This window comes from Oncorhynchus gorbuscha, linkage group LG11 (genome assembly GCF_021184085.1).
Source record: "Oncorhynchus gorbuscha isolate QuinsamMale2020 ecotype Even-year linkage group LG11, OgorEven_v1.0, whole genome shotgun sequence".
Taxonomy (NCBI): domain Eukaryota; kingdom Metazoa; phylum Chordata; class Actinopteri; order Salmoniformes; family Salmonidae; genus Oncorhynchus; species Oncorhynchus gorbuscha.
Window position 1 is genome coordinate 54821156 of NC_060183.1, and position 72089 is coordinate 54893244.

At 42.1% G+C, this 72089-nt stretch overlaps 1 protein-coding gene across 7 annotated transcripts; it reads right to left on the minus strand.

Annotated features, from left to right (window-relative positions):
* Positions 1-20488: 20488 nt before the first annotated feature.
* Positions 20489-56866, minus strand: LOC124048945 (zinc finger protein 618-like). 7 transcript variants are annotated; one of them, XM_046370134.1, is made up of 15 exons: positions 56512-56866; positions 51767-51857; positions 45485-45750; positions 44732-44809; positions 43818-43862; positions 37783-37872; positions 36182-36265; positions 29978-30067; positions 29716-29811; positions 28186-28263; positions 27740-27784; positions 27237-27320; positions 26957-27034; positions 26146-26316; positions 20489-25960 (listed from the first exon to the last, which is right to left on the minus strand). In XM_046370134.1, exons 3-15 carry the CDS (start codon positions 45717-45719, stop codon positions 24330-24332), a joined length of 2805 nt encoding a protein of 934 aa, XP_046226090.1. In that variant the 5' UTR covers positions 45720-45750; positions 51767-51857; positions 56512-56866; the 3' UTR covers positions 20489-24329. The 7 variants fall into 7 exon arrangements, with proteins under 7 accessions (XP_046226090.1, XP_046226091.1, XP_046226092.1 ...); XM_046370135.1 differs by lacking the exon at positions 51767-51857; XM_046370136.1 differs by lacking the exon at positions 43818-43862.
* Positions 56867-72089: the final 15223 nt, after the last annotated feature.

Below are 72089 nucleotides of genomic sequence, written 5' to 3' on the forward strand. Positions count from 1 at the left end.
CAATGAGCTTGATGCCTTGATAAGCTCCTTTCCTGAGGACGGCTCACCTCTCACAGTTCTGGGTGACTAACCTCCCCACGTCTACCTTTGACTCATTCCTCTCTGCCTCCTTCTTTCCACTCCTCTCCTCTTTTGACCTCACCCTCTCCCCTTCCCCCTCTACTCACAAGGCAGGCAATACGCTCGACCTCATCTTTACTAGATGCTGTTCTTCCACTAACCTCATTGCAACTCCCCTCCAAGTCTCCGACCACTACCTTGTATCCTTTTCCCTCTCGCTCTCATCCAACACCTCCCACACTGCCCCTACTCGGATGGTATCGCGCCGTCCCAACCTTCGCTCTCTCTCCCCCGCTACTCTCTCCTCTTCCATCCTATCATCTCTTCCCTCCGCTCAAACCTTCTCCAACCTATCTCCTGATTCTGCCTCCTCAACCCTCCTCTCCTTCCTTTCTGCATCCTTTGACTCTCTATGTCCCCTATCCTCCAGGCCGGCTCGGTCCTCCCCTCCCGCTCCGTGGCTCGATGACTCATTGCGAGCTCACAGAACAGGGCTCCGGGCAGCCGAGCGGAAATGGAGGAAAACTCGCCTCCCTGCGGACCTGGCATCCTTTCACTCCCTCCTCTCTACATTTTCCTCCTCTGTCTCTGCTGCTAAAGCCACTTTCTACCACGCTAAATTCCAAGCATCTGCCTCTAACCCTAGGAAGCTCTTTGCCACCTTCTCCTCCCTCCTGAATCCTCCTCCCCCTCCCCCCTCCTCCCTCTCTGCAGACGACTTCGTCAACCATTTTGAAAAGAAGGTCGACGACATCCGATCCTCGTTTGCTAAGTCAAACGACACCGCTGGCTCTGCTCACACTGCCCTACCCTGTGCTCTGACCTCTTTCTCCCCTCTCTCTCCAGATGAAATCTCGCGTCTTGTGATGGCCGGCCGCCCAACAACCTGCCCGCTTGACCCTATCCCCTCCCCTCTTCTCCAGACCATTTCCGGAGACCTTCTCCCTTACCTCACCTCGCTCATCAACTCATCCCTGACCGCTGGCTACGTCCCTTCCGTCTTCAAGAGAGCGAGAGTTGCACCCCTTCTGAAAAAAGTATCCCTTCTTTCTTTTCTCTCCAAAACTCTTGAACGTGCCGTCCTTGGCCAGCTCTCCCGCTATCTCTCTCTGAATGACCTTCTTGATCCAAATCAGTCAGGTTTCAAGACTAGTCATTCAACTGAGACTGCTCTCTCTGTATCACGGAGGCGCTCCGCACTGCTAAAGCTAACTCTCTCTCCTCTGCTCTCATCCTTCTAGATCTATCGGCTGCCTTCGATACCGTGAACCATCAGATCCTCCTCTCCACCCTCTCCGAGTTGGGCATCTCCGGCACGGCCCACGCTTGGATTGCATCCTACCTGACAGGTCGCTCCTACCAGGTGGCGTGGCGAGAATCTGTCTCCTCACCACGCGCTCTCACCACTGGTGTCCCCCAGGGCTCTGTTCTAGGCCCTCTCCTATTCTCGCTATACACCAAGTCACTTGGCTCTGTCATAACCTCACATGGTCTCTCCTATCATTGCTATGCAGACGACACACAACTAATCTTCTCCTTTCCCCCTTCTGATGACCAGGTGGCGAATCGCATCTCTGCATGTCTGGCAGACATATCAGTGTGGATGACGGATCACCACCTCAAGCTGAACCTCGGCAAGACGGAGCTGCTCTTCCTCCCGGGGAAGGACTGCCCGTTCCATGATCTCGCCATCACGGTTGACAACTCCATTGTGTCCTCCTCCCAGAGCACTAAGAACCTTGGCGTGAGCCTGGACAACACCCTGTCGTTCTCAACCAACATCAAGGCGGTGGCCCGTTCCTGTAGGGTCATGCTCTACAACATCCGCAGAGTACGACCCTGCCTCACACAGGAAGCGGCGCAGGTCCTAATCTAGGCACTTGTCATCTCCCGTCTGGATTACTGCAACTCGCTGTTGGCTGGGCTCCCTGCCTGTGCCATTAAACCCCTTCAACTCATCCAGAACGCCGCAGCCCGTCTGGTGTTCAACCTTCCCAAGTTCTCTCACGTCATCCCGCTCCTCCGTTCTTTCCAGTTGAAGCTCGCATCCGCTACAAGACCATGGTGCTTGCCTACGGAGCTGTGAGGGGTACGGCACCTCAGTACCTCCAGGCTCTGATCAGGCCCTACACCCAAACAAGGGCACTGCGTTCATCCACCTCTGGCCTGCTCGCCTCCCTACCACTGAGGAAGTACAGCTCCCGCTCAGCCCAGTCAAAACTGTTCGCTGCTCTGGCCCCCCAATGGTGGAACAAACTCCCTCACGACGCCAGGACAGCGGAGTCAATCACCACCTTCCGGAGACACCTGAAACCCCACCTCTTTAAGGAATACCTAGGATAGGATAAGTATTCCCTCTCACCCCCCTTTAAGATTTAGATGCACTATTGTAAAGTGACTGTCCCACTGGATGTCATAAGGTGAATGCACCAATTTGTAAGTCGCTCTGGATAAGAGCGTCTGCTAAATGACTTAAATGTAAATGTAAATGTAGTTATTGTTTAACACTTTTTTGGTTACTACATGTTTCCATATGTGTTATTTCATAGTTCGATTTCTTCACTATTATTCTACAATGTAGAAAATAGTCAAAATAAAAGAAAAACCCTTGAATGAGTATGTCTTCTAAAACTTTTGACCGGTAGAGTATGTGTGTGCATAGAACAAGTGCAAGAGACAAACTGCTGGTAGTCCAGGTAGCCATTTGATTATCTATTTAGCAGTCTTGTTTAGCAGTCTTATGGTTTAGGGGAAGAAGCAGTCGGTAGCCTTTGCAGTTACCTTACCAAGTGGTCATGCAGCCAGTCAACATCATCTCAATGGTGCAGTTGAACTTTTTGAGGATCTGAGAGCCTCGCCAGACCTTTTCAGCCTCCTAAAGGGGGAAGAGGCACTGTCGTGCCCTCTTCACAACTGTGTGGGTGTGTGTGGACCATGTTAATTCCTCACCATCTTAAATAAGCATGCCCTATTCAAAAAAGAACTAAGAACAGATATAGCCCTTGGTTCACAACATACTTTTCTACCCTTGACCAGCACAAAAACATCCTGTGGCGTTCTGCATTAGCATCAAATAGCCCCTGTGATATGCAACTTTTCAGTGAAGTCAAGAACCTATATACTCAGTCAGTTTGAAAAAGCTAGCCTTAGCTTTCCTAACAGAAACTTGCATCCTATAGCACTAATTCCAATAAGTTTTGGGACACTAAAGTCCATGGAGAATAAGAGTGCCTCCCCCCAGCTGCCCACTGCACTGAGGATATGAAACACTGTCACCACCGATAAATCTACAATAATTTCAATTAGCATGTTCTATGACTGGCCATGCTTTCAACATCAGCCAACAACTCAGCACCCCCTGCAGCAACTTTCCCAAGCCCCCACCCCCCACATCTCCTTCACCCAAATCCAGACAGCTGATGTTCTGAAAGAGCTGTAAAATCTGGATCCCTACAAATCAGCTGAGCAAGACAATCTAGACCTTCTCTTTCTAAAAGTATCTGCTGAAATTGTTGCAACCCGTTACTAGTCTATTAAACCTCTTTCGTATCATCTGAGATCCCCAAAGATTGGAAAGCTGCCGTGGTCATCCCCCTCTTCAAAAGGGGGAGACACACTAGACCCAAACTGTTATTGACCTACAGTTGAAGTCAGAAGTTGACATACACTTAGGTCATTAAAACTAGTTTTTCAACCACTCCACAGAATTCTTGTTAACAAACTATAGTTTTGGCAAGTCAGTTATGATATCTACTTTGTGCATGATACAAGTAATTTTTCCAACAATTGTTTAAAGACAGATTATTTCACTTATAATTCACTGTATCACAAATCCAGTGGATCAGAAGTGTACATACACTAAGTTGACTGTGCCTTTAAACAGTTTGGAAAATTCCCTAAAATGATGACATGGCTTTAGAAGCTTCTGATAGGCTAATTGACATCATTTGAGTCAATTGGAGGTGTACCTGTGGAGGTATTTCGAGGCCTACCTCCAAACTCAGTGCCTCTTTGCTTGACATCATGGGAAAATCAAAAGAAAGCAGCAAAGACCTCCACAAGTCTGGTTCATCCTTGGGAGCAAAGGTATCTATACCCACAGTAAAACGAGTCCTATAATCGGCATAACCTGAAAGGCCGTTCAGCAAGGAAGAAGCCACTGCTCCAAAAGCGCCATAAAAAGCCAGACTACGGTTTGCAACTGCACATGGTAACAATGATGGTACTTTTTGGAGAAATGTCCTCTGGTCTGATGAAACAAAAATAGAACCGTTTGGCCGTAATGGCCATTTTTATGTTTGGAGGAAAAAGGGGGAGGCCTGCAAGCCGGAGAACACCATCCCAACTGCGAAACACAGGGGTGGCAGCATGTTGTGGGGGTGCTTTGCTGCAGGAGGGACTGGTGCACTTCACAAGACATCAGTCAAAAGCTTGGTCACAAAATGAGTCTTCCAAATGGACAATGACCCCAAGCATACTTCCAACGTTGTGGCAAAATGGCTTAAGGACAACAAAGTCAAGGTATTGGAGTGGCCATCACAAAGCCCTGACCTCAATCCCTTAAAAAATGTGTTGGCAGAACTGAAAAAGCGTGTGCGAGCAAGGAGGCCTACAAACCTGACTCAGTTACACCAGCTCTGTCAGGAGGAATGGGCCAAAATTCACCCAACTTATTGTGGGAAGCTTGTGGAAGGCTACCCAAAATGTTTGACCCAATTTAAATAATTTAAAGGCAATCCTACCCAATACTAATTAAGTCTATGTAAACTTCTGACCCACTGGAAATGTGATGAAATAAATAAAAGCTGAAATAAATAATTATCTATTATTCTGACATTTCACATTCTTAAAATAAAGGGGTGATCCTAACTGACCTAAAAAGGGGATTTTTAAATGTCAGGAATTATGAAAAACTGAGTTTAAATGTATTTGGCTAAGGTGTGTGTAAACTTCAGACTTCAACAGTATATCTGAATGTAGGCATACTTTTAAGATATACAGTGCCCTCTATTATTGGGAAAGTAAAGCAACTTTTTTGAAATGTATGGCTCTATACTTCAAAATGTTTGATATTTAACCTCAAAGTCATTGTTTAATTTGAGACTTGTCATTTTAATTGAGGGTATTTTCATCTATTTCAGCTGAACCGTATTTGTACATAGTCCTCCCCCCTCCCATTCTAGGGGAGCAAAAGTATTTGCCAAATTCACTTGTGTTTTAAAGCAGTGAAAAGTTAAGTATTTGGTCCCATATTCATAGCACACATTGACTACATCAGGGGGGGGTATGTAATCTGACTTCACCTGTATATCCATCCTGCCTTGCTTTCTAAAATCTTCAAAAGCCATGTTAAACAGATCACTGACCATTTCGAATCCCACCGTACCGTCTTCACACTAAAGGTCCTAAACGATATCATAACCGCCATCGATAAAAGACAGTGCTGTGCAGCTGTCTTAATCGATCTGGCCAAGGCTTTCGACTCTGTCAATCACTGCATTCTTATCGGCAGACTCAATAGCCTTGGCTTCTCAAATGACTGCCTCGCCTGGTTCTCCAACTACTTCTCAGACAGAGTTCAGTGTGTCAAATTGGAGGGCCTGTTGTCTGGACCTCTGGCAGTCTTTGGGGGTGCCACAGGGTTCAATTCTCAGGACGACTTTTTTCTGTATATATAAATGATGTTGCTCGTGCTGCTGGTGATTCTCTGATCCACCTCTACACAGATGACACCATTCTGTATACATCTGGCCCTTCTTTGGACACTGTGCTAACAAACCTCCAAACAAGCTTCACCGCCACACAACTCTACTTCCGTGGCCTCTAACTGTTTTTAAATGCTAGTAAAACTAAGTGCATGCACTTCAATCGATTGCTGCCCGCACCCTCCCACCCGACTAGCATCACGACTCTGGACGGTTTGAACTTAGAATATGTGGAGATCTACAATTCCCTACGTGTCTGGTTAGACTGTAAACTCTCCTTCCAGACTCACATCTTCAATCCAAAATTAACTCTAGAATCGGCTTCCTATTTCGCAAAGCCTCCTTCACTCATGCTGCCAAACATACCCTCGTAAAACGGACTCTCCTACCGATCCTTGACATCGGCTATGTCATTTACAAAATAGCATCCAACACTCTACTCAGCAAACTGGATGTAGTCCATCACAGTGCCATTTGTTTCATCACCAAAGCCCCATATACTACCAACCACTGCGAACTGTATGCTCTCGTTGGTTGGCCCTCACTACATATTCGTTGCCAAACCCACTGGCTCCAGGTCATCTATAAGTTTATGCTAGGTAAAGCCCCACCTTGTCGTAGCTCAATGGTCACCATAGAAACACCCACCTGTAGCACACACTCCAGCAGGTATATTTCACTGGTCATTCCCAAAGCCAACACATCCTTTGGCCACCTTTTCTTCCAGTTCTCTGCTGCCAATGACTGGAACAAATTGCAAAAATCACTGAAACTGGAGTGTTGTATCTCACTCTCTAACTTTAAGCATCAGCTGTCAGAGCAGCTTGCGGATCACTGTACCTGTACACAGACAATCTGTAAATAGCACACCCAACTACCTCATCCCCATATTGTTACTTATCCTCTTGCACCCCAGTATCTCTACATGCACATCTATCACTCCAGTGTTAATGCTAAATTGTAATTATTTTGCCTCTATGGCATATTTGGACACACTGTACATAGACTTGTATTTTGTGTTATTAACTGTACATTTGTTTATCTGTAACTGTTTTTGTCGCACTGCTTTGCTTTATCTTAGCCAGGTCGCAGTTGTGAATGAGAACTTGTTCTCAACTGGCCTACCTGGTTAAATGAAGGTGAAATAAATAAAATAAAAGTTAGAAGTAGAAGTTCTTGTCCCACTCCATTACAGCCCCATCAATGTGGACATACTCGCCTCTCCATTTCCTGTATTCCATGATCAGGGCCTTTGTCTTGCTGACGTTGAGGGAGAGGTTGTTGTCCTGTCACCACACTGCCAGGTCTCAGACCTCCTCACTATAGGCTGTTTCAGTCATTGGTGATCAGGCTTACCACCATCGTGTCGTTTGCAAACTTGATGTTGACGTTGGAATTGTGCGCCACTACCACACAGTTGTGGTTGAACAGGGAGTACAGGATGAAACTAAGCAAACACCAAGGGTCCCCCATGTTGATGGTCAGTGTGGAAGATGTGTTGCCGGCCCATTAGGAGTCCAGGATCCAGTTGCAGAGGGAGGTGTTCAGTCCCAGAGTCCTGAGCTCAGAGGGGAATATGGTGTTAAATGCTGAGATGTAGTCAATGGACAGCATTCTTAAATAGGCATTCCTTTTGTTCAGGTGGGTGAGGGAAGTGTGGAGTGCAACAGTGATTGAGTCATTTGTGGATCTGTTGAGGCATTATGCAAATTGAGTGGGTCCAGGGTGTCTGGGATGATGGCGTTGATGTTAGCCATGACCAACCATTTCATAGCTATAGATGCGAGTGCTACGGGGTGATAGTCATTTAGGCAGGTAACCTGGGAATTCCTGGGCACAGGGACTGTAGTGGTCTGCTTGAAACACATTTTGCATCTCAGACCAGGTCAGAGATAGGTTGAAAATGTCAGTGAAGACACTTGCCAGCTGGTCTGAGCATTTTCAGAGTATGTGTCCTGGTATTCGGTCTGGCCCTGCAACCTTGTTAACCTATTAACAAAAGGTCTTACTCACATCGGCTATGGAACGCGAGATCACACAGCCTTTTGGAACAGCTGGTAATCTCATGCATGGTTCAGTGTTGCTGGTCTTTGAAGCAAGCATAGAAAGGCATTTAGCTCATATGGCTGGCTCAAGTAACTGGGCAGCTTGCGGCTGGGTTTCCCTTTGTAATCCGTGATAGTTTGCAAACCCTGCCACGTCGGTCGAGCGTCAGAGTCGGTGTAGTAGGATTCGATCTTAGTCCTGTAGACGCTTTGCTGTTTGATGGCTCGGAGGTCGTAGCATGAGTTCTTATAAGCATCCGGATTAGCGTCCTGCTCCTTGAAAGCAGCAGCTCTAGCCTTTAGCTCAGTGCGGACGTTGCCTGTAATCCATTCTGGATGGGGTATGCACATGCTCTGTGGGGACAAAGTTGTCGATCCACTTATTAATTAAGCTGGTGACTGATGTGGTAAACTCTTCAAAATTATCAGATGAATCCTGGAACATATTCCAGTCTGTGCTAGTGAAATAATCCTGTAGTTTAGCTTCCGCTTCATTGCACTACTCCCACATTCAGTGTGTCACTGGTACTTTTTGCTTGTAAGCAGGAGGATAGAGTTATGGTCTGATTTGCCAAAGGGAGGTTGAGGTAGGTCCTTGTATGCATTTGTGTGTGTGGAGTAAAGGTGATCTAGAGTTTTGTCGCTTCTAGTTGCACAGGTGACAAGCTGGTAAAAACGAGGTAAAACGGATTTCGGTTTCCCTGCGTTCAAATCACCAGCCATAAGAAACTGAACGTGCATTTTCTTGTTTGCTTATGGCCCTATACAGCTTGTTGAGTCCGGTCTTAGTGCCAGCATCGGTTTGTGGTGGTAAATGGGCAGCTAATATATAGATAAACTTATGGTAAATATGGTCTGCAGCTTATCATGAGGTATTCTAACTCATGCGACCTATTTTAAATATCCTTTTATTGATCTATACAGTATATTAAATAGTTTTTCACTGCTTAGCCTTCAAAAGAATATATATTTCTCTAAATCCCAACATGTCACTACACCTCTACACAGATTCCACCAGTGGGTGAAGACAATTTGCTAGCCCCCAGTAGTTTATAAAATACATACAAATATATGTTTTGCAGTATAAAAATGACTTATGTTTTCTTATTAAATAAGTTAAATGAAAGATTTTTTCCCCAACAAGTTATTTTTCATTTGAAAGTGTTCTTATACAAAAATGGTGACAAAGTAAAAAAGGGACAGCATTTACCACTGCAATTAAAAAATGACTCCTAATTATGTTATGACTCATTACTTTACTTTATCTGGACATTTCCTATGACTATCACACAATCATATTTATACCCCAAGAGTCCTGGGAGATGCCCACTGCAGTCATTGCAACCCTTCACTTTGACCAATTCCTCATTATTTTTCCCGCAAACTCCTCCAGTCCTTTCCTTATCCAAGCGATACATCAATTATTAGTCATAGCCGCTAGCCCCAGAGCGACAGGGACCGCGTTGTCCATCTCCTTCTCATCTTGGCTGCCACAGAGAGAATACCTGACATCCTACACTCCAATCACATTATATCTCTCCCATTTCCTGCTCACATCCAAACAAGGCCAAGCTTTTTGGCAGCGAATCGCAACAACTCATCCTCAAAAAGGTTAATACAGAAACCGTAGTTTCCGCTTAGTCACTCACTAACTCAATTTGAAGGAAACAAATCATGTTTGACAACGTCTTTTACAAACAACTTTTCTTATTTTGTCCTCTGCTCACCAGATCACAATGAGAGCATAATGTGCTGAGGTAAACGCTGCTATTATTCCTATACCCAATGTTGCTCCATTTTCTCATTAGGTTACACTTAATGTTATAGCCTCGACACACATACCATCAAACTAATTGTGGCTTCCCATAACATATTAAATGCATTTTCATTACAAGCACTATTAGATTGCTGTGCCCCATCATTGGGCACCTAATTTATCACTCAAACAATTCTGGAAACTGACCAACCAACACACAAAGTGTAATTTCAGTCAACATCAACTCTCTAGAAAGGAATTGAAGCTGGCAGGTGAAGTGGAGAATCACACACGCCTTTACCTCACAATATGGCTTACATACTTTCCTTAAATCATTCACTGGTACTGAAGCACGACTGATGCATAAAACACTCCACCTTATAGCAGAGAGAGACACGAGAGATACTGTACATAGACAGACATAATGTCGAGGGGAAATGAGAAGAGGTACCACAAGAGACACAAAAATGGAAAAGGCAGAAAGAAGGAAAAGGCAGACAAAAAGAGAAAGATCCTTTGGAGGATGAGCTGGCAAAACGGTTAAGCTCAGTGAGGCGTATCTCTATCTTCTCTCCCTCCCTCTCTAGCCCCCTCTGCTCCTGGACACAATCAACACTGAATCAACAAGCTAATCAGAATCACAAGGCCAAACTGTTGGCACCCTCACCTCTTCGCAGGCTGCCCTAAATCTCAAACACATGATAGAGACAAATCCAATGAGCTCCATCCATTCAGCCATCAGTTCTCTCGCAAGCCAGTGCAATGACAGGACAAATTTGACCCCTATTGCATCAGAAGTGAGGTTGTCTTTACTGGAGAGATTAGGCTCACAATGTAACAGGGTGGAGATTCTTGGTTGGGTCACTGCTGTTTATCCTCGAGGGAAATGTTTTGACCTCAGACAGTAACCAGACGTGCAAATTAGATGAATTTATGATTTGTTTGAAGTGACGGCAAAAGACATGCAGGAATAAACACAGAGACACGTTTGAAGTTGACACAAACGAACAAAAAGAAGCTGATGGTTATTCTTCAATGTCTCGTGTGTCCAATTCTAAAAAGGAACTTTCTCACCAATCATTGAAGATACTGTGTGTCTATTGTGACATCTCTAAAATCAGAACCTACAGAACTAACGTGTTTCTAGTCATCAAACTTCAACTTCACCACTGCCGTAGTGCTCTGTGGGATACAGTAATACTCAAGGACTTGCTCTCGGTTTAACTTTCCTGCCTGTAGCGAATTAACTACATGTGTAAGGGGCACAGAGTCAAACTTTGGCCCAGTCAGCAGCACACACGCGTCTGCCCCATACTCCGTCTCGTCTAGTCAGTAGGGCTCGTCCATATGGAGATGGTTAAAAGCCTCATTAGTCGGCCTACTTGAAATACAGTCGCAGTGACGCTTGTCCATAAAAGCACAAAGTAGAGTGGTTTCTGCGGTGGCATTAACCAGGTCGAGGCATCGAACCCAAGAGACTTGGCACAGGCCACGTTCGCTCGAGTGATGGCTGAAACCTGAACGCATTCCAAGAAAGGAGAAGGAAGGACGTTTTCTTGGAAGGTTTCTGGAACCTTTTCGTTGGAGTAGACTCATCCATCTTTGGGTGAGGAAGGATGGAACATTCTCAGAAAAAATGTATGGTAGCCTACAATGGGATATGGTCCATTGAAAGAAAAATGACTTGGTTTTACTCAAAACATATGGTATTACGAAAGTCTAGCTTGAGGGAAGGCAAAATCTTTCACTGGATCAACATCATTTTTACAATTCTGTCTGTCTAAAAACTAGAGGATCCACCAATAAGACAACCATCTACAATGTGACATTTAATCTGTATTGAACAGGTATTGAACTTCTGAAGTTAGGGATATGTGTCTATACGTGAAGCTTTATGGCTAAGGTATGTTAGTTTGAGGGTTGGATAATGTTACCCAAAAGTGTGTTCGATAGAGATTTGCTGGGCTGTTTGATTCAGACCCTAAATGTTCTGATCTGTTTGGTGAGCTGACAATATGAAAAAGGGCAGGCCTAAAGCCACTCCCTGTAAAATCTACAAACAGGAGAAATTATGCAGAGCTATTAAGAGGTTTTATAATCAAACAGCACTCCAATTTTAATGGTGTGTGTGCGCGCGCGCATATGTGTGTATGCATGTCCTCATTACCAGTTCACTTGAAACAAGAACATTTGATTTCTTATTGAGAACCTTTATTTAACTATGCAAGTCAGTTAAGAACACATTCTTATTTTCAATGATGACCTAGGAACAGTGGGTTAACTGCCTTGTTCAGGGGCAGAACAACAGATTTGTACCTTGTCAGTTCGGGGATTCGATCTTGTACCCTTTCAGTTACTAGTCCAACACTAACCACTAGGCTACCTGCCACCCCACCTTTAATCTTAATAATTATTGCCAAACAAATATTATACAGTCGTGGCCAAAAGTTTAGAGAATGACACAAATATTAATTTTCCACAAAGTTTACTGCTTCAGTGTCTTTAGATATTTTTGCCAGATGTTACTATGGAATACTGAAGTATAATTACCAGCATTTCATAAGTGTCAAAGGCTTTTATTGACAATTATATGAAGTTGATGCAAAGAGTCAATATTTGCAGTGTTGACCCTTCTTTTTCAAGACCTCTGCAACCTGCCCAGGCATGCTGTCAATTAACTTCTGGGCCACATCCTGACTGGTGGCAGCCCATTCTTGCATAATCAATGCTTGGAGTTTCTCAGAATTTGTGAGTTTGTTTGTCCACCCGCCTCTTGAGGATTGACCACAAGTTCTCAATGGGATTAAGGTTTGGGGTGTTTCCTGGCCATGCACCCAAAATATCGATGTTTTGTTCCCCCGAAACACTTATTATTTTTGCCTTATGGCAAGGTGCTCCATCATGCTGGAAAAGGCATTGTTCATCACCAAACTGTTCCTGGATGGTTGGGAGAAGTTGCTCTCGGAGGATGTGTTGGTACCATTCTTTATTTATGGCTTGTTCTTAGGCAAAATTGTGAGTCAGCCCACTCCCTTGGCTGAGAAGCAACCCCACACATGAATGGTCTCAGGATGCTTTACTGTTGGCATGACACTGGACTGATGGTAGCACTAACCTCGTCTTCTCCGGACAAGCTTTTTTCCAGAAGCCCAAACAATCGGAAAGGGGATTCATCAGAGAAAATGACTTTACCTCAGCCCTCAGCAGTCCAATCCCTGTACCTTTAGCAGAATATCAGTCTGTCCCTGATGTTTTTCTTGAGAGAAGTTGCTTCTTTGCTGCCCTTCTTGACACCAGGCCATCCTCAAAGTCTTCGCCTCACTGTGCATGCAGATACCCTCACACCTGCCTGCTGCCATTCCTGAGCAAGCTCTGTACTGGTGGGACCCCGATCCCGCAGCTGAATCAACTTTAGGAGACGGTCGTGGCGCTTGCTGGACTTTCTTGGGCACCCTGAAACCTTCTTCACATCAATTGAACCGCTCTCCTTGAAGTTCTTGATGATCCGATAAATGATTTAGGTGCAATCTTACTGGCAGCAATATCCTTGCCTGTGAAGCCCTTTTTGTGCAAAGCAATTCTTTTTTGTGCAAAGCACGTGTTTCCTTGTAATCATGTTTGACAGAGGAAGAACAATGTTTCCAAGCACCACCCTCCTTTTGAAGCTTCCAGTCTGTTAGTCAAACTCAATCAGCATGACAGAGTCATCTCCAGCCTTGTCCTCGTCAACACTCACACCTGTGTTAATGAGAGAATCACTGATGATGTCAGCTGGTCCTTTTGTGGCAAGGCTGAAATGCAGTGGAAATGTTTTTTTGGGGTTAATTTGCATGGCAAAGAGGGACCTTGCAATTCATTCTCTCTCTTCATAACATTCTGGAGTATATGCAATTTGCCATCATACAAACTGAGGCAGCAGACTGAAAATTAATAGTCATTCAACTTTTGGCCACGACTGTACAGCCATAAACTTTGAGCAACTTTACAACAGAAGACAAAACTATGTATTTGCATTGATTTGACTACAATTATCAACTGTATCGCCACTGACATGGAATGAGCCGTCCTACTGTAAGTGCAGGGTTGTTGTAGAAGCTTCTGGATGAATCCGGTTGGAAAACAGAAACCACAGAGCCGTATAGTAACACTGTCAAAGGCAATTAAAAGTGAAAACATCAGTCACTAGAGAGATAAAAGATGTACTTATGAAAACCACAATAGGTTGTAATTGGGGTCAATACAGAGGTATTACTGCAATACTGGCGTCCTCAGTTCTGTGCCAAAATGTTTTCTCCCACACAAACACACACCCACCCAGGGTGAGAGGTTCACCACATGGTATCCACTGACCTTTTCTAAATATATGCAGAAAACAGACTCATTAAAGTGATCTCTTTGCTTTTTATTAGGTGTTATATCAGTGTAACGCAGACAATTGAGAGGCGTTTCCACTCCCTGCAGATGCCAATTGCATGTGTGCGGGAGAGTAGGCCTGTGTGTGTTTGTGTACATTGATGTCCAGCCACACGTGTATGGGTGTTTGTATGTGTGACGGGAAGAAAGAGAGCGCATACCTAAAGTATGAACATCTGTCAAAGCAAGCATGTCCATATGCAACATTGAATGTGTGACTGTGCGCAGTCTACCAGCAGATGAAAGAATTCAAGTTAGTAAATCAGTCGCTGTCAAAAGAAGATGAAGTTCAACACAGGAACCTATCAGACAGTCAATATACATGGATTAAAAAGTACCCTTTTAATACCTTCAAGAGTCACTGCATAATATCTTTGAGGTGATAGATTTTGACCCACGGGAGATTTTTACGCTTCATACTAACAATAAAAGATGAATTGAATGCCGACTATTAACAAAGCATCCGATTACACAAGTGGCGCCAGAGCAAGCGCCATGTGTCTGTTTGAACAAGTACTACAGGACCTTCTGGGGCGGTGTGACCCGTAAGCAATAAGAGAAATTCCCATCAAGAGAGAGGGGGTGTGGGAATTGTGTAAAGGTGCACAGGAGCTTGCAGTGTGTGCTTGTGCATGCATGCGAACAGTGGACTTAGTTTACGGTACTCACCACCAATGATTTCACTTAAATTCCTGTCAATATTCCATCGTTTCTGAGCAGCACTGCGATTGGCCAGTACACAGTATTTCTGTCTTACCCATCCACAACATAAGATACAAACAGAAAGGCTTCCAACAAGCCACCTGAGAGCTCCAAGTGCCAAAAGAATTCAGTCAAGTCACTGTCCCTGGTTTGTTATGTAAGCCTGTGCATTCTTAATGGTCAGGGGTTTGGAGCCGAGCCTGGACCCAGATGCCTGCGTCTGCTGTGTATCTGTGGTGTTCTTGCTGGTAGGCTGTGTTTGTTTGTGTAAGAATAAGCGTATTTGAATGATGGTGGTATGTATAGTATGCAGTGAGAGGGAAGGGATAAACAGTGAAAACAATAGCCTATCTACAATATACTTGGAGTTATTTCTTACAGCCTTGCATCCAAACCATGACAAACCACAGGTCTGAAGAGTTGTGTGACTACAAATGTACAACCTTTGAACAAATTTACATTTGTAACATCAAAGAAATGAAGGATTGTGCCTTTGTGGCCACAGACTGAAATGCTCCAAACAAAAACATTTAAGCCAATCAACATGCAGTACTCACAAAACCCCTCCCCCCATCCCAACCAGGTCACCACTGACCTAATATCTTCCTTTCTATAGACAGATTGTGTTTTTAAATCAGCATTTAAAAATAAATACATGTCCTCTCAGGTCTTTCCCACAAACACTGATCCCAAATCCCCATCCTTTCGCTCTGGAGAGAACAGTCCTTATGGGGCTGATGTCAAAGGTCACAGAGGATCACTGATCAATAATCCCCTGCCTGATCGATCAGAATGCCTTTTCTTTTTTCTCCACCAACCAGATACAAGCTCACTGTATAACAAGAGAGCTGGGGATAGAACGAGACAGGGGAATGGGAGAGAGGCCTCCTCCCTTCCTCCCTCTAGGATCCCTAAAGTATTTGAGTCTTGCTTTGACATGGTCAAGGACTAGGCACTGATGAGAGCAGTGCATCATGATGCACCTGCCTTGCCACAGAGTCCTGCTGTTTGTTGTAGTAGAACTAAAAAAAGGTGTCTTTACAGGAGATGTAGCTCTCCAGTTGGTAATGATTTCCTTATGGCAAAAACACCCACATCTCCAGACATTTACACTTACTTGCTACGCTTCTCACCCAGATTGGTAGCCTATTTGACTAACAGAGATATTCTGTACAGAGTAAGTGCCTAGGGCGAAATCCAAATAAAGCTGCAGTGTGTGTGTGTGTGTGTGTGTGTGTGTGTGTGTGTGTGTGTGTGTGTGTGTGTGTGTGTGTGTGTGTGTGTGTGTGTGTGTGTGTGTGTGTGTGTGTGTAAAATGAACATTAATCGCCAATAAGGCATTGATTTTAATGGAATAATCACACACATGAAAGATTTGGCATGTAATGAAGAGCCAGAAATCACCATTATCAAAGTAGATTTCTAACTCAAAATGGGGAGCTAGCCGATGCATATGGACAGAATTATGAAATGTGTCCAGATTAATTTTCAGTTTCTGATGATTGTCTAAACACTAATCAAAATAATCTGTCAGCTTTGATTATCAGAAAAGACAGATAAGGGCTGTTATTCAGCATCTTTGCCAATACAAAATGCACAGGTTGTATTTTGAGGGCAGTGTTCTCGTTCCAAGAATGAATTATGCTTCTCAAAAGATTAATTGCAGAGCACCAGTAGTTACAAATCAGAGAAATAAGATGACGGAATAGGAAAGGCACTCATTGCTAAATCATTAATAATGAACTTGCATTAGGTTGAGTCCAAAGCGGGACCCTAGGATGACATAATATGGACGGGAGCCAAGAGCTGGGCAGTTAAAGGTGGAAGGCATTAACCGCCTTCACTCCTCACAACACGGACGCTATCACGGAAGCAGACAAATCGCTCTGAGTGGGCTTCGGTCATCTCTCAGTTTTGCTGTCTTATAATATTAAAGTTTGAATTCTTTGAAGCAGACTTGTGTTATGACACAGGGGCCCATACATGAGTTCAAGTCAGATTCATCAAGACTTGAAAAGGCAATTCCACATTACAACTTCACTTTCATCATCTTCAGCCAATACCAATGTGTACATAAATGAAAACAATGCATTTCAAAGTTATGTAGAAGAAAATATACATTTCTACCTGATGACAAAAAGTTTACATTTTAAAAATAGTGAATTTCAAAAACACTGAGATTGGCAGTGACATGGTGAACAAGAACATGACAGGAATCCTGTATAGCTCAACAAAACAAGTAGTAAAAAAATGCTTGTGCATTTTCATTATTCTGTGTCAAACTTGACTGACTCATTGACAGCAACTCACAATTACCATACATTCTTTCTACATAGAAAAGACACACTACAAGCCAAGTGGCTGAATTCCATAATACATTTGCTTAAAATGGACCATTTCATATGCAGCACACCCTCCAGTGACATGGGGAAGGGTAGGAAATTAGTTAACTTTCAAATGAAATGTTGATGAAGATTGGGGATATGATCTGTGCAGCTTTGGCCACGGAGACCTCAATTACGCTCACTCTCCTTCCTTGTCATCTCTATCTTGACATTCTCATTGGTTGTCAGACATCATGCAGGGAGCTAGCCCGAGTCCCCAAATTATGACTATGATTAAAAATGTAGAGATCACAGCTATATTTATAGACAGTTCAACCTGGACCTCACTTCACACACTGACCACAGTCATCATCCTCAAGCCAAGACCACTACATTATCCTCAAGCCAAGACCACTACATTATCCTCAAGCCAAGACCACTACATCATCCTCAAGCCAAGACCACTACATTATCCTCAAGCCAAGACCACTACATCATCCTCAAGCCAAGACCACTACATCATCCTCAAGCCAAGACCACTACATCATCCTCAAGCCAAGACCACTACATCATCCTCAAGCCAAGACCACTACATCATCCTCAAGCCAAGACCACTACATTATCCTCAAGCCAAGACCACTACATTATCCTCAAGCCAAGACCACTACATCATCCTTTCACACCTTCCGCTCACCTCCTTACTCTGAAATATTAACACCAGCATACTGTATTTTGGAGGGTGGGTTGGATGGGGGAAAGTAGCACCTGTGTATTTCATCACTGGACAGCGATAGACCGGTGTGCTTCCTCTCTAGAGAGTAGCTATGTGTTGATAGATACACCTTCATAATGTGTCCATTAGAAGCAGTGTCGATTGCAAACATGACAGTGATACCTGAATGCGGTGTCCTTATAGGACAAGACTGCGTAACACACTGCACCTTCTGTCATTTGTTGTAGATGTACGGTGTGTAACGCAGGAGTATAACGCCTGTATGAGTCTTCAGAAAGGACATTGACAATCTTTCTGCCTTACTGTATCGTCTGCAAAAAGCTAGTTGGATCCAGGCCAAGGTGTGTGTGTGTGTGTGTGTTGGAGTGCTGGGAGGGAGATTTAGGCAGGCAAGCAGGCAGGAAGGTACATTGGGTGCCTGTGAGGTCGGGGGGGGGGGTAGGTGGAGTGTTAACAGGGGAGACACCTGACAGCAGTGGGGTGTATGCGCCCTGGCACTTCTGTACATTCATGTCACCGCGGATAAAGTCAGCACCTGTGAAGAAGAACTACAGCACTGCTGCCACGGTCAGGGACAGGAGGAGTTCTATATATTTTGGTTATTGTGTCCTCCTCGGTCTCCCTGTGCTCACTGAACAGACAGCTAGGGACAGGTGGGCACCGGTGGAGATGCCAGCACCCTTGTCATTGTCAGGCACATGGTATGAGATGCATGTACAGAACACAAGCTGAAGCTGTGGTTCTCGCTCTGCTTGGGTGACAGTCAAGAAGTCCACTTGGGATGTGACCTTGTGTGAGTCAAAGTGCCTCTCCTCTCCTTCGACTGGAGAGGCAGGATCTGGCTAACACTTTATTAGAAAATGACAATGGGGCACACGCTAGTGTTAGTAAGTTAGCGCAGATGATACTATTGAGTCACCGCCATGGTGGAGAGTGAGTGTGAAGGGCTAGTAGTGTTGTGTGTTGTAGAAGACATGGCATAATGCCCAGAGAGAGTCATCAGATTGAACCAGTGTGTGGGCTGCTTATTTAATTAGACTTTGCACGGTACCGGGTGCAATAATAATCAGTTCTCATTCATCAAACTACTACTGGCTGAAAAAGAGAGTCATCTTACGTTTTTGTAGAGGTTAACACAGAAGGAGTGCCTATATCCATCACACTTCCCTGATCCTGGCTTTCACTCCTGTCTCCATGTATATGGAATATTAAATAAACACACACACACACACACACACACACACACACACACACACACACACACACACACACACACACACACACACACACACACACACACGCTGGACAGGGGCTGCAAAACAAAGCCAAAACAACTATGATTGGATGGCCCTCCGCTCTTGGCAGCAGTTTACCTGTTCAATAAATCTGCCTTCCGCTTCCAGTCCTGACATGCATGTCTAACGGGGATCCATGCGCCTTTTCCTGCCCCATAACACACAGCACAGCTCAGCAAAGCCAAAGGTTACCTGGAGTTGGGCTATCTATCAACGTGTTCCCAGTTCACCCCTGAAGAATGGCTTGAGCTAAGTCGAGCTAAAGCCTGGCACTGCCACCTGCTGGCACAGGGAGTAAACAGGGGAACCCCTCAATCCCAGAGTCCTGGAAAACTAACCTCTGCCTGCCAATGTAATGAAGCACTAGCCGGTTAAAGTAGTTATAAAGCTACATGTAGAGAGGTGCTAAAATTCATGTGAAAACACAAATTGTATGTGCACAACATACAGGTAACTGCCAAAATAAAAGTTAACACTTGAAAGAGGGATAAAGTATATTGAAAGCTGCAGTTTCCACACAGGCGTGGTTCCTGAGTTAATTAAGTCATTAAACATCCCATCTTGGTATAAAAAAAGTTCTCAATCCAATTGAACACTTACGGGAGGTTCTGGAGCGGGACCCAAGACACCGTATTCCACCACTATCAACAAAACAACACCAAATTATTCAATTTCGCATAGAAGAATGTGTTCCTTTATTTTGGCAGTTACCTGTATTTGGATACTACACCTAGAGAGAGCCGATCTGCAACTTCTCCCACTAGCACATAATGGGACATAATTGTCTGAGTGGTGGGTCTTTTTTTTTCTCCATCTCTTTTCTTTCTAAATGACTTAAAATGAGTTTCCCAACACTTTGTGCTTTAAGCAAACATCCAACTGTGGTTAAACGGTGTGGAAAAACTCACCTTCAGCAGTGGGGCGGGGAGGGAGAAGGGGAGACAAAGATGGGCGCATGTGCTGTGAATTAGCTTTCGCGGGTAGGCTTGTGGTGGAAGTAACCTTGGAAACCAGCACGGGTGTTTCTGCATGGCTGCAGTCTGCAGTGCCTCAGGGGCTCAGTGACCCGGGTGCGAAGGGAGGAAGAAAGACAGCAGGCCGAGACACACACACTCCCCCTCTCACCAGTGGCCCCCGGGGAACCCTTGCACGCACCTCCAACCAACCAGCCTCTCTGTAAGGCCTCACTCTCTTTCTCCTTGCAAGTGATTCTTCTCTCACTGCCTTTATGTAAGGCCTATTCGCCCCCTCAGTCTCACTCAGCCACTGTGTAAGGCCTTGCTCTCCCTCTCCATGTGGGAGCCCTCTCTTTCTATGCCACTGAAAAGCAGCCACCAGTCTCTCATCATGTTCATATCTGAATGGAGGGGCTAACTAACTTGGTCTATATGTTAAGAGCCCTTTCTGTCTTTTACACACACTCCACTCAATGCATGGACACTGCACAGCCAGAGGTTAATTTCAGCCAGTTTATTCACACAGCACATACTACAGTGGGTAATGTATTTCATAACATTGTACAGCGCTGTCACGCCTGACAAAAGACTCTTGATCCTATCAGTAGTATAAAAATAGTGTCACTACAAAAGTATAAATTAAGCCTACCGATAAGACAACTCAAATCCACAAAAACGGAACAAAACTATTTGCCAAAGCGTGATAAAATGACAAATTATGGAATCAAAATAAACTTGAAATATTTTTTTGCAGCCCAGCAGAGTATAAAAAGAAAAGAATGACAAGTCTCCATAAAATAACAGACTATTCTCAATTCCAATTGAGCATCAAAAATTGTGAACATGAGGGAAAGACTATTCATGTTAGCCATCTTGTATTTACAGTTAACATTTGCATCTTCTTTCAACACACCTAGTGGAAAAAGATTGCGACCTGTGTTCCTGTGAAGCCATAGGTTAGCAGCATTTTTTATTTTTATTCTTTTAAGTTTGAATTTAGTTCTCTATAACAGTATTTAGCTTGAGTTGTGAGTATCAAAACCTTTGAAATGTTAGTTTATAAAAAGAGGTATGGTGTTATCAACGGTGCTCCCCATTTCTGCAACACTTGCTCCCTCTAGTGGAATAAAACAGCAGTTCTCTTGTATTTACATACTGCCACCCCTGAAAGGAGTATGTCAAAGTTGCCCCTAGACTGAGCTAAAGTCAGTTTGTTCCTTTGCCCCTAATGTTTAAAGCTAGGATTTTGGGAGGTTAAGCAGATCTTAGATCTGTGCCTAGGAGCAACTTCTAACCCCCTGAAACTGTTCCGTCTTAGAAGAAACACACTGGCTTATATGATAGAATAGATCAGTACTCTAATATTGATTACATGCATATCTTGTAATAATTCTAATCTTACCAAAGAAAGCGTATGAGACAATCGTAGTAGTAGTATTGGAGATACCGACATCAACGACCGACTGCGTGTTCAGGATCATTTTTTGCTTGAAATCCTAATTTAAGATCTACAGGTAAAATCCATTCACTACGGGTGCAAAAAAAAAAAAGAGACCAAACTAAAACATCAATTTCAGTTCCATTATCTATATGCTACACTTACTATTTGATCATATTGGACAGATCCAAAAATCATCATGTCGGACAGACCAGAGCCTTTACTGCATGTCCTTCAGTCATAGAATTTGAGGTTACAAAAAAAGCACACCACTGCTTTGGACAGAGGAAAGTTAAGTCTGAACTATCTATACTGAATGGGAAGTTTATCGAGATGCACCTCGGTGTGTGACACTCACTTCCAATATAGCATTGGTCAAGCCATTTGAGATGTTATGCACATTCCAACTAATTTGTGCAAGTTTGTACAAAGGCAACAACGATTTCACACACTCAACTCCTAAATTAGAAAGTGTCTCTCTGAACGGAGGACAGACAAAATTCAAGGAAGGGGAAGGTTGAACATACATTGGCAAAACATTTAATCCTTCAATCAAAATCCTAAACAAATCCAGTGCATGAATTAAAAGCATGAAACCATAACAGCCACACCAGTACGTTTCTTTGGACTATTTGCTTTTGGATAAATTAACACATGGGTCTATCTTTGATGTAAAAAGTACAAACAACAAATGAAGTCTAAGAAAGACTAATAAATATGAGAAACTGACATAGTACATAAAGACACATGATGCTTGGTGTACTGGAAGACGGTCTAAAAACAACATGGCTAAAGACAATTGAGGACCAGACTGAAAGACACCACAATGAAAAAGTAGAAAGATGCCACTAACAAGCCAGGGGCAATCAGACCAACGAGTTCCCAAACATACCCACCCCAACTGTCAAGTCATTCAGTATAGTCACTCAGTAACACAGTGGAGTTGAATCGCAACATTGTCCAAAACGAATCTGAGGCCAGGCCATACACAACCACCGGAGGCCACGCTCCGCCTTAAGTTGACCATACATCATGCGATTATAAACTGGGATTTTGCCACAATTTGGGATCCACTACAATCGCAGGTAAATCGTGATGTTGTAAGCTCCAACCAAGATGCCGTAGGTCGCATAATGTGATTGGGTGCGATTATGGGTTTTGCACAGTCCCGATCCACATTTTAGGTTCCGATTATTTTGCTGCACAAAATGTTCTGTTGTATCTTCCGTAGTGAGGGGCTACAATGTGACATGCAACTTGTCCTCCGTTGCTCAGCTACAGCCACATAGTAGGAGGTGGCCATGACACATCTGGAAATAGGACAAGGAGGGGTCTAGACATGACACAATGTGAGCAAACTGGTGTAATGTGAGCACACCTGTCGCAGACACCAGGATGACAAGATTATGCAGACAATTTGCATAATGTGAGTGGGCCAACGACGTAAAGACTTGTATCGTTGTCTAATGTATGCCTAGCTTAGTCCTTCAAGTAGTTACTAAAGTCAGACAACTTTAAGCCATGGATGAAAAGAAGGCAATTTGATCATGTGAAGGCATGATGTTGACTATGACGTCTAAGGTCAGAAGAAACCTCGCCTGGTAACACAGTGCAATAAAGTGAGACTTGAAAAGTGTGTGTGGTTAAAAATCGAGGAGAGAGCGGTCCTGTGATCCCATGTAGCTTGGTTGGCAGAGCATGGCACTTGCAATGCCAGGACTGGGGGTTCGAGTCCCACGGGTGACCAGTATGAAAAATGGAAAAAAAGTATACAAATGTATACACCCAGTAATACAAGTCGCTGTGGATAAGAATGTCTGCTAAATGAATTTTATGTCAATGTAGAGAGCCGCTACAGCTGTATTACACGGGACATTTTAAAATATCTAAATAAAATGTTATCACATTGACCATATTACTTTTGGGAAACCCAGTCGAGTCGGAGTTCGGGCATATGACTTTGATATGTGAAAACCATTTATAAGATGCATACTTTCAGATTTTCTGAACTTACTTCCTTGTTTAAATGAGTTGCGCTGCTCATGCTTTGAAGTCCACTATGTAGGGAAGAGGATCTAACTAATGGTTAGATGGTGATGGAAACAGACCAGTCAATTAAAACCAGTGCTTGTTTCATCTGCTCCTGCCATAGACTTCCAATCAAGTCTCATTCTGAGGCGCTGTGAAACCATACTGCTCGACAGAAGCACAGCTGGCTGGTGGACGAGACTAGGCTAGAAGTGATTCAGCGAAAGACAGAGAAAGTTCTTTAAGGATCAACTAATAATAGAGGTTACTAGCTAGCACCATATGCAACACCCTTAACATCCTTGACATTTATCCTAGGACTTTTAAGCCATTCAACTGCTGATAATTCTTGGTTGTTGCATTTGGCACTAACCAGATCAGCATCTTGAGAATATCCCCCTATTCCTCACCTTCTTGAACAGTATCCAACCAGTCCAGGTGTTTGATAAAATAAAACATCCCATGGGGGATTCGAACCTACGCCGCAAGTTGTGACAATTGTCAGGAACCAGACTCTCTACACTGTGAACTAGCTAGTTACTAACTTGCCTGTGGACTTCTGGCAAGGACGCTTTCGTGAAAACGTGCTGGATCACATCCAACTATGTCAATGATTTGAATTGGCCGATACAGAATCTTTTACATAATTTAATGATGTGCTCAGCTGGTTGACCTCAGCATCATAACTAATTGTGCCAGGTTGGCCTATGAGAAACGCGAGCAGCTTGCCATTTTAGACAACAGGTATAAACCTTGGGTCTAAGCAAAAGTTCACGAGTATGGCTCCTCAGGGTTCCCCTATCCCCATGTAGATGGTCTGTAGTCATTGGTGGAGAGGTCATGGTTAGGTCGGCGTTGGTGGTCAGGCTAACGTTCAGGCCATGTTGGAGCGCAGAAAGATGAGTTTGCTCATCTCCTCAGTGGTGACCTGCTGTCTCCTCTTCATGGCCAGGCTCTGCTCACAGACACTCACACACTCGCTGCGGATGCCCACGGCGGGCACGGCCAGCAGCCACAGTGCTAGGCGTGCCAGTCTGGGGAAGCGGTCACCCACCACGGTGCTCCAGTAGTGGAAGAGGTCTGGGGTGTTGCCCTGGAGGAGTGGTTCAGCCAGATACTGGAAAACCTCCTGTCTCACCTGGGTCTGGCTTTCATCTGACGATGCCTCCGATGACACAGCTACTACCCCTCTGGTGTTCACTCCACCCCCGGGGACGTTCACTCTAAGCCGTTTGGGTGTTGAGGGTCCATCCACATCCTCACCTCCGGACCCCCCACCGGTGGCTTGCCCCCCATCATGGGGGTCTGTGGCCATCTCGCAGGCGCGGGCGATGATCTCCTCATGCTGGTAGGCTGGGACGGGACGCAGCTTCAGCTGAGGATCCAGGACCATGGCTACCTGGTGGGCTTTCTCCACCTTAAAGTTCTCCTTCAGGGCTTCCAGGAAGTAGTGGCAGAGCTTGCTGGCGGTCCCCACCTCCCCAGCCTTGGAAGTGAACAGTTTCTCCAGTCGCAGGTAGACAGGTAGCACCTGCTGCAGGGTGGGCCTCCTCTGACTGCTGAGCTCCAGGGCGGCAAGGCGTAGAGGGGCCAGCAGGCAGGCTAGCGTCCCCAGCAGGTGTTTGTTGAGGCCCTGCAGCGTAGAAGCTGTGGCCTTGCTCCTCCCGTATGCCTCACATATCTGCTCAAAGTGGGCATGCACCTGAAGCAGGGCCTCAGCCGTGCGGTCCCAGCAGGGAGGGGTGGGGCTAGGCCTGGGGGGAGCGGAGGGGTTAGACGTGCCCTCGTCGATAGTGGCACTGGTGGAGTCGTCACATAACGAGAGGCTGGTGGAGGCAGCAATGTCACGGCAGGTAGCCAGCAGCTCAGTCAATTCGTGGAGCCCCCGCGCCTGCAGGCTGCGCTTCCCAAGCACCGCCTGGACCACTACACCCAGCGAGCACCCGGCGCATCGCAGACACACCTTCCCCCGCCCGCCTCCACCCAGCGGCGAGCCCCCCACCCCCAACACCCTCGGCTCAGTCACGTACACCGTGCGGATGTCCGACATGACAAACTCCGACAGCACGTTCTGGGTCCACTGGTGTACCTGCTCAGGTCCCTCCCTCAGGTCTGCCTCCTTGACACCTAGAACATAGCGTTTGAGCCTGGATCCCTCCACCTGGTAGGCTGTCAGCACTAGGCAGGCGTCAGGCCCCACTGTCTGGGAGTGGCAGGTGACGGCGATGCCCAGTGAGGTGTTGGAGCCCAGGGCGCAGGTCACCTTCACCTTGATCTGGTTGTACATGCGGGGAAGCTGGCGCAGGGCCAGTGAGCTCATGTTGCCCAGGGCTTCGCGGGTGGAGTAGGCACCGTGGCGGGCGCCCGTGTCCACTAGAGTCTGGGCCAGCTTCAGGAAGTCCTTGCTGTTGAGCATGTTGAGCACGCCTAGGTCTGTACACATCACCCTGAGGAGACGCTCAGCCACCTGCTGCCTTTCCTTCTCTGGTAGTCCACCACTGTTCTCTGTGGATAGAGAGAGGCATAGGAGAGGAGCAGTGAGAGGAGAGAGTGAAAGGAGAAATAGAAAAATAGATGGAAAATGAGGTAGAGGAGAACGAGTTTGAGTGTGTTTTCATAGGCAGTGTGGCCTAAGTGTGTTCATTCATAAGCAGCATGACTATGACATTCATGAATAGTAGCCTACTCACGGTTGGTGTAGTGGTTTCTCTGTGTTGGCTGGGGCTGAGCCTGTATCTGGACTTGAACTATTTGAGCTTGGGCCTGATGCTGGGGCTGGGGGGACCTCCACAGTTGGTCCTGTGAGGCTGGGCCTGGTGAAGTCTTTGGAGACCCCCCTTTGGTGTGGTTCTCATTATCCGCTGGGGGGATAGAGGGTTAGCATTCTGTGATAGAGAAGGTCCACAGCTAAAAGTTGGTTAATTGCTAATAATAACATGAGGTTGGCTAAAGGGTTAACTAATGACTAATTGTTAATGGGCCAGCTAGCAACGAGCTACAATGGATTTAGCTAAAAGTTAATAACCAGAGGGTTGGCTATTGGCTACTAGCTCCAAAGTTAACAGATAGTTACATAGGGTTAGGAAACAACCACTAGCCTCTAATAGTGGCTACACATTATAAAACAACAGGGGTGAAATGGTTGTAACAAAGAGCATACTCAATTTAATATGCAAAAAAATAAATTAGAAAATGCAAAAATCAAAGTGTAGATGAAAATATCCCTTCTCTCTCCTAGGAATTTGTGCGTTTTAGCTTGGAGTGCTGTACCAGCAGCTATTTCGGTCACCTAATTTGGCTGAGCTTTGTGCAAAGGAATAAGCAATTCCAATAGCTGGAAATACAGTATCTGAAGTATTCAGCCATTACAACAGTACATTTCCACTTCTGCTGAAAGCCCCTCTCCAACCCATTTGACTGATAGTGTTACACTTTAGTGTTACACTTGGGCTTACAGCCAGTCTGGTGCTGTATCGGTCCCTCAAGGTGCAGGTAACTCACCAGCGTGGGACTGCATGTGCTCCAGCAGGTTGTTGTAGAACTGGAACGGGATGCCACAGGCGCCACATGTGTAGGGTTCTAGAAACACAAGGCCCAGAAAAAAGGGTTCCCGTATTGTAACAAGAGCACATCCACTGTGGACCTGCCCAGTCTATCCCCTGAGTGGTCCAAGATCTAGGCCACTGTGACGAGATGTTTAATTTTAACACATATAAAACACATGTTAAACCTACTTAATATCATCTATCTATGCCATTGAGGAGTGATTGAGTCTTCCTACCTAGAGACTTGGTCTCTGCCACTGTCGCCTTGTCTTTGGGGTTTTGGGGGCTGTAGGCCCGGATTGTTGTGAAGCACTTTGTGACTAATGCATTTGCAAAAAGATGTAAATAAATAAACATCATTTGATTGCTTGCTTAATTTAATACCTTTTTCATGACATTTCCCAACTGGCTTGTCAATAGTAACAGGTTTTTGCTGAAGGGCACAGAAGCAGTATGGCCAGCTGAAGTAATGTATAAGTCATCTGCTGCCACGACAACACTAAAAAAAAACAGTTATGCCAACATAGTCTCTTCCAATTCACCATGGAGTAACCTGCCCAAATCCAAACCTTCACATCAACTACTACAGGATCACAAACAATTACAAAATGGAGGTGCAAGTGTGACAAGCCCAAATTAACAGGGAGACTGATAAGAAATGACAAGTGAGTAGGAAAACACGGAGAGGGTGAAATGGTCACATTTGTGTTCAGGCAGGCAGCGAGAGAGGTGGACTCACTCTGTGATGCAGGGAACGAACCGGCCACCAGGGGGCTTGGAGTACCTGAGGGAGAGCGTGAGAAAGTGACATCACAGACATTGCATGGATTTTTAGATAGGATTCCCTACTTGTCACCAATTTCAGAGTGTGCATTTGTTCTCCTCCCCTTGTGGAGTTAAAAGCATTCGATTGATGTAAGCATGGGTATTTCTAAGCCAATCAATTATTTTGTTTACCCACAAGGGGGAGAAAATGAGTGTGTACTTCAGGGAGAGGGGTAGAGAATCAGACCAAGGCCTCAATTTGAATGTGCTTGGACACTAAACCAACACTCGCACTCCTGTCTGATTCACTCTCCATCTACCGCAGTGTTCTACCCAGGTCTCAGTAAGAACACATCTTATCAGAAAGACATTCATAAAACACACAGGCACACAGCTTATGAGAAGTGCCTCGGTGCTTACCGCTTGAGTTCTGGGAACTGTTGGTGTCCACCAGGCTGGACTGGGTCTTGCTTTCTATTTTCCGACTAAAGGGACTGTCTGTGAAAGATAAACAATGTTTGAACTGACAAGGAAAAAGGAAAACCATGGCGCGTCCCGAAACATTTCCTACCTGGTGCGTAGAACCAGTTAGTCCACATACACTAAAAATACCTGAGTGCAGACCTACTGTATTTTTTGAGTGACTGACAACACATGGGTGAAAAGCAGGTGGATACATATCATACAATAGTAGGGGATATTGACGCAATAGATGATTTCCGAAGCCTACACAATACCAATCCATAGCGAAACGCCCACTATACTCTGTATTGAATTCTATCATGTCCTTGGTATGATTCACTCCCCTTTCTTCACAATTTTTAAAAATAAAATGAGAATTCACCCATAGCGTTTAAATATGGGTCCGAGTACTCCTCTCCACTCTCTCTTTTGACCCATATCTGTGCGCTAGGAGAGACTGTCAAGCTTTAAATAGCTCTCCATAGACAAACTGCTCAGTGGAGAGAGATAGGAACTGATCAGGTGAGCGATATGATAGATAAGAGGCGCTAAGGCTGCGTTTCAGATTACGGCAGGAGATTGTAGCCTTGGTTTATGGCAGGGATGGGGACTACAATACATGTGAACTCCTCATGAGGGGCTGCAGTGCCCCACCCCAAACCACCTGTCCAGCGGCCCCCATCTTAATAACATCGGAGAGAAAAAAAGTGAAAATGTTAGTTTAAAAGTTTTGCCATGGGGCGGAGAGAAGATTTTGCAATTGTATAACTAATTTCATGCAATTCTACTCATTCTGCCATGGGGCAAAGATAAATGTTTGACGTTTTTAATATGACATCACAGTGAGAGTGGCTAATAAAATCAATGTGGGCCCCGGTAATTTGACCATGAATATTAAAAGTTTAGATACAGTGCCTTCAGAAAGCATGAATAACTTCTCCATGCTCAAAAAAAAGCAGACATTCAATATTTAAATATTTTTTACCCAGCTACCAATAGGTGGGGTTGAGGGGAATAGTTCCGCGGGATTTAAAAAAAAAAAATTTTTTAACCTTTATTTTACTAGGCAAGTCAGTTAAGAACAAATTCTTATTTTCAATGACGGCCTAGGAACAGTGGGTTAACTGCCTGTTCAGGGGCAGAACGACAGATTTTTACCTTGTCAGCTCGGGGATTCGAACTTGCAACCTTTCGGTTACTAGTCCAACACTAACCACTAGGCTACCCTGCCGCCCACACCTGCCGCCCACACTTTTACAGTGATGTCAAATGATGTTACAGCTTAGATACAGTGCCTTCACTGTTTGTGGGGTTTGATTGAACCTACCCACGATTTGGGTAAATTTGCAAGTCTATTTGATGGTCTAAAAGTTAACACCTTTAAGTGGTATACATTATACTGTATTCGTTCACGCGCAGTGATTGCTAAAGTCTCAGTTGTGAGAGTGCGAGCTGCTTAAGCACAGATCCCAGGCCAGTTCTCCATACCTGTTTCTAATTTAGTGGCACTGAATTTGCTAACGTCCATGTTTCCATCCACACTTCCACGTGATCGAGGCGACTTCATATTATCAAAGGAGAAATCTGTGGGAAGAGAGTTGTCATTGTCATCAAATATTATATAATATATACTTTACATGAACCAATGAGAAGTGACTTGAGGACGCCAGTGAGTTTGATAGGTAAGAGAGGGAGGTTATTGACTACAACAGACGACTAGTCCCTTTTGTACACCTGTGAGATGACTTACTCATTGGTTGGTGAAGAGCCACATGCTCCTGGTATGGGTTGAAGTACTTATACTGCTTCCCACAGAACTCACACTCGTAGCTTCCCGTTTCTGTGGGGGACAATGAGAAAAAGTGGTTACATAAAATATCACATTTGCATGCAATAAATATACAAAATCTCATTCTGCAATGGTAAGAGTAGCATCCTTGGTGGTTCACTGAAATGGTTTCCTTCATTTTAAATAGTTGGGACATTGATAGACATCTAAATAATATGTTATTACAGTCATAAATTATATGTACTAATTATACCTATCTTGAGAGCAAAATTGCATTGCAATTTAAATGAGGATAAAACTAAAAACATTTCCTTAACACACTGCAAAAGTAGGATTTCAGATATTTAAAAAACTACTTTGAATATAAATAAAATATACAGTACCAGTCAAAAGTTTACACCTAGTCATTCAAGGATTTCAATTATTTTTAACATTGTAGAATAGTGAAGACATCAAAACTATGAAATAACACATGGAGTCATGTAGTAATCTAAATAAAATAAATATATTTTATATTTGAGATTCTTCACCCTTTACCTTGAGAGCTAGGCTCACTCTTGGCATTGTCTCAACCAGCTTCATGAGGTAGTCACCTGGAATGCATTTCAATTAACAGGTGTGCCTTGTTAAAAGTACATTTGTGGAATTTCTTTCCTTCTTAATGAGTTTGAGCCAATCAGTTGTGTTGAGACAAGTTAGGGGTGGTATACAGAAGATAGCCCTATTTGGTAAAAGACCAAGTCCATATATGGCAAGAACAGCTGAAATAAGCAAAGAGAGTCCATCATTACTTTAAGACATGAAGTGAATCCAGAAAATTATGAACTTTGAAAGTTTCTTCAAGTGCAGTCGCAAAAACCATTAAGCGCCTATGATGAAACTGGCTCTCATCTAGAATTAGTTTAACACTTGTTTGGTTACTACATGATTCCATATGTGTTATTTCACAGTTGATGTCTTCACTATTATTCTACAATGTAGAAAATAGAAAAATAAAGAAAAACCCTTGATTTTCAACAAAAAAAAAGGTTTTGGTTTAGCTTCCTCTAAAAACATTATAAATAACAAACGGTCTTTATTTACCAGTGTGAACGAGTGATAGCCCCTCTATATAAAAGGGAGTTTCTGAAACAGAGTCCTTTGCTGATGTGATGAAGAAACATAAGTAATACATAAGTATCAACATTCTTTCTGATAGTCTTAATTAATAAATGTTTTTACCAAATTAATCTGCTCATGTGTGTAATCTGCTCATGTGTGTGTTCAATCATTTGTGACATTGTGGTTACAGTGAAGAATGTAAACAAAACCCTATTCGTAATGAATAAATCAGATGCGTGTTGCATTTTGCACTACTTTTATATCCAGCACCCGCATAACTCTCCACCTCATGGCCTCAAACTGCACCATTTTGTTTCTCTCCATCGCCCACACCCACTTTAAAAACATTTGGACAATAGAGCATTTAAGAAGGCTGACATTGTTTGATTCTAATACTTCTGACAGCCAAAATTCTATCGTCACCCATAACTTTTGGATTTAACATTCCCAGAAGGCAGTGATTATTACAACCTACTGCAGGCCTAAAACCTATGGGTTTATCCTTCTGAATTAACCATTACATTGAAGATAGTAGCCAGTTAATGAGTTGTGGGATTATTATTATGATGATGATTATTTTTATTATTCCTGCATTGTAATTATAGAAATGACCCTAAGAAATGTATAATCTTAGAGAATATCCAACTCAATATCGCATACCATATTTGCCCTAATGAAAAATGCCCCTTAGATATTCATTTAGAATCCTCCAATCCTCTATTTAATTAGATCTACAGGGACATATTATTGATCTACAAGTATTTTCATTTAGAAACTGCCCCATAATGAGTTCCGAGAACCGTGTCATACCAATTATTATTGGATTATTCACCATGGCAACCACTTGTTAGTATAAGATTGAAAATTATGTGCATTAACCTTTTTATCAAATTCCATTATATATTTGTGCCACTGTAGATGCTGTGTTTTTATTTATAGTAGTGATGGACAGCTGAAGGCATTTTTGTTTTTCATAAGTGTAGCAAGCCGTGAATTCTGCAAACAATGATTCCATGATGGGCTATTAGCAGGACAATAGACTTCATACTTTTACAAAAAGAATAGTCTAATAGCTCGGCTAGGTGTGAAAAGAAAATCCCCGCAACTTGCAATGTATTAAGTACTCTAAAGTTTTACATTTCTAACTCCAAACCTCATGCAACTGCAAAATGTTGGATAAAGCATATACTGTACAGTATTTGTTCATCAACATCTTCATGCTTTTGTTAATAAAATTCTAAAACCACTTTCAAAATGCAGATGTTTATTTCAACTATCAGCAGGACACTAGGGAATAAATATCACTGAATAGTGCCATATTTTCCTAACGGAAACACTTAGGCCTACATCGGCTACAATAAGAAAGGTTTTTTCATGAAATAGAAACACCATAATATTAATCAAATTAATTAAGCTACAAAACTAAATTCTGAGGGTAGCAATATGGGCTACAGCTGATGCATTGGCGGAGAGCCAGGCGTCATTGGCGGAGAGCCAGGCGTCATTGGCGGAGAGCCAGGCGTCATTGGCGGAGAGCCAGGCGTCATTGGCCGAGAGCCAGGCGGCATTGGCCGAGAGCCAGGCGGCATTGGCCGAGAGCCAGGCGGCATTGGCCGAGAGCCAGGCGGCATTGGCCGAGAGCCAGGCGAAAAATGACACGTTGAAGATTGCGAAGAACAAAATTGAGTCACAATCCATTCCAGGCACACCGGTGAGCTCTCAGCAGGACAATAGACTTGCAGAGTTTAGGGACTTTAAATGTACAGTATTAATGAATGTTTGCGAGGCATGTCTTTTGCATAGCCCACCAAATGCACTGTTTTCTAACCACATCTGGATGGCTCCATAACAAATTACTATGGGAATCAAAATCACTGAATGACAGAGCATGGGGACTGGTCTTTAAAAATCTGATTTTTATGTGGAAATGTAAGGATTATTTTGCTCTTCACTCGCAGTCACTTAATAGCCTAGGCCTACGCCAACCGGTCATGTTGTACAGCACCATATTTTCCTAACTCAAACCCTTAATTAAATCACTTTAGCTGTGATTGTAAAATTAATCAAGGCTCCCTTTGTTATTTAGTTTTATAACTAAAATGCTTGACTGTATTTAAAGACATGGATGACTTGTATGCTGTGTGATGACATGCACAAATTAATGATTGATATACTGTATATTTAAGTAGGCCTTGCTGCAAATCAGTTACGCTAAAACAGCTACAGTAAGAAATGCATTTGTTTTTCTTGGAATAGAAAACCCATAATATTCATCAAATTATCAAATCAAAAAAATTCTATCCCATATAGTCTGTGCTATTCCAAGGCTCCCTTTGACTCATAGGCCACCAGCTCCAAGTAATTTCTATAACTTAACGTCTCAAAGATGCCCTCTGGTGGGCAAACTAGTACTACCATTAATGGGAACAATGGCTGACAAATAACATGCCATAGAATTTTGCAGCAGCCTGCAAGAAGTACGCCAACTTTTATAGGAAGAACCACTGTGTGTGTGTGTGTATGTAGAGATATATTTCTCTACATAGATATATCTACATATCTCTGTCTATATATCTCACACACAACCTTTCAAAGTTTGGAGTCACCTAGAAATGTGTTTTTGAAAATGTTTTTTTTTTTTTTTTGCCCATTAAAATAGCATCAAATTGATCAAAAATACAGTGTAGACATTGTTAATGTTGCAAATGACTATTGTAGCTGGAAACTACAGATTTTTTATGGAATATCTACATGGGCGTAGAGGCCCATTATCAGCAACCATCACTCCTGTGTCCTAATGGCACGTTGTGTTAGCTAATCCAAGTTTATCATTTTATAAAGGCCAATTGATCATTAGAAAACTCTTTTGCAATTATGTTAGCACAGCTGAAAACGGTTGTTCTGATTAAAGAAGCAATCAAACTGACCTTCTTTAGACTTGTTGAGTATCTGGAGCATCAGCATTTGTGGGTTCGATTACCGGCTCAAAATGGCCAGAAACAAAGAACTTTCTTCAGTCTATTCTTGTTCTGAGAAATGAAGGCTATTCCATGTGAGAAATTGCCAAGAAACTGAAGATCTCATACAATTCTGTGTACTACTCCCTTCACAGAACAGCGCAAACTGTCTCTAACCAGAATAGAGAGTGGGAGGCCCCAGTGTACAACTGAGCTAGAAGACAAGTACATTAGAGTGTCTAGTTTGAGAAACAGATGCCTCACAAGTCCTCAACTGGCAGCTTCATTAAATAGGACCCGGAAAACACCCATCTCAATGTCAACAGTGAAGAGGCGACTCCGGGATGCTGGCCTTCTAGGCAGAATTACAAAGAAAGAGCCATATCTCAGACTGGCCAATAAAAAGAAAAGATTAAGATGGGCAAAAAGGACACAGACACTGGACAGAGGAAGATTGGAAAAAGTTATGGACAGACAAATCTAAGTTTGAGGTGTTCGGATCACAAAGAAGAATATTCGTGAGACACAGAAATTAATGAAGATGCTGGAGGAGCGCTTGACACCATCTGTCAAGCATGCTGGAGGCAATGTGATAGTCTGGGGATGCTTTGATGGTGGTAAAGTGAGAGATTTGTACAGGGTAAAAGGGATCTTGAAGAAGGAAGGCTATCACTCCATACCCTGTGGACAGTGCTTAATTGCAGCCAATTTCCTCCTACAACAGGACAATGACCCAAAGCACAGCTCTAAACTATGCAAGAACTATTTAGGGAAGCAGTCTGCTGCTATTCTGTCTACAATGGAGTGGCCTGCAGTCACCGGATCTCAACCCTATTGAGCTGTTGTGGGAGCAGCTTGACCGTATGATACGTAGCGTCTGCTAAATGACTTAAATGTAAATGTAAGTGCCCATCAAGCCAATCCAATTTGTGGAAGGTGCTGCATGAAGCATGGGGTGAAATCTCTTCAGATTATCTCAACAAATTAACTAGAACTGACTATCCTACCGATCCTCGACGACGTCATCTACAAAATTGCTTCCAACACTCTACTCAGCAAACTGGATGCAGTTTGTCACAGTGCCATCCGTTTTGTCACTAAAGCACCTTATACTACCCACCACTGCGACTTGTATGCTCTAGTCGGCTGGCCCTCACTACATATTCGTCGCCAGACCCACTGGCTTCAGGTCATCTACAAGGCCATGCTAGGCAAAGCGCCGCCTTATCTCAGCTCACTGGTCACGATGGCAACACCCATCCGTAGCACGCGCTCCAGCAGGTGTATCGCATTGATCATCCCTAAAGCGAACACCTCATTCGGCCGCCTTTCGTTTCCAGTACTCTGCTGCCTGTGAATGGAACGAATTGCAAAAATCGCTGAAGTTGGAGACTTTTCTCCCTCACCAACTTCAAACATCAGCTAGCTGAGCAGCTAACCGATCGCTGCAGCTGTACATAATCTATTGGTAAATAGCACACCCATTTTCACCTACCTCATCCCCACAGTTTTTATTTATTTACTTTTCTGCTCTTTTGCACACCAATATCTCTACCTGTACATGATCATCTGATCATTTATCACTCCAGTGTTAATCTGGAATATTGTAATTATTCGCCTACCTCATGCCTTTTGCACACATTGTATATAGACTCCCCTTTTTTCTCTGTGTTATTGGCTTGTTAATTGTTTACTCCATGTGTAACTCTGTGTTGTCTGTTCACACTACTATGCTTTATCTTGGCTAGGTCGCAGTTGCAAATGAGAACCTGTTCTCAACTAGCCAACTGGTTAAATAAAGGTGAAATAAAATACAATTTAAAAAAATGCCAAATGTTTGCAAGGCTGTAATTGCTGCAAATGGAGGATTCTTTGACACAATTCATATTTCAATTAAAAATCATTATTTATAACTTTGTCAACGTCTTGACTATATTTCCTGTACATTTTGCTACTCATTTCATGTATGTTTTCATGGAAAACAAGGACATTTCTAAGTGACCCCAAACTATTGAACTGTAGTGTATATAAAGCAAAGTACGATGTGCCCAGTCACGATCCCCTAATCTGCCAAGCAACAGTAGACCAGCATACAGTGCAGCCTTACTTGGCCCTACTTTCTGGAAGGGTTCCACTGGCTCCTCCTCCTTGACGTCTTCCACAGGTCCTAGAACAACCTGCTCGTATGGGTCTGGGGTGAAGGGGCGACAAATATATATGGAGAGAAAGAGGTCAAGTTAATTGACAGGGGTTACTTTATTTAAAGCAGCAGTAACCATGAGTGGAAGTTAATGAAATCGTTTTTTTTTAGGGCAACAATGATACTTATGCTTACATGCTGACCAGACCGCTCAGGTCGCATGCACAAGCGTTTCAAAATAAATGTACACGTGCATGTTATTCAATCATGGCGCCAACAAGGGTCAGCGTTGCCAGGTGCAAAAATAGAAGTCGCTTAGATTTGTGACGCAGAACGCGATACAAGTCATGGCCTCTCCCACTCCTTATTGGCTTTTGGAAGCATATACACACGTGCCATCTCCTCTTTGGTTATACCCACGTGGGTGATTGATAGATGAACTTGAGGTCGGTTGTGGTAATGCACATAATTATGAAAGTTGCCAATAGTCTTATAAAGTTCAAAGAAGAAAAAGCCTGGAAGGAGGAGCGATGACTAGAAACGACTCAGCTGACCGTTTTATGTGTGGATTAATTGTCGGAGTAGAGGACCTTGTGCATTTCAGGTAAAATAACTCAATGTTTATATCCCGGGACAAATTAGCTAGCAACAATGCTAGCTAGCTAAATAGGACAAATTAGCTAGCAACTGCAAGCTAGCTAGCTAAATTGCCATAAGTCTCAAACTCTCATGAGTTTATTTTGATATTTCAACCTGCGTGTTGTGATTACGTTTGGTGTGTACTGTTCCCCAGTAGGCTGTCAATGTAAATAAGAATTTGTTCTTAACTGATTTGCCTAGTGAAATAAAGGTAAAAAATAAAAATAAAAAAGCTGCAACACTCACTACCGAGTTCCAAAAGCAATGTCAGCACAAGAACTGTTCGTCGGGACCTTCATTAAATGGGTTTCCATGGACGAGCCGCCGCACACAAGCCAATGATCACCATGCCAAGCGTCGGCTGTAGTGGTGCAAAGCTTGCCGCCATGGGACTCCGGGGAGTGGAAACGCGTTCTCTGGATTGACAAATCACGCTTCACCATCTGAGAGTCCGACGGACAAATATGGGTTTGGCAGATGCCAGGAGAACGCTACCCCAACACATAGTGCCAACTGTAAAGTTTAGTGAAGGAGGAATAAATGGTCTGGGGCTGCTTTTCCCCCCACACCTTAGTTCCATTGAAGGAACATTTTAACGGTTCAGCATACATTCTAGACAATTCTGTGCTTCCAACTTTGTGGAAGGCCTGTTTCCTGTTTCAGCATGAGAATGCCCCCATTTACAAAGCGAGGTCCATACAGTAATGGTTTGTCGATATCGGTGTGGAAGAACATGACTGTGGCCTCCAAAGAGCTGACCTCAACCCCATCGAACACCTTTGGGATTAATTGGAACGCCGACTGCAGTGCCAGGTCTAAGGCAGAACAAGCTACCATTCGAATCCAAACAGACAAAGAATAGAAAAAGGCCTAGTAGGAATGCAATAAAGGAGAGTAAATGAGAAGAGGGTAGGTAGGTAGTCAGTTACCGTCCACAGCGTGCAGGTCGCGATGCTCCTGGAAGCAGCTGTAGTATTTGTACTTCTTCCCGCAGATGTCACAGGAGTAGCGGAAGCTATCTGCATTCGGATACACAGAGATCGCATTGTCTGGTCTGTGGCACAATGGCATTCAATGACATCACATCCTGCTGGTCATAGTCTAGCGCACAGCACCAATTTGTTTCATTTCACTCAGTAAGGTATAAAACCAGTGGATAGTTCGCTGTGTTATGGGTCCATTGACTTTGCTTGTGTGTAGTGTTGGCATGTAGACCTACTCTTACTAGGGATGGAATCAACACAGTTGAGTATTGCAGTATTTTTTATAACATATCAAGTCTGACTCAAAGTACAGATTCTCAAAAATTGCCAGGTAGTTAACATTAGTTTGCGCTAGTTGGCTGTAACTGCGCCAAGACTTCGGTATTTCTCATCTTATAGCTTAGACTTGTCTTTTAAAAAATGGTGAGACAAAATGCTTTCAGCACTTTTATTTCCATGACTCCCAGCATGTATTATTGCTCTCTCCTGTACCTGATAACTTGTGATATGACAGGTATTGCCATTCTGTATGTATCGGCATATGTCTTACTGGAAAAATGATTAAGATGGTGTTTTGGATAGGGCTGGATGATATGGCCTAAAAATAATATGTTTTATCCCCCCCCCCAAACTTATGGGCGATTCACAATGTGTGTCGATTTTTTTGTAATGTTCTCTCTAACTAAGCTATACTGTACAATTAAAAAGGTCAAATACACTGCGTTTCAAACAGTCAAGAGTAATATATTGAATTCAGGGTTTGTGACATTATATAGTGTAAATATAAGCCTTCCACAACCATAAGACCCAATCATAATATATTTTGTATCATCATAATACAGTAGTTTAACCTGACTTTTTTGCAATAATCACCGATCTGGCTTTCAAGTCGGTCTATGAAAATGACCTTTTTGTTACAAATTCAACCATGCATAGTGCACATTCACTAATAATGACTAACTTTTTATAGAACGAGCTAGTGAGTAGCCAGCTAACCTTAATATTTCAAGTTTAGCTAACTTGGATCTATCGGCACACCATTCGGTCTGTCTCCAACTGTTTGAACAACATGCTGGCCTGTCCACTTTGTTCAGATGTTGAAATCAAGTGGCTTAGCTACCTTATTTCTCAGAATGAGAATGAGTTGCCAACTCCTTATAATGTGTTTTATGCTTATTGCTCATTTATAAAAACAGACTAGACAGCTAAAATAAGAATCCTTTACTAAAATGCTGCGAGCGGATCATGGTACAACAATGGGCACAAGACAAACTGAGCATTGATTTCCCAGAATCAATGTTCATTGATACTACTGTTTTAGTATCGTCTGCTCTGCGAGCAATTTAAGGAGCTGAGACCCAATAAAAAGGGTATGGTTCAAAAAGGTAATTTCTCTATTACAGTAAAATAATGTCTCTGTGTTTGTGTCCATGTGACCCATCCTGTTGGACCAAACCTCAACTGCAAATAACGAGCTGAAACAGCTTGTTAGAGGTGAAGAAGTGACAACTTTGTTGTGAGTGGCAGGGGCTTGTTGTGTGTGTGTGTTTTAACAGAGAGGAAGAGGTTTCACTCTCGCCAAAATCTGTCCAAAGACAAGCCCAATGCGTTTCTATGGGTTTATTTTGGACGTAAGCTTGTTGCCTGCCTTCCCACCTTTGGGACAATGACTCCCATTGTTAGGGCGGAGACATGAGCATCCCATCATTATATATAGATCTCTGGTGTAAATTGGAGGATGAAGGCCTTTCGAAATGGACCCGTTCCGTAATGGACCTGGTGCTTTTTCACCCAGACCCGATATGCATAAATCAATTTATTTTCAATATTTTGAGCGTTTATATAATTTTGTTCATTTTCAGGGTGTGTTGCAGCACCCTCAACAACCCTACGACGATTGAAAATGCTGATGGGAAAGCAACAAAACACTTATAGTGGAGCTGAAGTGTAAGGGACAATAAAGTTGTCAGTCATACAGTAAGGCTAGTTGTCAGTCATACAGTAAGGCTAGTTGTCAGTCATACAGTAAGGCTAGTTGTCAGTCATACAGTAAGGCTAGTTGTCAGTCATACAGTAAGGCTAGTTGTCAGTCATACAGTAAGGCTAGTTGTCAGTCATAAAGTAAGGCTAGTTGTCAGTCATACAGTAAGGCTAGTTGTCAGTCATACAGTAAGGCTAGTTGTCAGTCATACAGTAAGGCTAGTTGTCAGTCATACAGTAAGGCTAGTTGTCAGTCATACAGTAAGGCTAGTTGTCAGTCATACAGTAAGGCTAGTTGTCAGTCATACAGTAAGGCTAGTTGTCAGTCATACAGTAAGGCTAGTTGTCAGTCATACAGTAAGGCTAGTTGTCAGTCATACAGTAAGGCTAGTTGTCAGTCATACAGTAGGCTTAAGCATCTGGAATCTGCTTTGTGCCTGCCTGAACATACAGCTGAAATTGTCCCAAAGCCAACCCTTAATTCACGTCGACTTTAGTGTTCCTTCCATTTTTTTTATGCGCATTAGCAACTCACACAAAAAAAAAACCTAGCCAAGTGATCACAACTCTTCTCCCTACATTCTCTTTTCCCTCAGTTACGAGTCTCATTCAATTTCGATCCGACCACTACATTCCTTGCCAAATCACAACAGATTTATCAGTCTAGGGACATACTTTGTTTCATGGTTAACAAAAGCCTGTCCACCAAGTAGAAGGTCACAAATCAAATACAAGGTAAATACATGCCAAATGCAGGTATCTACTGGTTAAAACTGAAGGATTTGAGCTTTCTAATGCTGTTAAACTGCATGTCTCAACTCCCATTATAAAAAGGAAATAACACGGTGCTGAAACAGGAGTAAACGGTGTAAAGGAGTAAAGGAAGTGTTGATGAGAAAGACGCACCTGTTTCAGTAGTGAGTCACGGCTCAAATGGCACTTGCAGTCTTTCAATTAGCAAATTACCTCGCAACTCAAGTAGGCCAATGACAGTGGCTGCATTTCAACTATAATCATTTCTGTAATTAACACTTTTTCCCAACTGTTAATGACAATGTGCTTATAGAATTTTAAAGATGCATATCCCCTCTTACTAACCTTACAGGAATTGTAGCGTTAGGTAGTAAGGCTGGGCGGTATGCAGATTCAACTCATCATACTGTCCTTCTCTCATACCGGGATATACATAATTACCAGCTTAGTATACAAGGGGGCACCAAAAGGGACAAAAAAAAACATTGTGCGTCTATTACCAGAATGCTACCAAGTAAGAGAACATTGCAATAGAGGCTGCTAGCTAAATATTCTAACAAGCGCAAATGAAAATAAAGAAATTGAAAAGACCGATAATACAACTCATGAAGTTATACCTATACACACACATAAACTCAGCAAAAAAAGAAACGTCCTCTCACTGTCAACTGCGTTTATTTTCAGCAAACTTAACATGTTATGTTAATACAAATATTTACACAAGAGTCAACAACTGAGACAAACTGAGCAAGTTCCACAGGCATGTGACTAACAGAAATTGAATAATGTGTCCCTCAACAGGGGGGGGGGGGGATCAAAAGTAATTGTCAGTATCCGGTTCATTAAGTACTGCAGTGAAACTTCTCATGGACTGCACCAGTTTTGCCAGTTCTTGCTGTGAGATGTTACCCCACTCTTCCACCAAGGCACCTGCAAGTTCCCAAACATTTCTGGGGGGAAATGGCCCTAGCCCTCACCCTCCGATCCAACAGGTCCCAGGCGTGCTCAATGGGATTGAGATCCCGGCTCTTCGCTGGCCATGGCAGAACACTGATATTCCTGTATTGCAGGAAATCAGCCATACTGCTCATTCTGTGCGTGATGGCATTGTCATGCTGAAGGGTCATGTCAGGATGAGCCTGCAGGAAGGGCACCACAGGAGGGAAGAGGATGTCTTCCCTGTAACGCAGAGTTGAGATTGCCTGCAATGACAACAAGTTCCGTCCGATGATGGTGTAACACACCGCCCCAGACCATGACGGACCCTCCATCTCCAAATCGATCCTGCTCCAGAGTACAGGCCTCGGAGTAAAGCTCATTCCTTGGACGATAAACGTGAATCCGACCATCACCCCTGGTAAGACAAAACCACGACTCATCAGTGAAAAGCACTATTTTCCAGTCCTGTCTGGTCCAGCGACGGTGTGTTTCTGCCCATAGGCAACATTGTTGCCGGATGATGTATGGCAGGTCCTCACCAGACAACAGGCCTACAAGCACTCAGTCCAGCATCTCTCAGCCTACCGCGGACAGTCTGAGCATTGATGGAGGGATTGTGCATTCCTGGTGTAACTCGGGCAGTTGTAGCTGTTGTTGCCATCCTGTACCTGTCTCACAGTACGGACATTGCAATTTATTGCCCTGGCCACATCTGCAGTCCTCGTGCCTCCTTGCAGCATGCCTAATTTGCACATTCACACAAATGAGTAGGGACCCTGGGCATCTTTCTTTTGGTATTTTTCAGAGTCAGTAGAAAGGCCTCTTTAGTGTCCTAAGTTTTCATAACTGTGACCTTAATTGACTACAGTCTGTATGCTGTCAGTTTCTTAATGACCATTCCACAGGTGCATGTGCACCTGTGGACAGCGTTTCCCAAACTCGGTCCTGGGTACCGTTTTTGTCCTAGCACTACACAACTGATTCAAATAATCAAAGCTAGCTGATTAGTTGATTATTTAAAAATCACTTGTGTCGTGCAAGGGCAAAAACCAAAATGTTTGGGGAATGCTGTGCTAAGGCAACGGGCCTGCCTGCTCTGAGAAGAGGGGGGGGGGGCAGACTGAGGGGGTTGAGAACAGAGAGGAAAAGAAATCAAGAGAGGCAGCTGTACAAATAATGCATCTAAAGGGCTTTGACTTCTAAAACACAGCAGAAAGCTAAGACAATATGATGCACAATCACAATTTTCCAGCCACTTACTCAGATACTTAACTAGCAAGTTAAAGTTAGGGGTCGTGTTAACGCAGAATCTTGCATTTTTCACAAAAAATAAGAAAAAAAGACCAAACAAGAAATATCTTGCTGCGTTTTGTAAAAGCAGACGTAAAATGCTTCTTATTGTCATTTCTACTCGGAATCAGACTCAATTCATGCTTCAGCTGTACTTCTAAACTCACGAATGCGCATTCTATCAGCAGATAGCACTGACGTGTAGCTACTTTTCTAGGTTTAGCCAGCCTACATTTCATCGGTAAAATGCAAGTTTACTTTAAAGAAATGTAGCTGGCTACATTCTTTCTATGATAAACAAGACCTTGCTAATACGTAAGAGTTGACGTGTGGCTGCCAGCCAAAGAGCGTTGCACTTTGTTGTCATCGGATGAAAATGATGCTATTTTTTGCAGAATGTGTTGCACTAATGTATTTTCTTTGAAGAAAAACTATAGTAGCACATCCCTGACAACTCTATTAATAAAACAAGATATAGATATATAAATAAAACTAGAAACACTGCACAGCTGGACACACCTGCTCCTGCTTTCTCCCATTGTGCTATTTACAAAACACACACGTGACTGGCTCAACTGTTCTGGGGAACTACAGTAAGCTTCATAATGTAAAATAATGTGACAGGTAAAATGAAAAATGCATCCTTTTTGGGGGGTAGATGAACACAATATGCTTTATCCTAGTGTATGCACAAGTTGACTGCAGGTATTTACTTTAAAAAAGTAGCTAAAAATATAGCTACAAATATTAAAATGTATTGAAAAAACTTTGAAGATGTAGAAAAACATACCCATGGCTATTTCCAAATACCTCGGTATACCGCCCAAGCCTATTATGTAGGCCTACTTGTTATTTTTTCCCATTTGTGAGGATGGTGTACCCTTTTGATAACTGCACTGTGATTAACATTTCGTGAGGGGACGACATGGTTTTTCCGTTAGGGATTTTTCTTAACGTTAACTATTAAATTTCATTTCAACGTTCACAACCCTAGTGTGCATACACATCCGTGTACTCACTGTTGGGAGTTGTTGGTGCCCCCTCTCCTGGCATGCTGTCAGACTCTGCGGGGGGGGGGGGGAAATAGAACAGCACATGCATAAAAGATCTGCTGTTGGCGTGGCGCCAACTCTTAACAGCTCGACTCACTCAGATCTCTCACACACACAACATTTGGCATTGATCACATGAAAGATAATGGATGTCAGGAAAGTAGAGACTACTTGACAAGTATTAGCAGATGAATGGAGCTGACAAGTTAGAGGGCAACTCCACCATTTGTCAACCTCAAATTCACCATACCAGTGTCTAAATATGTGAAATCCCCACATTTCTATGTTTTGTAGAACCAAAATCTAAAAGTAAAATGGTTCTACCCAATGACATCAAATGTTCAAACAAATGTTCAAACACTGATATTCCCTCTGACGTGGGGAGCAAGAAAATACCCTCCATCTGGCTAGAAACTCATTGGAGGTTTTGAAAATCACAGGTCCTTTCTTGTTTCAGCATGTGCACAAAGCAAGAGCCATACAGAAATGGTTTGTTGAGATCGACGTGGGAGAACTTGACTGGCAGGCAAAGAGCTCTGACCTCAACCCCATCGAACCCCTTTGGGATGAATTGGAATGCCAACTCCGAGCCAGGCCTAATCGTCCAACATCAGTGCCCGACCTCACCAATGCTCGTGGCTGAATGAGAGCAAGTCCCTGCAGCAATGTAACATCTAGTGGAAAGCCTTCCCAGAAGAATGGAGGCTGTTATTGTGTTATTGCAGCCAAGGGGGGGGGGGTCCAACTCCATATTAATGCCCATGATTTTAGAATGAGATGTACAACGAGCAGGTGTCCGCATACCTTTGATCATGTTGTGTATCAAACAATTCCCATGTCATCACACAAAGCCTTAGTGTTTCAGGGTAGGCCTTCCTTACCTCTGTGTGCACGGACATGTGTTTGAAAGCAGTTGTAGTACTTGTATTTCTTCCCACAAATCCCGCAAACGTAGGAGCCTGTATGAGAGAGGAAAAGCTAAATAGAGAGCGCTGCAAAAGCTACAAGAGTTAACTGCATCGATATCATTGTGTGTAACATGGAACTTCACTAAGACAAACCTTGTGCAATCATTTAAGACTGTAAAATAGGTGACCAGTCCTGATTCACATGTATTTATCAATATATTACATGGTCAGACAGTTACGACATAATATCCTAATGATTACCTTTTCTTGTAAATAGGTACAGAAATGTATTAGGTTCAGAAATGTACCGGTTTCCTAGCATGTAATTTCACAGTAAATACCAGCTGAGATAGTTCATGTTCAATGTCAGGGGGCCAGTGTGAATGAGGGCAGTCTGTGAAAAGGGTGAGGTAGTTGCTCACCGGTGCAAAACAGTTTTGTGTAACGAACCCAGATGTTGGGACTAGGTAAAAAGGAAGCAACTGAGATGAGGACATTTGCATGGCCAGGTGCAGGTGCACAGGTTTGGAAGAAGACAGATAGAGGGAGAAATTAAAACGACAGGTGCATGATGGAGAGAGTGGATGCGTTTGATTTGCATCACCCGTTTTTCCATCATGGTCTAAAATGTGCAAACTCCAACAACCTGGAGCACAGATGGCGATGCAAAATGAACATGCACGTTGTGTGTGGAGTGGGAGAAGACGTGTTGGGGGGGGGTCGTACCCTGGGTCTGGTCATTGCGCGACCTTCCTCCTCCTGCTCCTCCTCCGAGGACCACACAGATCTCGGCTGGCACATCTTTCCCGTTACTGGCTCCCTGCATGTCAGGCTCCTTCTTTATTGTGACCGGGACAGCAAGGGTGGTGGTGGTGGTGGTAGGAGAGGGGCCATCTGGGACTCCACCCCCCGCGTCAACCTGCTCCTGTCCAGGATTGGTGGGCACCTCCTGAGCACTCATGACTGACTGCTCAGGGCCAGCGCTCCTGGGACTATGAGTGAGTGCAACAGACAGAAGGTAGAAGGAGGAAGAAACAAAACAAGTCAGAATTACTAATACAACTCTCAAGAAACAGCAGCCTTCTTTTGAAATGAGTGCAGTTCAAATATAGCAAGGGATAACATCAAGAAAGCAGAGCTCTGCCAAACCATGTCTTTAGCCAGTTCTAAAGCAGAGCTCTGCCAAACCATGTCTTTAGCCAGTTCTAAAGCAGAGCTCTGCCAAACCATCTCTTTAGCCAGTTCTAAAGCAAGGCACTTGACACTCAGATTGCCATATGCCTGACCAAGGTACATCAAAAAGTTAGAGGTAGTCCGGCATACCAATGAGAGAAAGTGCAATTTAATGAGTCTATAAATTGTCTCCATAATGACATTATTTAGGACATTGTCTAGTTAAATACTTTTAAAAAACAAAGAATATTTCAATACCATTTCTCTACTCGTGACAAATGGGGTTTGTCCAAAATAGGAGGGGAATAGATGAGAGATATGCATTATTACCCATTATTTGCCCCACAGTGCAGTGATTCATTTTGTATGGGTGACCTTTGACAATAAATCCACAGCACCCAGGTGTTCTAATTCCAGAAAAATCCAAATTACCCAGCCTTCTACAGTAAGTACCATTGTACACTAGGACTATAATGAGGGGGCTCAAATAAAGTCAAATGCAACCAAGCAAAACAGAGTTATAACCAGGATGACAGATTTTTGGTGTAAAGAGAAATTACCTTTCATGGGCAACACCTTTTCTTGGAAGGGATAACTGATTGACATTGGCACTAATGATTAAAACAGATCATGGATACATGGACAGCTGTTGTTCCCAAAAATACAGCATTACTATGTTTCTTTGTCACCCTAAATATGAATTGTGCAGAACTTTTACATTCCTAAGCTGTGGAGGGAGTATTTCTGGATGGCAATTAGTTAGTCAGGAGTTACTTAGAAAGCTGGCAATACGTAAAAGGGAAGAAGCTCATTGCAAGTAGGCTAGTCATTAAAACATTAAACAATTCCCAGTTACTCCAACTTTGTTAAATATTAATTTTAAAAAAGGTGTTACCTGCTCCACTGTTTCATGCCTCATTTCTGCAATCTAGCCTACATTGGTTTGTCGTGGTAGAGAAAACATTCCTAATCTGGTAGAGAAATGGACAATGGCAGAACCTCCATGTTTTCATATCAGCATGGGTGCAACAGTTTAAGGGGATGATGCTATACTAACCTCATATAGCATTAGAATACATGCAAAACGAATAACCACCTCAGACATCTATTAGCCTATTTGATAAAATGATGCATGCAAAGAAATAGCTAGCCGACAATCTAAATATTGAAAATTCTAATCTCCCTCAAAAGAGGCCAATTCAACAAGCCTGGGCAGATTGGAGGCCATAAAAGCTAATTTGGGAAGCGAAGGGAACGGCTGAGTGTTCATTTCAGCAGCTGCCGTGTCACCGCCATGCGCCATGTTGTGTTGGAAATTATGACAAGAGTACTTTTTTTTTTTTTTCACAAAAACAGCCCCATCAGGAACAGGTGGGGGCAGGAAGCTACATGGAGAATATCAGCTGAGAGGAAAAAGCAGAAAAGTGAAATCCCTCTCAGAGCTGGACATGATTGGATTTCATACCCTAATGGCAGAATGTGATTAATTTCTCCACAAAATTCCTTTTAGCACACGTAGGCATTAATGCTGTGCTGCTTGGTCGGCTGCTATGCGATTGTGAGTTAGCCCCGTCTATTTGTGTGTTTGCTTCTGTGCTGGAACCACCATGTAATAAATCTAATCAAGCTTGTGAAATCTCATGGTGGAAAAAGCAAACCAATATTTTAGAAAACATTGTGCCGTTTCAGCGAATTTCTCTCATAAGCCATACAATGATATATATGCAGGTGAAAATAACTAAATGAGAAATAACTTAATTTATAGGCCTCATGTAAGCCTAATTTGGTTATTCCATTTCATCACTGTTTAAATAATTCCATCACATAACTACAGAGGCATGATAGTCACATGACATTTTTTCCTCTACATTCAAAATGGAGGATTTAGACCTCTTGCTATTCACATCATGGAATTTGACAATATCCTTTCCAAGATTCAATACCAGGAACAAAAACATACCACAGAATGCATCCAAATAATCTAATGCGGTGAAACAGAATTGAAGCCAACTCCAACATGGTGTCGGTAAGCACAACACTGAACACAGCCTGGAAATAGCATTCATGGACATTGACAAATGAATTCTGGGAAGGCAAGGCAGCATTGATCCCCCCCCCCCCCAATTTGGTTGAAATGGATGAAAAATCAATGGCCAAAAGGTCAGGTATTGAGCACATTTCTCATGCCTTATGTAATGGGCTGTACTAAGGTTTTGCTAAAATGGAGACTAAAAATGGTCAATTCACCCTGAGAGAAAAAGGAAATCAAATAAAAACTAAAGAATTTACTTATTCAAATTATTGAACAAATGCTTGCTTTGGGCTTCTAACTAGGTCAAATTCTGTCAGGAATCTCAGAATTTCAATGAATTGTTTTGGCACCCATAGAATGTTTCCATTGAGTATAACTTTCATGTATATAGAATGGATACCCTGCAAACAAAATGGCTTGCTGTATCTTTTATTGAATTGAAAATGTGAAACCACCATCTTTCATTGATCATAAATAATTTGTTGCATCTATAAAAAAATGTTTTTCAACCTTGTTGACACAAAATGTCAATGATATTCCTATTTAATAAAACGTTAAAATGAATGTCATGGTTAAAATGTTCCCATTCCATGGCTGATAGGAAAAATGTCTATGAAATAGGAACACATGACCAGATCCTTCTGAAAATGTATTGACAAAAGAAATAAACATGAGGCCCCTGGCAGTTCCCAGCCCTAATACAATAGTCATTTGATCATTTTATTATTCCTTGGATAAAAGCAGCATTAATACAAGCTGAAGGTTTTTGGGGGGGCAATAGGCCCTGTGTGTATGTGAGACTGCATGTTATGAAAATAGTTTAGCTTGAAACGAACCCATTTGAATAGACTGCTTTCCTTAAGATTGAGGGCAGTGGTTCAGTTAATGTCACTGCATGGATATTAAACATATTGTGCTGGACTACAGCCCTAAGCGAATCAGTCTCAATGCTAGCGATGTCGGAAAGGTCAACATTGGAGGGGAAATAAATAAATTAATATTTCTTTAACAGTACTGATTTGTCAAGATACTTTAAAAATACTAGGCAATATGTGGAAAGTATATTGGCTAATACCATAAATTACAGTGCCTTTAGAAAGTATTCATACCCCTTAACTTATTCCACATTTTGTTGTTAAGGCCTGAATTCAAAATGGATTAGATAGATGTTTTTTCTTACCCATCTACACACAATGCCCCATAATGACAAATTGAAAACATGTTGAGAAATTTTTGCACATTTATAGAAAATGAAACAGAACTATTCACACCCCCAAGTCAATACTTGGTAAAGCACCTTTGGCGGTGATTTATAGCTTTGAGTCGTCTTGGGTATGTCTGTTTAAGCTTTGCACATCTGGATTTGGGGATTTTCTCCCCTCGTTCCTTGCAGATTTTCCCAAGCTCTGTTAAGTTAAATGGGGAGCGGCGGTGAACAGCAATCTTCAAGTCTTTGCACAGATTTTCTAATGGGATTCAAGTCTGGGCTTTGGCTGGGCCACTCAATGACTTTCACATTCTTGTTCTAAAGCCATTCCAGTTTTGCTTTGGCTGTATGCTTAGGGTCATTGTTCTGTTGGAGCATGGACTGGGGGGGGGGGGGTTAAGGTCGTTTGCACTCTGAAGCAAGTTCTCGTCAAGGATTTGCCTGCATTTGCCCATTCATTGTTCCCTCTAGTCTTACCAGACTCCCAATCCCTGCCGCTGAAAAGCATTCCCAGAGCATGATGCTGCCAGCACCATGCTTCACAGTAAGGATGGTGTTAGATGGGTGATGAGCTGTGCCTGGCTCTCTAGACATAGCACTTTGCATTCAGGCCATTGACATTTTTGTCTCATCAGACCATAGAATCTTATGCCTTATGATCTCAGTCTTTCACATGCCTTTTTGCAAACTCCAGACGTGCTGTCATGTGCCTTTTTCTCAGGAGTGGCTTCCGTCTCGCCTGTACAGCCCAGATTGGTGAAGTGCTGTAGAGACTGTGGTCCTCCTGGCAGGTTCTCCCATCTCAGCCAAGGAACTCCACTTCTGTCAGTAGTCATTGGGTTCTTGGTCACCTCCCTGACCAAGGTCCTTCTTGCCCAGTTTCGTCAGATGGTCAGCTCTTGGCAGAGTCTGGGTAGTTCCATAATTTTTTCCATTTCCCACTGACTGAGACAACTGTGCTCTTGGAAACTTTCAACACTCTAGAAATTGTTTTATACCAGTACCCAGATATATGCCTCACCACAATTCTCAGATCTATGGGCAGTTCCTGGACTTCGTGGTACGGTTTTTGCTCTGACGTGCACTGTCAACTGTGGAACTTACATAGACAGGTGTGTTCCTTTCTAAATCGTGTCCAAACAATTTAAAATTGGCCACAGGTAGACTGCAATCAAGAGTGCAGAGACATCTAAAAATTATGATTAAGGGAAATTGGATGCACCGGACCTCAATTTGGAGTGTCATAGCAAAAGGGTGTGAATACTAATGTAAATTAGATCAATATAATGGTTTGCTATATTCCTGCTATGCAGAGGGGAGTATCAGAGTAGAATATTATCTGCCACAGGGATGAACAAATCCTATTTCAGCCTGAATGCTTTCCCCCGCTCCTTAAAAATCAGAAGCACATTTTCCTAGCCTCCTCTGTGTAATGTCTCTCAAAATTGCTTCCAACCAACGATTTCAAAAAAGCAATAATGCAGAGAAATGGGAGAATACCCCCCCCCCTTTCTACATTTCCTTCTATTAGCCGGAATGGTATAGAAACAGAACTGTGTCAACTCTTGAAATTACATCCGCATGCAGTCCGAAACCCCATAAAATCTTTTCAATTTATATGTTAATGCTGTGAATTAAAATTTAATAACTAGATATTGAAAAGTGGCCTTGAATTATACAAAAAATAAATCCCGAAAGAGCAGCCCTAAAATTTGAAATTCAGGGCAGCATCCGGTCTGCCGCTAAGCCCTTGCACACTAGCAGATTTTATTTTAGTGAAAATCTAAATTGCAGTGCAGTCTGGGCAGGTCTGGTAAACCTGCTCCTTTGTGATATATGGATTCATTAGAGCAAGAGAAGAGCCCCCCCCCCTTCATAGAAATGAGATTTCCCTTTGTAAAAATGTATATTTTTTGAAAAGGCAAACTGAGCTCTGAAACATTTAGAAAACAGATAAAAACACCCTATGTGCATATAACCACAAAGACGGCCCTGAAATCATCTTTGCTGCAGCAATTGAACGTCCCTGTGCATTATTCATGAGACCAATAAGGTCCATTTTAAGTAGAGAAGGGGAAGGAAATATGCACAGAATGACCATATGCCCCCAAATGCCAAAAGCTCTTCATGTAGCCACCCAAATCTGAAATACCATCCTGCTGGCCTTAATTTGAGTGGTATCATTTTCAGAGATTTATCAGGACAACGATGCTTATATAAGGAAGGTAAATGTCGATACATTTAGCAGATTTGGACGGAAGCCCAATAAATACACACTATAAACTACAATTGCTTAACTTTTGCAGGTCTCAGCAAGAACATCATAAGGATTACATCTATCTGCATTTCAACAAGGTCTACTGGGACGAGAGGTATGCCTACATAATGTTTGTGACTGCACTCTAGGCAATAGAAATACATGACACCCAGTCCTGGCTAGTGATATATATGGTCTAGGGAGGCCATCATGGATTGTTATGAACTGACAAGATGGTTTACTATCTTGTTGTCCAGCATTCTTGCCAGACCTATTGAGTTTTGTTTTAATTGGGGTGGCAGGTATTTTTGGGTTCACAAGCGGACCAGGAAATCCTACCTCTTGGTGATCAGTGTCTGAAGGTGCAAATAGCCCTGTCCTGCTCAGTCTTCAGTCTCCCCTCTTGCAGAGTCCCGCAAGCCAGTGTGACCTGGGTGGGTAGAGTGTTTAGGTCTGAGAAGGTGTCAAACTACTATGAATTCACACACAAAAGTTAGAACACCAGGGTTTCTTTATTGTGTCTATCTTCTACATTGTAAAATTGTGAAGACATCAAAACTACAAAACATATGGAATCATGTAGTAACCCCTCAAAAAACGTTTTTTTTTTTTTCAAAATATATTTTATATTTGAGATTCTTCAAAAGTAGCCACTTTCTGCCTCGACAGCTTTGCACACACTTGGCATTCTCTCCAGCTTCATGAGGTAGTCACCTGGAATGCATTTCAATGAACAGGTGTGTTTGTTGAATTTCTTTCCTCCTTAATGCCTTTGAACCAATCAGTTGTGTTGTGACAAGGTTGGGGGGGTATACAGAAGATGGTATTTTACCAAATAGGGCTAAATCCATATTATGGCAAGAACAGCTCAAATAAGCAAAGATAAAACGACAGGCCATCATTACTTTAAGACATGAAGTTTAGACAACACCCCCCCCCCCCAAAAAAAAAGTGCAGTCTCAAAAACCATCAAGTGCCATGGTGAAACTGGCTCTCACGAGGACCGCCACAGGAAAGGAAGACCCAGGTTGCGGTCAAAGCACTTAAGACTCACCCTATCCCTCAAATTAAAGGGGACACTTCTGATGACGTCTAACAAGTATATACTTGTAGGGCAAGGGAAGGAATTATTATTATTTTTTAAATTGACCACCCTTTGCCGGAAATTCATCACTCATCCATCCCGCGATGATTGTTTTTTCAGCTACCGGTAGCTTGTGGGTTCTTTATATGCACTACAGTCAATTATGAATGCATGTCTACTTACAGTAAATATACACCTACTGTATGATAGCTAGCAAATAAATTAGCTAACATTAGCCTGCCTAGCTGGAACCTCTGAATGAAATTGTAGAAATAAAACATTTTCCAAAAGATGACCAAACAAAAACATTTTTGCTTTTTACGAGACGTGTTTGTGCCATCATGTGCATTAGTAGCACAACTTAACTTATTTGCATTTGTTTTTACTTACATGTATGTTCACTTCTCCATTGATGTTGTTTAAGTTTTTGCCGACTTCTTAGCGGATGTACAATCGGCACAAACTGAATTATGGGGAGTTTCAGGCCCCCGGAGTGAACAGAATTGTACACTCACAAAGCCGACTAAAAACGAGGGCTGAGGGGCATACATTGCAAATTTCCATTGCTTGGCTAATCATTTGGACTACCCTCCAAGATGGAGACAGGGATTCCCCAAGGGCAGAAGGTGAGGGAGGGTAAGTGGAAAAAGGTGTGTCTTTTAAGTGTTTGGACCACAGCCCCAGAGTTACCTCTGCGGCAGAGGATAAGTTCATTAGTTACCAGCCTCAGAAATTGCAGCCCAAATAAATGCTTCAGAGTTCAAGTAACAGACACATCTCAACAGCAACTGCTCAGAGCATACTCCGTCAAATCAGGCGTTCATAGTCAAATGGTTCCAAAGAAACCACTACTGAAGTACACCGATAAGAAGACTTGCTTGGGCCAAGAAACACAAGAAATGGACATTAGACTGTTGGAAATCTGTCCTTTGGTCTGATGAGTCCAAATTTGAGATTTTTGTTTCCAACCGTCCTGTCTTTGTGAGACACAGTAAGTGAACAGATGATCTCCACATGTGTGGTTCTCACTGTGAAGCATGGAGATAGAGTGATTTTGCTTTACTGTGACACTGTCGTGATTTATTTCGAATTCAGGGCACACTTAACCAGCATGGCTACCACGGCATTCTGCAGCTATACACCATTCCATCTGGTTTGAGCTTAGTGGGACTATCATGTGTTTTTCAACAGGACAATGACACAACACACCTCCAGGCTGTGTAAGGGCTATTTGACCAAGGAGAGTGATGGAGTGCTGCAATGGGAAAGCATTTCAGGTGAAGCTGGATGAGAGAATGCCAAGAGTGTGCAAAGCGGTCATCAAGGTAAAGGGTGGCTACTTTGAAGAATCTCAAATATATTTGATTTGTTTAACACGTTTTTGATTACTACATGATTCCATGTGTTATTTCATAGGTTTGAGGTCTTCACCATTATTTTGCAATGTAGAAAATAGTAAAAAAAATAAAGAAACCATTGAATGAGTAGGTGTGTCCAAACTTCTGAGACTGGTACTATATGCACCTTTCACTTCAATGCAACCTTCCTCCAAAACAAATCCTAAATGCATTTATTACTTGGCTGCTCTGACATTTAATAATAAATAATAATAAACAACATTCTGTCATTCATACATTCATGCTCTTCTATTAAAAACATGGAATTTCCTAATGTAATTCATAGCCTGCATTTGATTACACTGAATGTGGAGGGAAAAGGTCAGGGTTCCAATTTAGCATACACACCAAATAAATTCCACAAACACTTCAAATTCATACTACAGTTCTGAAGGTCAGCTTCAAAATTAACAAAGTAAAATGGCTCGGCGAGATCTACTTACAATGACAAACCATGCAAGACAGAAAATTGTTTTGCGTCTACGAGATTGTAAAAAGCAGAGATTGGTAATGATTGTTTTTCCTTTTCTTAAAATGTGTCACCTCTGTCCTCCTCTGCATTTGTCCTCTTTCGTATACTGTTCCCTTTTGTTTGGTCAGGGTTTTCTTCCCCCCTAAGTTTAGACGCATAACAAGTCCGGTGCATTCCTTGTTTCACCATTTGAGCAGGCCATGAATTCACTCTATCATTTCTCAAAATACACAAAAAAACAAATTGAAGATGACCAACCTTGACCTTTCAAACACTGCATTTCTATTGTTTATTGCAAAGGGAATTCTTATAGAAGAATCTTAGAATGGGTGACATGCAGAATCTCTTACTTGAATGTACAGTGGTGTTTTCCATCTCTTTACCCTCTCTTCTAATGTACATCTAAGGGCTTAGATGTGTCATACCCAGTCATCATTTCTTTAATATTATGGAAATGCACAACAAGCCGACAGATTAGGCTGATTGTTACTTTATTTGGTAGCCTACTAAACACCTCTTCACAGTTACCAGCAACATCAGAGAGGATGTTAGTAGTATCAAAGCCGTATTATAAACTGGGTGGTTCGAGCCCTGAATGCTGATTAGCTGACAGCCATGGTATATCAGACCGTATACCACAGTATGACAAAACAATATTTTTTACTGCTCTAATTATGTTGGTAACCAGTTTATAATAGCAATAAGGCACCTTGGGGGTTGTGATATGTGGCCAATATACCACAGCTAAGGGCTGTGTCCAGGCACCCCGCATTGCTTTGTGCGTAAGTACAGCCCTTAGCTGTGGAATATTGGCCATATACCACACCTCCTTGGGCCTTATTGCTTAAATCTACCATTTCAACCGCCAGGCCCTGCCTGCCACTGTTTGGTACAGCTGGGTGGGGCTGGGTAAATGTAACCACTCAAATGCATCTAAGCTGTGGAAACAAGGATTAGTTCTAAACTGATTTTGAAGCTATAGCCTACATTGTTGTCAAATGACAAAAACATCAATGGATTAATACAGCCTAGATCTTGGGTTATGATTGGGTAAAACAGATTCACTGTAATATAATGAATTTATAATTGCTTATTTTAAGTAGGAGCCTGCTAGTTCGAGTATTTGAATTAAGGACATATTGTTACTATTAAACAAAATAGTCCAAACTGAGATAAGACATTCAAATGAGTTTACACACCCCGTTTCAAACTGTAGCCTAGTCCTATCGTTGCTCACATTCAACATCAAATAGCGCATGGTGATAAAACTAATCTGTTTCTAAACGGAGGTGATTTTGTAACTGGTATCAATTTCTATCGTTTTTCACTCAAACAGAGCTGCTCGTGCAATCTACTAATTATCCTCTAAAGGGTCCACAGTCAAGGGATCTTATCATTGGCTACCCATGTAGCCTACTTATATTTACAAACACGTTCGACAAAAACAAAGTCACAAAACTAAAAAGGTTAGAATAAAATGCTTAAACAAGTCAAATTAATTGGAATTTCTTAATTTCACAAAATAACCGCCAACAGGTGGCGCCAATTTCAAAATGAAATGAATTTAAATCCTACAACCATTTTGAAAACAGAAGTAGAAATTATATTCGAAATGGGGAAATTCTTCATATCGACCGATTGAAACGGAACCAAATAGCCTACCTTCGCTTTAACACAACAAACACGGACGACTCAATTGGTGCGATTCGAAAATGTTGACAGAAATTTGAAGCAAATTCCCAAAACATGGATGCAAGGTTGTGTTTTCAGATTGTTCTTCGTCCTTCATTTAACCACCACTGCTCATTTCCCACGCGCTTTTAAAGATACATTTTACAAAGTATCACTGGATTAATTAGCCAGTGTAGACAACTGAGTTTACTCAAACTTTCTTCGAAATCGCTGTCTAAAATCAACAGATTATTTGCGACGGAAACTAAAGCCAGCACCCTTGCTTTTGATAAAGCTCACCAAACATGCATTAGCGTGAAAACCAAATGGTGAAAACACACACCCTCACTAATTATGAAGAGAGAGTCGAAAAAACTATCAGCAACCGCGGCCTGTATAAAATTTACAAATTTTGGATTTCTAAATCAGAAAAAAACGATTAAGAATGGTTTGACGTTACCTCCCAAAATGATGCAGCACATGCGAGTAGGATAGCTCGAGCTCCAAAATCCTCCTCGGACACCAAAGGTGACTGCACAACTAGCGCTTTGAAATAAAAAATTAGTTATTAATTCTCAAATTATCTAAACTAAAACTGCTTTATTTTCGATATTGCAACCTTGACATCTTCCGGCATGAACTCGAATGTATGATTGTGTTGACGAAGGTGCAGGCTAGTCCGCCCAGGCTCAGCTTCTCCAGTATTCAGGGTAGGCTATGCGTTGCGGTTTTTCCAGTGGAAATTTTCGTCGTCCGCCATCATACAAGGACAGATTCCGAAATTGCTACGCCTGCTAGTTATATCAAAATGATTCTGGGCAGAGCGAAAAAAGGTCGAACGACCGTAAAGTTGCGCAGGGAATTAGAGACTAGAATCACATGCAGAATAACATTTCTGCATCTAATAATGTGAAAGTTGAATTGGAGTTGAAACAAGTAACATCTTCATGACACACATGATTACAAATGATGTTGAACATTCTAAATATTCTGTGAAATGCACACTTTGTCCGTTTTTCCCAAATGATAAATCTATACGTCCATAAAACAGATGAGGATATTATGTTGTATATTTTGTCACTCACGCCATTTTTTTTTTCAATAAAGTTAACTATGTCTGAAATATATATATATAATTCAGACATACATACACACGTGTGTATATGCATATGTGTAGTGATGTATTTTTTCAGACTGTTGAAAAAAAACACTATTAGCTTGCTAGGCTAATGAAACTAGATGAGAATTGCTGACTTTTTGGTTGGCCAACACTTTAGAAGATTTCCATTTCAAAGAGTATGCTGACCCTGCATTCATAATCAAGTGGGACGGTGATATTTGTAACATATAACTGAAAATCCACTTGAACGCCCCAACTGGTAATTACATCCCTGAGCTCCGACTTCTCCCACATGATGACATCACCTACTAAGGAAATTACCTTGATAACAGCATTTTAGGCAGTTAAATGCAACACAATATTATTTATAAAACCCAATATATCAATATTGTTTTTGAACGCCATTTTTCATTTTACAAGCATGTACTTTTAGTTGATGAATGACAGCTTGTCCAAAGCCAACTTAGTCAACAAGTTTAAAGCTTGAGAATACACCCAACTGGTAAGTTCCACCTTCCCACTTAGTTATGAATGCTGCATTGGTTTCAGTCCAAATGCTCATACAATGTCCTAGGCTAAGTACATGTACTTTTTTAAAATACATTTTAGCAGACACTCTTATCCGGAGCAATTTACAGTAGTGAGTGAATTAAATTAATTCATACTGGTCTCCCATGGGAATCAAACCCACAACCCTGGTGTTGCAAGTGCCATGCTCTACCAACTAAGCCACACAGGAATGTACAAGGGTAGTAGGCCTAGGCTATGCTGCAAAATATTGTGTGCTTTAAATGCCAGGATGTCATGCTCATAGGGCTTTGTAATATACCAGCCTAGTCATGCTTTGCCGGAATTCGCTGCATACTTCAGGAAGTAACTGAAATAAGACCAAATTTAACAATAGGCCTACCCTTTACACACAAAAAAAACATATAGCCTATTATGGCACTATATAGCCCTATTATTGTTATTATTACTAATGCACATTGTTTTATACCACAGCATTGTTAAAAACTTGATTTCACCATTGTGTGATCAACTGATCCTCTTATCTGTTTCTGTCCCATCCCATTCCCTCACTTTTTCCTCTACCTCTGAGGGCTTTTATTTGCAAAATGAAGAATAAAATAGACCTAAAAGCATTGGGCCTAAAAGTACTATGCCTGCGCCAACAGTACTTACAGTACAATATTTACAATAAATATGACAAATAACCTGAAACCTATAAATCTATAAATCAACACAAATTGAATGTAATAAGTCAGAGTATGGAGCGATTTCAGTGTCAACAGAAATTGTATTTGAATTCCACAATTTTAAATATGCATGCTTTCAGATTCAGTTTTCTAATTCAGTTCTCTAAATTCAGATTCAAAACCACAGGCAACACCCTGGGTATGTTGCATTCAAACCCTGGAATTAATGTAATATCGACCATATTGAAACTGAGTATATACATTTAATTGAATTTAAATATTCGATTAACTTGATATTACTTGTTAAAACTGAATGCAATATTCTTTCAGTTAAGTTTCAAATCATGAAATACAAGTTACATTTTAAACTCAATGATTCAATTAGCACATAACAAATTCAAAATTACTAAATTAAATTTGTTGGTACTGATATTGCTTCATATCCATGCACTGAACTAACTTAGCAAGGCCTCAGTAATGCCAAGTTGAGCGTTCCTCTGCACAGGAGTTGCTGATGTCTGCTACATCTTACAACGTCTGGAATGTATTTTAGGTAGCAGCTCACCACATCATATCGATCAGTCAGTTGATGACACAGTCGATGAAGTGGCACGCAACCATTGGTTGATGCATGCAACATCTGAGCAGGAGAACGCAACCATTGCATTAGTAATTGCAGCAGCAGGAACAACCCAACCTTCCCTGTCTGGCCATTACAGGGGTGTAATCATTACTCCAAACTGTTGATAAAAGGTCCCTCCCTGTTTGCTGAACCTGTTCAATGGAAACACTAGTCTGGAGTAATGGTTACACCCCAGATAAATGAGGGGTTAGAATTATTTTAAGACCTTTTACCAATAATGTATTTCAGAATGGAACATACCCTAGAGCTAGAGGACTCATCTTTGTATCTGTGCCATTATAGCATCTGTGACAGCATTTTAAACAATTGGCTGATCCCTCCCACCCGGTTTGACAAGACTCCAACAGGGTCACCAGGAGGAATCAGCCAATGAAGTAGGAAGTCCCACCCAGTTGACTGAGTTAAAATGGTGGAAGCCCTCAATTGCACTGCCCATGCTAATACAGCCTTTTGGCCACTAGAGGCCTCTATAATTTTCTATAGAACATACCAACATTTCAATTCCACCCGGTCAATCAAAAGGTTGGCATCAACCAAAAAACTTATATTGAGCTCTCAAACTTACTTCTGATTGCCTGTCACCATCTTTGACCTGGAAACATGAAGAACCACTCTATACAATTATAGGACAAACAAATCAGCATTTACATTAATTAGCTTAATTTTTAGCATTTTATAACTCTATCTCAGTTAAATAATGCCATGCTATTGTTTGAGGAGAGTGCACAGTTAGGAACTTGAAAATGTATTAATATACCAATTAGGCATATTTGGTAAGTCTTGATACAAATGCCCCCATGCACAAAGTGTGGTCCATACAGAAATGGTTTGTCGAGATTGGTGTGGAAGAATTTGACTGGCATGCACAGAGCCCTGACCTCAACCATGTTGAACACATTTGAGATCATGAAATTTAATCAGCTGGTGATTGTCAAGCAAATAACTGTCAGTCTCACAGTAATTGACCGTTACTTAACATAAACACATTTATCATCTTCTGGCTTCCACATTTAATTTAGAGTTGTTAATATAATTTGTTGGGATATATGTTTTGATTTTTAACACAGTGTAAGGCTGCACGATGTGACTCGCTTGAAAAGCATGAGCTCTGCTTTGTTTTTTTTGCGCAGGCTGTATACACTTCATCAGCCTCTCATTCACAATTTGACAAGCACTTGATAATGCCTCAAATTTCACGGCGACATCCCCTTTGTGGCCTTAATGCACCCTAAGAAAATCCATGCCTTTTGCACCCAGTGGCCATTGTGCCCTTGGCCCGGAGTGCTGCATTGTGCCCTTCTCCCTGAGTGCTATGCCCTCCTAAGCACCTCTCACTCACATGCCTCTCCATCATGTGATTGGGTCTTTCTCACAGGCTACAAGTGAAGACAGACACATCGGTGATGCAACTACGCTCGTACTACGATCCAATTCCGAGGTGCATATTGAAGATCTTGGAAGAACTGTCCACATTTACTTTTCGTTAGCCAACAAGATGAGTAGGCCTAATGAACAGCAAAAGCACTAGCCTATGTCAATCTACTATAGTACAAAAGTTAACCTATTCTATGCGAGAAATAAATATTTCAAACAGTCTGGGACAGTTGTGGGATGTAATAGATCCCAAATTAATACAACCACAAGCATCAAAAAAATATTTCTTACGCAATGTGGCTGACGCAACAGATCAGAACATTTAGTTTAATACAATTTTGATAAACTATTAGGATATTTCTTCACATTATAAGCGCAGCAATGCACACATGGCAGTAGGCTATGAATGCAAATGTTCCACTATTGGGAAAACACCATGATGAAATGTGACTGCAAATGCAATTATGCATGTAATGCTTTTATTATAAAGGTGCATTTGTATGGTGAAAATTATCTTCACCAAACTTGAAACTCACTCGCTGCTTATTTGTGCCTTATGTGTGCTCTAAACCCCTTGTAAAGCAGACTAATGTGTTTAATTTGAAGAAGTTAATTGACCACTTTAGTTGTGATACAAACCTTATAAAAACATATAAACCCATGGGCTAGGCTAAATGAGGTGTGCGACTATGATTAGAAAAAATAGCCAAAAAAGGCAGTTTTATGCTTGGCATCACTCACAAGTGGTAATATTTCATTCACAAGTGATAGGCTAATATTGTCCCATCAGACTATTCTTGATGTAATCTCGTCTTTACATATACCTCGAAACAGGGGCAGCAGGGGAAAAAATCAATGTCATCTATGCACTTAATTAGCAAATGGAGGACATCTTTCCCATGGTTCATTTTCATGCCAGCCAGGTAGGCTACACTCCTGTTGTAACGATAAACAATGTGCTTAATATTAGGAAAGTAGATAAATAAATATGTAGTGGGCCTAGCCTATAGAAAGCAATTGCATAGCCTATAGAAATGTTGCGCAACATGAGCTCATGGGCTCTAATGCTTTGTTTGATTAGATTTTCGAAAACATTTGCATTGATGTGATTAGAGGGACAATAGAGTGAGGCAGTTAGCAAGTTTGGTAGGCTACCAATGACCATCAGCAGCATCAGAGCTTGGAGAAGCCTAATTGTAATTTGACTGCCTTCATGACTCGTGACCGCCGGTGTGGCGGTAATAGGGTCATTGAAGCAGCCCCATCTCCTCCCTAACACTAGCTATTTTTCCATTTAAAAAAATTATATTGTGTTATTGACTGTACGTTTGTTTATGTGTAACTCTGTGTTGTTTTTGTCGCACTGCTTTGTTTTATCTTGGCATGGGCGCAGTTGTAAATGAGAACTTGTTCTCAACTGGCCTACCTGGTTACATAAAGGTAAAAAGAAAAAAAAAGTTGCCCAGTGATTGTTTTTGTCAACAGAAAGTTTGTATAGAAAATAGATGATACAATTGTCTGCTAGGGGGCCTGTTCATTTAGCTATCTTGTATCGATGGACAGAAAATGATTTTTCACAACTTACAGTAACCACGTTTCTATCCAGATTTATTAATGCAAGTATAGTCATACCATATAAATAAAATATGACAGCTGTGATGTTATAAATGCAGTCAGATCATTTGTTTGTTCGACATGGCAGGATCCTTTTGTGTCTGTAAAATGAATTATGCGAAAAATGATATGGTATTGATATAACAACCATCATATCAAAGTCAAATTGGGAGCCACGAGATAACACGGTGTGTGTAGTCCTCCCACTACAGCTCGGGAAACCATTCAGGTTATTGGGCAACAGATGAAATAAGTTATGAACTTCACAGAGTTGTGAAAGTGCACGGTGATCTTGATGCTCCTTTCCAATAAACATTGAGGGTTTTATTCTGGTGGCATGATGATTGATGCTTGACTGCGGTTTGATAAATAAAAATATAATTGCTCTCATCCATAAGAGTCTCATCATGTAGACTAGTCTACCTGCACGTCTTTGAGCTGTTGGCTAGACCAGAGTAGGAACATTTGCTATTTAATGCAACAGTTTGTGTGACAAAAGTAAATCGGTAGGGTTGAAAATGCAATGGAAATACATTGAACTTTAGATTTGTATTCAGTACATTAAAACTTAAGTGAACAAGTACATTGTGAACAAGTACATTGTGTGCACCACGTCATCACACACTGATTTTTATCTGCAACAAGTCAGTTTGGTGGAAACACACCACTGATGGGAAAATGGGCACATTTTCTATATACAGATTTTTTAATATTCGCATGAAAATGTGTCGCCAAATGGAGGAAAACCCTAGCTAGTGTCGAATAAAAATGTAGTGGTTGAAGTGTTTCCATTACCCATTTAGACAAATTACACATTAATAAATTGGCGACAACCTGTAAGGCCTCCCATGCATTTGTTTCATGTCTCAGGTAGCCACGAAAGCCAGCATGGATAGAATGCAATCATTTACAAATATTTGCCATATGCTAATAAATCTCACATGCCAACATATCACCAATGATCATGATGGTGTTGGTGTCGTTCCATGGTAAGACATGCACCCTTATAGATCTGAATTCATTGGATGGTGAAACTTGACAGCCAACCAGAAAAGCAAAGTGAAACAATTCAGACATTCTTGAAAGGCAGGACAATCCTTTTCCTGCAAACAAACATTCCTATAGCTAAAATAGTCTCGGTAGCCATTTGATTAGCTGTTCAGGAGTCTTGTGGCTTGGGGGTAGAGGCTGTTTAGAATCCTCTTGGAGCTAGACTTGGTGCTCCGGTACCGCTTGCCGTGCGTTATCAAAGAGAGCAGTCTAATGACTAGGGTGGCTGGAGTCTGACTATTTTTAGTGCCTGCCTCTGACACCACCTAGTATTGAGGTCCTGGAAGGCAGGAAGCTTAGCTTCGGTTATGTAATGGGCTGTACGGAGGCGGAGAAGTTGCCATTTCAGGCAGTGATGCAACCCGTCAGGATGCTGTCGATGGTGCAGCTGTAAAACCTTTTGAGGATCTGAGGACCCATGCCAAATCTTTTCAGTCTGCTGAGGGGAATAGGTTTTGTCGTGCCCTCTTCAAAACTGTCTTGGTGTGCTTGGACCATGTTAGTTTGTAGGTGATGTGGATGCCAAGGAACTTGAAGCTCTCAACCTGCTCCACAACAGCCTGTTGATGAGAATGGGGGCGTGCTCAGTCCTCCTTTTCCTGTAGTCCACAATCATCTCCTTTGTCTTGATCACGTTGAGGGAGAGGATGTTGTCCTTACGCCAAGCAGCCAGGTCTTTGACCTCCTCCCTATAGGCTGTCTCATCGTTGTCGATGATCAGGCCTACCACTGTTGTGTCATCGGCAAAATTAATGATGGTGTTGGTGTCGTGCCTGGCCGTGCAATCATGAGTGAACAGGGAGTACAGGGGGGGACTGAGCAAGCACCCCAGAGGGGCCCCCGTGTTGAGGACCAGCGTGTCGGATGTGTTGTTACCTACCATTACCACCTTTGGGTGGCCCATTAAGAAGTCCAGGATCCAGTTGCAGAGGGAAGTGTTTAGTCCCTGGGTCCTTAGCTTAGTGATGAGCTTTGAGGGCACTATGGTGTTGAACGTTGAGCTGTAGTCATTGAACAGCATTCTCACATAGGTGTTCCTTTTGTCCAGGTGGGAAAGGGCAGTGTGGAGTGCAATAGGGATTGGCGCGGTATGCAAATTGGAGTGGGTCTATAGGGTTTCTGGGATAATGGTGTTGATGTGAGCCATGACCAGCCTTTCAAAGCATTTCATGGCTACAGACGTGAGTGCTGCGTGTCGATAGTCATTTAGACAGGTTACCTTAGTGTTCTTGGGCACAGGGACTATGGTGGTCTGCTTGAAACATGTTGGTATTACAGACTCAGACAGGGAGAGATTGAAAATGTCAGTGAAGACACTTGCCAGTTGGTCAGTGCGTGCTCGGAGTACACGTCCTGGTAATTCGTCTGGCCCCGCGGCCTTGTGAATGTTGACCTGTTTAAAGGTCTTACATCAGCTGCGGAGAGCGTGATCGCACAGTCATCTGGACCAATTGGTCATACTTGAGTAAAAGTAAAGATACTTTAACAGAAAATGACTCATGTAAAAGGGAAAGTCACCCAGTAAAATACTACTTGAGTAAAAGTCTAAAAGTAGTTGGTTTTAAATATACTTAAGTACATTTTAGCAATTCCATTTACTTTTGATACTTAAGGGAAAGGGGGATACCTAGTCAGTTGTACAACTGAACGTATTCAACTGAAATTTGTCTTCCGCATTTAACCCAACAATTCTTAGAGGTGCGGGGGGCTGCCTTAATCGACATCCACGTCTTCGGCGCCTGGGAAACAGTCGGTTAACTGCCTTGCTCGGGCAGAACGACAGATTTTTACCTTGTTAGCTCGGGGATTCGATCCAGCAGACTTCAAGTTACTGGCCCAACGCGTTAACCACTTAAGTATCAAAAGTAAAAGTATAAACCCTTTCAACTTCCTTATATTAACCAAACCCCTGGGGTGCGTTTAGTACATGTTCAATTCAACAGAGTCCGTACTGAACGACTAGTTGAAGAATGGCGTGATAATGATAACCCAGATGGTGTATGGTGTGCCTCACTAGTTTTGCGATTTCAAATGGTCACACCCATATTGATCAGGTCATACCTCACCACACCCACGGGGAGCAAACATACTTCAAAAGCTGTTGTATAACAGTGCGAACCATTTTGGGGAATTTGTGTCTTACGTCCAAACATTGAACCAAACTGAACGCACCACAGGGGTGTATTCACTAGGAACCAAATGGAAGCCAGCAGAAGCAAACGTAACGAAACGGGGAGGGACCTACCTGCATTTGTTCAACAAGAACCATTTTTGTAGTAACCGGTTTCCGTTACAAAACTTTTTGCAATTGTTTTTAACATTTTGCTACGGTCTTGGTCTAATGAATACACTCCAGGAATCAGATTTCACTCAGATCTAATTCAGTTTTCCCGTGACTCGATTCGGACTCGACCAGTTGTCACTCGAACTCAACCAGTAGTGATTTTATCAGAAAACCTCTCCCTTGTTAAACAGTACCTACTGTAGTTAGCCCTACTAATGTGCATCACTGTAAGTCAGTTAGCCTTCAACATTATGAAATGTAGCTTCAAAGATTGTTGAACCACATCTTTAGCCTTTCAAGGGACTTACGACTCAACTTGGTACTCTATCTATAGGACTCAGGACTCAAACACTAGGGACTTAGTTGGATTTGAGGTTTAGGGACTTGATTACCTCACTGCGATCAGGACTGCTTCCCCATAATTCAACAATCAAGTCTGCATTGTATGGGTAGATTGGGTCAAATTGCTACGATTTATTGGATAAAAGGACATTTCTACAATATTCCCTTTAAACTATCTCAATGTTCCAAATGGTTTGCCTGATGTGATATTTGTGGCATAAGAATGCAGGTGATTGACTGAAAAGTATACCTGCAGTGACATTATGCTGAAAAGAAGAAAATTGACTTGAAATCTTAAACTTTTCTTCAAGAACAAAATATATTTAAATGTTTGTAGCTTTATAGTACAAGAACCGTGTCGGTTTAAGGTTAGGGTTAAACGTACCTCTGTGTCACGCCTACTCCCCATCCCTGGCTTGAGCGCCAGGCTCCCCAGCATTATGCACACCTGCCTTTCCTCGTCAGGTGTGTCAGTGTATTATTGGACTCAATCACCTGTTATTACCTCCACTATATTCCTCAGTTCCCCATCTCTGCTGCATTGATTGTCGTATGTTGTTGTTTTGCCCGTGTGGTGATGCTGTGCCATGCTCAGACCCAGGTGGGTCCTAACTAGAAAAATCTCTCTCCTTCTGCTACTGTATTGGCTACTTAGCCCTACTAATGTGCAACACTTAGCTAGTCAAACTATTTTAGAATTTCTAGAAAAATGTATATTTTTATTAAAATTATATATATATATGTTTTACTTTTAATGGCAATTATCTAAAAACTTGTAAACTATGGTTTGACCATCTCAAAATTATAGTTGAAACCATGTTTTGAGGCTATATAGTATTTGTATACATTTACTTTGTTTACAAACATTGGAGTTAAACAAGCTTATATTTTGGGTCTTGTACGACTATGCAGTTGAACTAAGGTCATGAGACATTTAGAAGTTATATTATTCATGAATCAATGGCTACTAAGCAAAACCGCGTAGAACCTATTTTACATCATGGAAGGTTTTTCTGTTGTGCCCGGTATCAGCTGAGACACAACATGCTCTTGAATACAGGGTGGGTGTCATGTTTTGGCTGATAAATGTACAACAATGGGGGACAAATGTAAAAGCAGCCATGCATGTATTGGCTTCAATAGCCAATGACAATTAGGGTCAATAACATAAGGTAATATAAAATATCATACAGTACATAGGCAATCAAAACAGTCTCTGAAATGATTCTGCATGTCTTGTCTTTTTCCAGGATGTGAAGTGTACTTCCAGAACCTCCAGAATCATTTTGAGGTAAGAACTTCATACTTCTGTCATGTTATCTACTGTAGACCAGGGTTGTTCAAATCCTGTAAGTAAAATCCAGAAACCCAAGTATGTCATGTTCTGAAATAGGACTGTATCAACACACACAAGTCACGTTTCCATATGGTCATGGCAGATTACTACGGCTGACATGCTTTGAATTGCTCATTCCAAATCACAGCACCGTTTTGATTGTCAACTATGATTTCCTAAACCATCGGTTGTAATATTGAAATGATTACATCAAACCTATGAAAGCATGTCAATGGCTTGACAGTGAATAATCATGATGCAATGCTAGTGTAAATGGTGGGGAATTCATCTTAAGGCCTCAGAGCTGACAACTTGGCCTTAGTACTGTAGCAAGTCAATCCAGCTGAGCTAGCATAGTTTTTGCCCAGTAGAGAGCAGCAAACTATAAAAGTTCCAACTACGAGGATCAGCTCTCCGGTCAAAAGCCTGTAGCTCTGCCATGATAACTGAAGACATCCATGTTAACTCCCACATAGCTGCAGCCTGAGTGGGTTACTTCAAATCAAATCAAATGGATTTATATAGCCCTTCGTACATCAGCTGATATCTCAAAGTGCTGTACAGAAACCCAGCCTAAAACCCCAAACAGCAAGCAATGCAGGTGTAGATACAACTTCTCGTTGTATCTCTTTGTTGTCATCTCATACTCTCTTGTGTTTGATACAAGCCTGTGTTTGATTATATCATTATTCCTGGGACTCCTTAAATCTAATCAAATCAACATTTGGCCACGTACACAGATTTGCATAATGTTATCACAGGAGCAGCGAAATGCTTGTGTTTCTAGCTCCAACAGTGCCGTAATACCTAGTACTAATACAAATAAAACTATACACACATAATCCAGAAAAATGTCAGAGACCGGAATATAAATATATCTATATATACATATAATGTATATAAATATATAGAGAGTATGAACAGTGTGTACAGCTGTAGTTATATAGGATGAGCCATGACTAGAATACAGCATATACAGTGCTTTTGGAAAGTATTCAGACCACATTACTTTTACCACATTTTATTACGTTACAGCCTTATTCTAAAATGGATTAAAAAACATTTTTTACTCATCAATATACACACAATAGCCCATAATGGGGTTCCTATGTTGTATATAATGTGTTCACTTCTGTCACAGACTTTTTTGACTACCCAGTTAAATCATCACATTTGGGAGTCTTCCTTCTGTCAAATATGTCTTTAAATCTGAAATATGTCAAGGTAGATGAAAGCCTTCTAAAGTATGTGCTCTTGCCATTTAAAAACAAATTTGTGGGTATGCTGCTTCTTCATTTGGTTGAAGGTTAACAGCTGCAATCTGTAATCTAACAGATATTGCCATATACTTGATTGTATTTTTACAAACATAACATATAAAACTGCTGCATTTTGGTTGGATGCCAGAGCTGAGAAATTGCTTTTTGTAACATCAGTATGTAAATGGTTGTATAAAAAGTGTGAAATATATAAGTGTTTTAACTATTCTAAAAACAAATGTGTCTTTTAAAGTGCATGAATGTGTAAAGTAATGAGCACTACATCATTCATATCATCTTGAAGTACTAAGTAATATACATACACTACAAACCTGTGATCATACATAAGTCCCCAACTAGCATGGTAAAGTAAAACATGTCTACAAAATAACCATGACACAAATACACAATCTAGTGGGCTAAATGTGGGACACTCAGAATCAGTGAGGGTCAGCGGTTACAATCAACACCAGAGCCTGCGTTTGGATGGTCAGCAGAGCTAGTCCTCTTATGAGAGTCTTACTTTCAGTACTATAAATGATGCATATTCATTCTCAATTTACACAGCATGTTTCACATTGTGGACTTTATACCAGTGGAGAAGAAGGAGAACGAAGTTGTGCCTTCATCATGGGTCCAGGGTGGCATGGCCAACTGGCCCTCTTATACATCCACAGCATGCTGCACAAGGACAATGAAACGGCAAGAAGCACCTGACAAAACATGGGACTTGTTTGATGTGAACATCAGGTACACTAGAGGTGAGTTAATGTTATATTTGCAGTCAACGATGTATAACTGACAACGACCTCCTGAGACAATATGTATCTGCAATCTAAACACGATACATTCATATTCCCTTACAGACACATATGAAGAGGCTCGCCGTAAGCTTCCTATGGCTGTGGTCCAATCTGATCTTCAGCCTGAGGAGGAGGATGACCGCCTGCATATATAAAGAGCAAAGGAAGGTATAACTATAACAAATATGATTTAAAAAATACATTTCTCAGTGTATGGCCTAAATATCCAACATATGTTTACTTCACTGGTCTTTCTTATGAGTTCAATAACCTTGTATTTGTAACATCAGGGGCACAAATACGCAAATATTCAGTGCCACTGAAACTTAGGATGAGGAGCCAATGGAAAAGTTTTCACTCAAGGGCCAGTCAAACACCTCTACGGGTTTGCCACCTGCACCAGTTATCAGACCTCCATTGGACAGAAGAGAGACACCTGGGAATTCTGATCGACCAACAAGGCTTGAGCCAAACATTCAACAACAGCAGCAGCCAGTGTGTGATTGTAAGTGTTACATGTCAGGTACATATTGTGGCCCCCACCAACTTCAAAGATTCCCACCCCTGAGCTATAATGTGATTGCGTTGATTATGTTGTATATATTTATCTTTATTATCCTTTATAACTTTAACTACTGAAAGAATGTGAGGGATAAAACACAACTGTGTTCTGTTTTGTATTTTTGCAGCAATTCTTTGTGAGATCTTAACCTCCATAGAAATGATTAAGCAATAGCAACAGCAAAAGCTGGTTGTGTTGCAGCTTCAAACGCTCCAGGCGAACAGATCAACCCTGGATGAGGTTCCAGATGTGACAGACCTTCGACTCCCAATGTCCTCGCTGGAAGACTTGAGGAGAGTTGAGGGTCAACTTTCAGATCAAGACTTAAAAAATAACCTGGTATGACAAGATATCATTATCATTACATGTATAGCTGAAAAGTAGTCAACCAAGCCACAATCTGACCAAGAGTATCATTCCAGCTTCCTTCAAATTGGTATTATGTTCATCATATATGCGTTTTTGTTTTTTAGACCATATATTTGGGACTGTCTGGAGGGATGAACACCAAGGAGAATGTGTGGAGAATCCTCTCAAAACTCCTTACAAATGGCCTGGTCATGAAAATGAATTGGAGAGGGGCCAATGGGAAACAGGCTTTTCAACTTCTTGCCTTAAAAAGTGTAGTTATCGGTAAGTTTGCTTTCAAGGCCACTGCATGGGGCAGAGAGGAATCAAGTGATAAATTAAATAAAACAGGCCAGCATGTCAATTTCATTATCAGCTGAGAAGTTCATTATTACAACATAGTTTAAAGCAGGAAGAATATAATGAACTGGAAATATTTTACAAAAAGCTATTGATAGAACAGTGTTGTAGTGATAGGGGAGTTGCATAAACTATGAGTCATTTCTGGCAATATTTCAATACGTGTTCTATTTTCTCTCTATCTAATATTTACAAAGGTGCTGTGCATCGCAGCCATTCTGAAGTTCCTGATGTGGAGATACATAAAATACATAAAATGATGGATGCAGCCAGCCACTGACAGAGATGGAGGGAGAACAAGTAGAGAGCGAGTGAGAAGTGACCAGACCGTGGAGGAGTGATGGAGAAAACTGAATGACTACCATAGCCTAAATAGAAAGAAATCTTAATTCATTAATAACATTCTTTGAATCTTTCATGTTTAAGTAGTATTTTAGTGTTTTGATATTTTGTTGAAGGCAATTGATCATCATTAAAAACTTTGTGGATGGGTATAATTTGTATGTATAAAATGTATAATAGTAATATTTAAAATGACTAAATCGGGAAATTTTGTGTACATTTATTTAAATTTGCACCGGGCCACTTCTGGGGGGATTCTGGTAAAATGCCAGTAGATGGAAACGGGCCGATGTACTTGGGCTGATTCTGTGCAGTCACTCATTTTGATTCTGTCCGACACCCGATTCCAGGCGGATTCAATCAGTTCCGGCCCCCCGAAAGAGGGCCACTTCTGCGCCGATTCCTCATTGCTAGCTGGGTTCCTAGTCCCTGCCGCTGAAGAATGATGCCACCACCATGCTTTACCATAGGGATGGTGCCAGGTTTCCTCCAAGTTCAATCTTGGTTTCATCAGACCAGAGAATCTTGTTTCTCATTGTCTGAGTCCTTTAGGTGCCTTTTGGCAAACTCCAAGCGGGCTGTCATGTGCCTTTCACTGAGGAGCGGCTTCCGTCTGGCCACTCTATCAAAAAGGCCTGATTGGTGGAGCGCTGCAAAGGTGGTTGTTCTTCTGGAATGTTCCCCCATCACCATAGAGGAACTCTGGAGCTCTGTCTGAGTGACCATCAGGTTCCTTCTCCTCCGATTGCTCAGTTTGGGCAGGGCGGCCAGCTCTAGGAAGAGTCTTGGTGGTTCCAAACGTCCTCCATTTAAGAATGATGCCGCAGAATTGTTTTGGTACACTTCCCCAGATCTGTACCATGACACAATCCTGTCTCGGAGCTCTACGGACAATTCCTTAGACCTCATGGCTTGGTTTTTGCTCTGACATGCACTGTCAACTGTGGGACCTTTTAAATAGACAGGTGTGTGCCTTTCCAAATCATGTCCAATCAATTGATAGCAAAGGGTCTGAATGCTTATGTAAGTAAGGCATTTCTGTTTTTTTATTTTTAATAAATGTACAAACATTTCTAAAAACTTGTTTTCACTTTGTCATTATAGGGTATTGTGTGTGGATTGATGAGGATTTGTTTCATTTAATCAATTTTAGAATAAAGTTGTAACGTAACAGAATGTGGAAAAAGTCAAGGTGTCTGAATACTTTCCGAATGCACTGTACATATAAAGTGGGTGAAAGAGTATGTAAACATTATTAAAGTGACCAGTGTTCAATGACTCTGTGTACTTTTATTTCCCTCACCAACATTATACATCAACTATCTGAGCAGCTAACCGATCACTGCAGCTGTACATAGTCCATCTGTAAATAGCCCACCCAATCTACCTACCTCATCCCCATACT

Bases quoted from the DNA above. Each gene is read 5' to 3' on its own strand.
- LOC124048945 (XM_046370135.1), bottom strand. From the start codon at position 45,719: ATGAGTGCTCAGGAGGTGCCCACCAATCCTGGACAGGAGCAGGTTGAC. The intron at 36,266-37,782 runs GTAACTGACTAC...CCTTCACCCCAG, and splicing joins CGACCTGCACGCTGTGGACG to ACCCATACGAGCAGGTTGTT. The intron at 30,068-36,181 runs GTAAGGCTGCAC...TGTCCCCCACAG, and splicing joins CTTCCAGAAAGTAGGGCCAA to AAACGGGAAGCTACGAGTGT.